We start from the raw sequence: 72,089 nt of genomic DNA, 5'->3' as shown, positions 1-72,089 counted from the left end.
CTCACATGTCCTAAAATGAGATCGAAAAAACGGATGTACGAGTTGGATTTCTCACAAATATCACAGTGGGCCCACCCCGGAATCCTTTGAGCAGTAACTTCCTGCAAAAGCTTTGACAAGAAATCCGCCTCACATCTGATAAAGGTTACAAGGCAAGGTATATCCGAGCACACCAGCGAGGGCACAGCTGCCCTGCTTTGACGGAGATGAGTGTTGGCCAATCCTTGTTCCAGAGAGCCTGTGCAGCCTAAACCTCTGTACGGCCCACCATGTTGTCCATCTCACATCCACTCCGCCCATCAGTTTCGCAAAGTCTGGTTAAGATGTGATTCCAAAAGTGTGGCAGATCCAAAATTCAAGTTTTCATGGATTGGGAATGGAAACACCGACCATTAAAACCTTGCTGAGGCTCATGCTGATCCTTATATTCCATCCAACCCGTTCATAAGGTAACTCCCATTTGGATGTGGGAAAAACAAAAATATCATTCCGATCCAAAACTTCTATGGCCCCAAGGAAGTTGACTGTGGGTGTTAAATCCCCAGCGTTTCTTGTGGCATCTCTCACATTTGGGCTCACAGCCAAGGGAGTGGATTCCATACTGACATGTGGTGGGCCCCACAGAGTTATGGGTTACACAAGGAACATGTAAGAAGGTTGCACGCACCTCGTGTCCTGCTTTAACACCTCTTCATTAAGGATAACGAGAGCAAAAATCATAGCAAGGAGGGTAAAATATTATCAAAATCCTCCATGAAAAGGTACAATCATCATTTTCAAAGTTAAAGATTATTATCACACAAAGATGCAATATATTTTCGTACTAGTGGTGGCAAGAATAATGTCATGAAAAGCATATCTCAGCATGTGAATTTTCAAATGCCATTTCGAGGTGCATGTGAAAGACACTCAACTCCAGCATTTATTAGAAAAGATCCAAGTGCTCTTACCTTGCGGCCATAGGAAAGCATTGAGTTGATTATCTCTCAAATCCAAAACCTCCAATTTGCTCAGGTTGGCCAATTCTATGAAGATTTAAACAATTAAAAAAATAGCATTAGAGTAGGAATTTGGAGACGGCGTGACCATTAGATAAAGTTCAAAATATTATCTAAACTAATATTATCAATTTTGGTTTAATTTCTTTACAGTTAATCAACTTACCTTTGGAGGGGAAGCATCCTTCCAAATTATTCTCACTTAGATCAAGGCTCTTGAGGGAGGAGAGTGCACCCAAATATGGTAGAACGCTTCTGTTTAACAGATTCGAACTTAGGTCTAGCTGCTCTAAGTTGCCCAATCTGGACAACAATTCAAAACTTGTATATAAAATTCCAAGTCCGAAGTATTTAGCCTTGAAGTGATTGGCCTTCAGAGATAGACTCTTGAGGGATGAGAGTGCAACCAAATACGGTAAGATGCTTTCGTTGAGTGGGTTATAGCTCAGGTCAAGGTGCTCTAGCTTGCTCAATCTCGACCATCTTTTGAAACCTGCATAGGATGACGTACTATGTTTAAGGCCTCTGCTTAGAATAGGGGAAAATCCTAACCATTCTTAATCTTACATGAAAAATAAAATAAAATTATTTCCTCAAATACAGCATGCATGGCCAAGGGTAAACACTTATGAGGGGCCTTTAGTCCTAACATATGATCTTGTACGCCAGATGAAACAGATTGAGTTGTAAAGATTAAAAATGTTCCCTTGTATAATTGTGGGAGAATGCCTCAAATCATAACAACTCTGTTTTATTAAAGGTGGTAGCCTCATGAGCGGGGGATGGTGGTCATGGGACACTATGTCCAAGCTATTGGCCTACGCTGGGTGATAAACATCCTGTAGTGACCTTTGAGTTTTATTAAACTGGCTAGTTATAAATGGAATAATAACGGTTGGGCTAATCATGCTTTCATAGCATACGAGCGATGATAGGTGGCTAATTATGGATGTTGTAGCACGTGTCCATAGTTGTGGTATCATTTCGCTAGCTCCTAGGCTATCGACTATCGACCCACCTTCAGTGAGTTTGGCATTACGCATGTATTACATACTTTTGCTGGTGATCGGCCACATGCATGGGTTTTGCCCAAAAGCCAACTGGATGAGCATCCCCAGTTGATGTGCACTCACGCATTCATGTATTTAATAAGACTGCATCGTATATTATTTTATATGTTTTTTGTTTACAACGATGCTTACCTAATGCGGTTCTTTTTTTTTGAAGTTTGTTAAAAAAACGCTTACCTAATGCAGCGGTGTGTAATCTTGAGGGGAATTCACACTGAGCTGGCAATTCATTTATCAAATATATAATGGTACAGGTAGTATAAGTGGCTTAAACGATATGCATGTTCAGACTTGATGAGGAGTTGGGTACAATTGTCAGGGATGCATGGCTGTATCTGCCAAGAGAAACTGCGCGATCTTGTGGCTCAAGTTTATACACGTTTTATTATTTCTCATATGTTAAATTGTATAATTATTTATTTGTTAGCATAAAGACATTGATTTATATAAGTCATTATGAGCAGCCGCTCGTATATTCTGAATGTAATTGCAAATTTTTCTTTATGTTAATTTGTCTATCTTTCGATAAGCTACTAACTCTGAAAGAAAAAGAAAAAATAAAAAAAACCTGAACTTGACCATCGTTAAAGGTTAACATTCAGGTTTTTGGAAGGCGAGTCACATATTCGGGTTCTGAAAACACGGGGCATTACATATACTCTGCTAGAGTATTAAATCTTTCTTCTGCGCATGCGTATTGCCTATTGATAATTCCACTAGGAGCATATCTACTGTCATTGTTCTATGGCTCCCACCATGATGCATGTGTTTTGTCCACATCATCCATCCATTTTGCTAGGTCATTTAATGTTATGAGCCTAAAATGATGCATGTTTAAATCTCAAGTAGACCACACCATAGGAAACGGTGGTGTTGAACGCCCACCATTGCATCCTTCTTGGGACACACAAGAGTTTTGGATCAAGCTGATCATAATCGTGTTTTCCCTTCATTGAATGTCCTATTTACTGATCCTTATGGCACTGCTAGTGCATCAAAACTGGGGCTTACTATGACATCTCAATGACATTCACTCCTCGAATCTATTTTGCTAGTTGAATTAGGAAATGAGGAAAAAAATATCCCTTCGAATTTGAGGGGCTACAGTAATGTGTCTTTTCCATCCAAACATATCACACCAAACTTAGATGAAGTGAAAACACAAATATTAGCTTGATCAAAAACTTTCATGGTCCACAAGAAGTTTTTAACGGTCAAAATGATCACCGTTTCCTTTACTGTAGATATCAGTTTTGCAGGACCACGATAGCACAGGTTCTGACATGTGTTATTATAAAGATTAAAAAAAAATAATCTAAAAAAGGGAAAAAAATTCACTGTACCCGGTTGCATGGTAACATAGGCTTGGTCACTTGTCCGTTTTCTGTGGGACCCACCATGATCTATTCATATAGTCCATTCATTTTCTGGATCATTTTATGGCATGATCCCAAAAATAAGGTAGATGCAAATCCCAAGTGGGCCATAGAAAGCAATAGTGATTAAAGGGCAACCATTAAAAACTTCCTAGGGACCACCTTAATGCCCACCATAATGTTTATTTTCCAAAAACTTGTTGACTAGATTACACAGACATAAAAGAAGGGGAAAACAAAAATAGATATAAGATTGATTCAAAACTGTTGTAGCTCACAAGAAGTTTTTAACAGTAAGCATCTATTGTCTCCTGTGGTGTGGTCCAACTAAATCTTAGATCTGCCTCATATTTAGGATTATGTCATAAAATTATCTAAAAATGGATAGATGGTGTGGATTAAACACATACATCATAGTGGGTCCCACAAAGCACCATATACACTTCATGTTAAAGGAACCGCTTGGGTTTCTTTGCCCTACATGGATGGCCTGTTAACGTAGCACAAGAAGTTCATCTGGTTGGAAATGATGTGAAGCCTATAGAGATTCCCATCACAAACCCACTCCGTCCATCAGTTTTGCAGGACCACAATAGCACAGGATTTTAAAAATTAGCATATCAAGAATTCATATTGGTACACCACATGATGTATGCATTGTTTATTGGTGTGGTCCATTATGATGTATGCATTGTATATTGGTGTGGTCCATCCATTTTGCCAACTCCATTTAGGCCATGAACCCAAAAGTTAGGCAGGTCCTAATCTTGGGGTGGAACATAGAATATGAATATGAAAAAGCAAAGTAGAATGACGTAGTGTGTGTTATTGAGATGTCACAGTGGACCCACAGGAAACAGGAGATTCACATGGCTTCAAATTCGGCGGGCAATCTAAAATCCTGTGGGGCTTTTCAAGTTTTATATGGAACCTCTACTCTATCAGGTTATCCTTAATGTTAGGACCTCAGGGCAAAAAATCTGCAGATACACAACTTTGGTGGGCCATACAACGGGGAACAATGGGGATGACGACAACCATATGTTTGTGTGTGGGGTACCATGGCATTTATCTTTAATTAAAAAAAAAAAAACATTAATAGGTGTAACTCACAAAGATGAAGACACAAAATTCTAGGAAACTCAAGTGGGCAACACCATAAGAGCTCCACCAGGTTTTAGGAGAAAATTTACATAAACCATTTTTGAGACCCAAAGGAGTTTTTTGTTCGGAAAATCTTTTGCATGTACAGCGAAAATAAAGAGCTTCACCTAGTGGAAGTAGAGGATATGTATATATATATATACACACACACACACAGCGGACCACATAGAACTTGCTGTTTCTTACCTTGAGTGGAACCGGGGTTACTAACAATTCCAAATGGACACATGTTGTCTCTCATTAGTCTTTATAACATAGCCCTGTAGGAATCCCTTGTAATGCTAAGTGAGGCTCATCATGATTTTATTTTTTATTTTTAATTTTAATTTTAATTTTAATTTTAATTTTTTAATCTACTCATCCATTTTGATAGCTCATTTTAGGACATAAGCCCAAATACCAGGAAGATCCAAAGCTCAGGTAAGCCACACCTCATGATATAATGAAGATAGAAATACACACCGCTGAAGCCTTATTTTTTTAGGTGTCATAGAAGTTCTGGATCAGACTGACATTCTGTATTCTTTCTACATCCTGATCGGAATCACCTTATGAATAGGTTGATGGTATGTAAAGACTATGGTGAGCCCAAGAAGGTTTTAATGGTTGACATTTCTTTCCCCACTATTTTGTGAGGCGTGGCCTACTTGACTTTTAGATATCCATGTCCTAAAATGAACCAGTGAAATGTACGGATGAAGTGGATATAACACATATGTTACAATGGACGCCAAAGAGCCTGGGTGTAAGAGGCGGATTTCCTTCAGGCTTTAGCAGGAACGAAAGTGCCAGGGATGGGATTTTAGGTGGGCACACCGTGATGTTTGTGAGAAATCCATCCTGTCCATCAGTTTTTCAATATCATTTTAAGACATTTAACCAAAAATGAGGTGGGTCCAAAACTCAAGTTAGCTACACCAGAAGAAACATGAGGATACAATGACCACCATTGAAATATTCGTATGGCCACAAAAAGTTTTGTATTAGGTTAGGACTTTTGCGTTTCCACTTCATACAAGTGGTAATGACCTCATGAACAGTTTGGATGGAACAGAAACATCAAGGTAGAGCTCAATAAAGTTTCAATGGTAGTCATTTGTTTCCCCTATGATTCTCTCGTGTGGCCCACTTGAGTTTTGGATCCACCTCATATTAGTTACATGTCCTAAAATAAGCTAGCAAAATAGATGAACTGGATGGATTTCTCTAAAACATCAGAGTTGGCCCCACCTAACAAACCTGTGTCATCATTTTCAAATTTAAAGATTATTACCACACAAAGATGTAATATATTTTCCTACTAGTGGTGGCAAGAAAAATGTCATAAAAAGCATCTCAGAACGTGAATTTTCAAATGCCATTTTGAGGTGCATGTGAAAGACACTCAACTGCATTTATTAGAAAAGATCCAAGTGCGCAGACATAGGGAACCAGTGAGTCGATTATATCCCAAATCTAAAACCACCAGTTTGCTCAAGTTGGCCAATTCTATCAAGATTTAAACAATTTTAGAAAATAACATTAGAGTAGGAATTTGGAGAAGTGACGCATGATTACTAAATAAAGTTCAAAATATTATCTAAACTAATATTATCAATCTTGGCTTAATTTCTTTAAAGTTAATCAACTTGCCTTTTGACAGGAAGAAATCTTCCAAATTATTCCCTCTTAGATGAAGACTCTTGAGGGAGGAGAGTGCGCCTAATTATGGTAAGATGGTTTCATTGAATGAGTTATAGCTCAGGTCAAGGTGCTCTAGCTTGCTCAATCTCGACCATCTATTGAATCACACTGTTTTCAATGGTGCGGCCCACCCGAGATTTGGATCCACCTCATTTCTGGGCTCATGCCCTAAAATGATTTAGAAAAATGGATGGACTTTGTCGATACATCATGTATCACCCATAGGACATCTGCAAAGATTTTTTCCTTTTTAAGAATATATATATTTTTTTAATAACACCTGCTTACAAGTAGGTACTCATTTAATTCTTATGAAGGAATCTCATTGATTGGTGGTCATTTTTATCATTTTAGGGAAAAATATTCGTTCAACTAACTTTATAGAAAAGGGAAGGTATCAGTTTGACAATAACTTGACTAACGAGGTAGCATAGTGAAAACTTGATTAAAAAAATGTATTAATATGTAAATGTCATGTTAATGAGATACTATTATATAAAAGGAAGATACTATTTTATAAAATTCCTTTTATTATTTTACTGAGTGACTTCATGAGAAATGGCATGGACCAATAACAGGAGGCAACACCATAACGGACCGAGCCTTCAACACAAACAATGAGCACTTCCATGCACTTTTTTTCATAGTCAAACCTGAGCTTTATAAACCTTATATTAAAAGGTTAGACCCTTAGTTGAAAATAACAAAAAGATATGTTCTTATTTAAAATTCCACGAAACAGCAAGCCTTTAGATGAAAAGCATGGAAAAGAAAATTGTATTTTTCGGAAAACCTAGTTTTCAAGAAAGTGTGGGAAAGGAAATATTGTTTCTATGTTTGCTTATCAACAACATTTCTCAAAAGAATTGAAGTTTGTTTTCGAATCATATATTTGGCAAATAAAATTCTTTTTAGAAATTATTTTAGTATCATGTGGTGCCTATCTGTCCAGACATAGGATGTAAGGAATTAACAATTAATATCTCCTTTGTAATATGGAAATATTCCTTTAAGGGGCATCTAATGAACGGGTTAAATGGAATATACTAGACAAACCTATGTTCATCTTGTCCCCATGGTTTCTTGTTGTCTGGCCCACCTAAGTTGTGGATTGAGCTTATTTTTTGCCTAAAACTATGGGACAATCCGAATGGATGGAGTGGATTTGACATAGAGAATATGGTGGCCCAATGTGAAACTCAGTTAAAGAAAGTCATCTTGCCCCTTAGAAATTGTTTACATTGAAATGATTAGCTTAAATTAAGCTGATTAGACTGTAGAAGCCATTGTCCCAAACTCACATTGCAAAAGTCAGATTCTTTGTATAATCCTAACCTTCCATTCTTGGATGCTTACTAAAATGAGATCATTGAATATTTTTCATGTTTAATTAGCTCAAGTGGTAGATTGAGTGAAGATACCGTTTCGGGGATTTGACGATTTCTATCAAAAGAGATAGATCTCATATCATGATCTGGTTGTTTTGAGTTTGCTAAACGGTTTTTCGATGCAGTAAGATGTTCATAAGAACTAGCGATAAGGGATTCGACTGAAGAATTGGAGGAAAGGAGTGAAGCTAGAATATGCGAAGAAATGCAAGGAGGTTTTGAGACCTCGAAAAATGGACAAAATCATGTTCTTAGGAACACATACGACGATTCGTCACACTGAGGTCTTGGTATTGATTCCCTACTATGGGTGGCTAATAGTGGAGTGTGTACTGCCAGTGGATGTTACTAACAAGCTAACTGAATATATATATATATATATATATATATATATATATATATATATATATATATATATATATTCATCATTTCATTAGGAAGATTATATAATAAGAGTAATATTAGGTTCATGACACATCTCAACTGAAACCAATAATTGTACAATTTTTTTTAAATTAGTATATTTCTTGCTTGTAAACACTAAATGCATGTGTATAGTCTAATATATTGTAACACCTCAAATTTTTCGGTACTCAGGTGTTACCTTGAATATTTGAATTAGTTTGCATGTGGATGGGCACATGACTCGCATCACGCACCATCCTCTAGTGGTCCTCAATCAATCTATCTCGGCTGTTTAGTGCAATCTTCATTCATATATCCAGTCATCTGACCGTTGATTCTTGAAGACAAACAATTATTTCATCTTGAAATTGACATTCATCCTCAGAAACTCACTATGTTGCTAGGATCACAATGGCGATAAAAGTCTAAATCCTGCCTTATTAGAAAGATTTAACCAGACGTTATCAATCCTGGGTCTTAGATCACTAGATCCACTATTAGTTGGATCCAAACTGTCCAACTTAAAGGTCCGCCACCTGATCATCACACTTAGACCACCGGGCCGCTAACTGTACCATGAACCTTCATCTAGACAAACTATAAGACACTTAGGGACATTGCATGTTAGATGTAAAGATGATTTGACCATCGGATTGACGGGAATCTGCAAATCGGGACCTAAATCATCAGGTTCACCATTTGTCCACTCATCAATGCACCATCAATCAAAACATAGTGGGACTTAAGCAACCAACCTTTAAAACTCAACTAGAAAACCCTATCTAGACGATTATTGGATACCTATGACTCGTAGAAGCGGGTTGATCAAAGTTAGAAGCCATCCGACCATCAGATTATCTAAATTTGATACTTACAATGAACTTCATTATATATGGCTCACATGAACCTTTTTGATCGGCTACACATCTAATCCCTTACACTAACTAACCTTGCTAAACAGATGGATAGACTGGATTTATCAAAATGCCTCCGTGGGTCCCACAAATCACTACTCGAACATGAAATTGTTAAGCAGGGCCCACCTAAGTCATGGATATGCCTTATTCTCTGGACTAAGAGATAATACGGGCCGACAAAACAGATGAACGGAGTGGATCAGATCAAATACCATTATGGACCCGACACGAGAGTGGGCATGCACGTGGAATGCGTGCACTTGTTGTGCACGGGTCCGGGGAGCCTGGTCAAAACGGGTTGACCCGAAATTTCTTTTAAAAGAGAGGATTTCCCTCTCTCTCTCTCTCTTGTTTCCACCCGCACCGTGATGAACAGACCGCGTCCGTCTGTTCTGATCAGTGGCCCACCTACACTGGACATTTGGAAGATCTAAACCGTCCATCATATTCGGAGCATGGCTCTGACCAAAACCAAGGGTGTTTCGCAGGGAGTTGTACTCATGCGTAAACATAAATTCAGATGCACTTGGACTATGAAAAACCATGTTTCCAAACATGGAAAACGCCTCACTGCTGCCAGGTTGGCGAACTGCGTGAGCTCCACTCTCGAAATCCTAGCCATCCATTTAGACATATCTCAGCCCTCCGTTTCACACGGTTTAGGGCTTCCACTCGTAACAGAACCAAAATCGCGGCTGGTTTTGCATTACCGGCCGCAGGTGAAGGACGTTACAAAGCAACGCGATCCTAGCCTTCTAGTCTCATTCGACAGCTCTGAGGGAGTTTAGGGCTCGATTTAAGATCAGAACGTTGAGTAGCAACGGGTCTTTCTCCCACTCCCTTGCCACAACTTGAAAACAGCCGTTTTCTCTTTCCTTTGAACCCACCAACCAAACCTTCTCGGAGCTTCAACTTGAAGCATCCTTAAGTTCCTATGCATGGATCCCAACCATTCATAAGCCTTGTTCTAGAGAAAAAACCGCCCGATGACAATCCACCATTAACAGCAGCTCATCTTCCTCGTTTGGAGCTGCATCGAGTCCTCGCAAGTTTGGGGCGAGGTCTGCTCGAGTCTGGACCACATGAAAGTCCAGAGAGAGAGAGAGAGAGAGAGAGAGGTGAATCAAGAAGAAAAGAAGAAGAAGGATAGTAAGAAGCAAAGAAAGAATATGGAGAGAGTCTGTGGGAGGGTGCTGTTGTGCGCACCGGCTTGACTCAGTCGAGTTGCGGTCAGAGTTGGATCTGGATCGGGGCGGTGCTAGAGTTCTAGCAAAAGAAAAAGAAGGAAGGAAGAGAATAAGAAAGAAAAAGAGGGAGTAGGTGCGTTGCTGCACCAGCTCGAGCCAAGCCGAGTCGCTGGGTCAAGTCGTGTGAGTCGGGGCTGCTGTCCATCTGAATTGGGCATGAGTTTGGTATGGTCCAGACTTTTGGAAAGTCTAGGGAGAGAATAGAAGCAGGAATAAAAGAGTGAGAAGAAGAAGAGAAGAAGGTGGAGGGACTCGGTTTGAGAACGAGTTAAACTGTCAACTCGTTGATGTCTCACTGTGCTTGAATTGGGGCAAGTTGTTGGGTAAGTTTTGGACCTGGAAACCTCACTGGACATGCCGGAGGTGGAGAGAGAGAGAGAGAGAGAGAGAGAGAGAGAGAGAGAGAGAGAGAGAGAGAGAGAGAGAGAGAGCATAGGGAGGTGAGGAAAAAGATAGAAAGAGAGAGGGAGCTTGGGTTTGGGTTGCCAGCTGGGTGGTTGGACGAGTAAAGAAGAAGTAGGAAGAGAGAGAGAGAGAGAGAGAGAGAGAGAGAGAGAGAGAGAGAGCAAGGAAAAGAAGGAGAGAAGAGAAGCGAGAGTTATACGTGTTGCCGAGTCGACTATGCTGAAACTCGCCGAGTTTAATCGAGTTGACTCGCTCAGATCTGGCTCAAGTTAGGTAAGCCATCTCATTCAATCATATTTGCTATTGTTGTTAATTTAATATCATTAGACATTATTAGATTATTATTTTTAATTAGTAATATCATTAATATTGTTATTACATTAATTAGAAATTACATCCAAAAATCTAAACCTATACCTAACTCTATGATGAACCCCTAAAACTAAGTAATCTAGACCCTAGGTTATGAGCTTAACCTTGGATAGTGTGCAGAACGTTGATCTAACCGTATCATTTACAGTTCATGGTAGGATCGATCTGACTCTAAGGGCGTGCACACCTCTTAGCGGCACTAGTAAGCAATTCAACACTTAAGGTGATGATTTCTTCCCCCTGAGCTTTCCATTTTTTCATTAGCTTAAGTGATAGTTTTTTTTTTTTTTAATTTCGGTTGATAATAGATATCCTTATCTTATAATTACATGTGCTAGTTGTAGAATTGAATGCTAGATTACATGCTCAATATTTATCCTGCATATTTTCTAATGCTTGTGGATTGCTTATGAAACTTAAATTGGTATATCAATTAGTGAAAAATCCCACTTATAAATATACACCCATACTTAGGATGTAACTTAATTGATCGTGATTATAATGAACCTCCGACTTAGTTCTTACTTAAATAAAGGTTTAAATAGAATATTGATGAGGGCCTACCATCCATGGGTCGTTTTGTCTAAATGGTTTTTGAGTATGGTCTTTTATCCCATACTTTTGATATTTTCCCTATGTGGCTTAGTTTTGATATTTGCCCTGTGTGGCTTTATTTTGGTAATTGTCTTATATGGGTTTGACGTATTATTTTGTGCAACCATGCGATGGTAAGCCTCATATACTGAATTATGATTGACCACTAATCGATGAGCTTCCATTAAACATCCTAATGTGGTAGTCTCATGAGCCGGGGATAGTGGTCATGGACACTATGTCCGAGCTGTCGGCTTACGCTCGGTGATGAACCTCACGTAGTGACCTTCGATCTTTATTATACTGGTTGGTTGTAAATGGAATAATAACGGTTGGGCTAATCATGCATTTATAGCATACGAACGATGACGGGTGGCTAATTCTGGATGTTGTAGCACATGCCTTTAGTCATGGTATCGTTTCGCTAGCTCCCAGACCATCGACTATCGACTTACCTTCGGTGAGTTTAGCACTACGCATGTCTTATATACTTTCGCTGGTGACCGGCAACATGCATGGATTTTTCCAAAAGCCAACTGGATAAGCATCCCTAGTTGATGTGCACTCATGCATCCATGCATTTAATAAGTTATATTGTGTATTATTTTATATGCTTTTTGTTTATAACTATGTTTACTTAATGTGGCAGTGTGTAATCTTGAAGGGAATTTACACTGAGATAGCCTCTCATTTATCAAATATATAACTGTATATGTAGTACAAGTGGTTTAAATGATATGCATGTTCAAACTTGATGAGGAGCTGGGTACAATTGCCAGGGATGCATGGTTGTATCTGCCAAGAGAAACTACGCGATCTTCCGGCTCAAGTTTATATGCAGTTTATTATTTCTCATATATTAAATTGTGTAATTCTTTATTTGTTAGTATAGAGACATTGGTTTGTACAAGTCATCATGAGCAGCCACTCGTATATTCTGAATGTAATTGCAAAATTTTCTTTATGTTGATTTGTTCATCTTTCGCTAAACTGCTTACTCTAAAAAGAAAAAATAAAAATAAAAAAAAATTGAACTTGACCATCATTAAAGGTTAACACTCGGGTTTTTGGAGGACGAGTCACATACTCGGATTCTGAAAACACAGGGCATTACATATACTCTGCTAGAGTATTAAATCTTTCTTCTGCGCATGTGTATTACCTATTGATAGTTCCACTAGGAGCATATCTTTTTCTTTTTTTTTTTTTTTTTTTTTTTCCTTTTACACACGCACACACACCCCACACACTCACTAGGAGCATATTTATTGTCATTGTTCTGTGGCCCCCACCATGATGCATGTGTTTTATCCACCTCACCCATCCATTCTGCTAGGTCACTTAATGTTATGAGTCCAAAATGATGCATGTTTAAATCTCAAGTAGACCACACCATAGGAAATAGTGGTGATTGAATGCCCACCATTACATACTTCTTGGGACCCACAAGAGTTTTGGATCAAGCTGATCATATTCATGTTTTCCCTTCATTGAATGTCCTATTTACTGATTCTTATGGCACTGCTGGTGCATCAAAACTAGGGCCTATTATGACATCTCAATGACATTCACTCCTTGAATCTATTTTGCTAGTTGATCTTCAGAAATGAGGAAAAAAATATCCTTTCAAATTTGAGGGGCTACAGTAATGTTTATTTTCCATCCAAACATGTCACACCAAACTTAGATGAAGTGAAAACACAAATATTAGCTTGATCGAAAACTTTCATGGTCTACAAGAAGTTTTTAAAATGATCACCGTTTCCTTTATTGTGTCAATATCAGCTTTGGGACCGTGCTCTAAAATGAGCTAGAAAAAATGATAGACGGTGTAGATATACAACACATACATTACCACTCTTACGAAACAACCACTTGTGTTGTTGTGTGTTACCTAGTGTGGTTTCCTTGACCGTGCATGGGACGGTCCTTAATGTATGTTTTGTATATGAATGCCCTCCTTGGAATTTTTCAGCTCATTTTAGGACTGTATCAAAAAAAAAAAATAATAATAATAATAAATCAAGCAGATCCAAATCTCAAGTGAACTACACCGGAGGTAAGAGTGGTTATTGAACACTCGCCAATAAGCCAACTGTCATGTTTATTAGACGTAGGACCTGTTGGCAACGTCACACAGACATGGATGAAAGGAATACACAAATATCATCTTGCTCCGAAATTTCATGGCCCACAAGAAGTTTTTAATGGTCAATGAAAACTATTTCCCATGTTGTAGTCCATTTGAGATTTGGATCTGCTTTAGTTTTGCAATCATGCTCTAAAAGCTCTAAAATGAGTTAGAAAACTGATGGATGGCATGAATATATATCAAAGTTGGCTAACGCACTTCGGTGTTTTACCCGGGTAACACCCAATCGGCTTTCCAGCGTAACACCTGTCCTTGACAAGGATAAAATGGCCATTTGGATCTGCTTTAGTTAAAACTGATTTTTGACCGGCTGTTGGAAAGAAAATTTAGCAAAATAATATCTCATTAATGTAATATTTACATTTGAGTACCCTTTTTAAATTAAATTTTTATTAAGATACCTCATCAATCAAGTTGTTGTCATACCGGTACCTTATGTTGGTGATTGCAGCTTTCTTAAAATAACAAAAATGCCACCAAGTAATGAGGTTGCTTAATAAGAATTAAATAAGTATCTAGATGTAAACATGTGTTATTATAAATATTATAAATTAAAAAAATCTAAAAAAGGAAAGAAAAAAATAAAATTCACTGTACCCGATTGCATGGTAACATAGGCTTGGTCACTTGTCCGTTTTCTGTGGGACTCACCATGATCTATTCATGTAGTTCATTCATTTTTCTGGATCATTTTATGGCATGATCCCAAAAATAAGGTAGATGCAAATCTCAAGTGGACCATAGAAAGCAGTAGTGATTAAAGGACGACCATTAAAAACTTCCTAGGGACCACCTTAATGCCCACTATAATGTTTATTTTCCAGACACATGTTGATTAGGTTACACGGACATAAAAGAAAGGAAAAAAATAAAAAAGATATAAGATTGATTCAAAACTGTTTTAGCTCACAAGAAGTTTTTACCGGTGAGCATCTATTGTCTCCTGTGGCGAGGTCCAACTAAATCTTAGATCTGCCTCATATTTAGGATCATGTCTTAAAATTATCTAAAAATGGATAGATGGTGTGGATTAAACACATACATCATAGTGGGTCCCACAAAGCACCGTACACGCTTCATGTTAAAGGCACTGCTTCCGTTTCTTTGCCCGACATGGGTGGCCTGTTAACGTAGCACAAGAAGGTCATGTGGTTGGAAATGATGCGAAGCCTATAGAGATTCCCATCACAGCCTATAGAGATTCCCATCACAAATCCACTCCATCCATCAGTTTTGCATGACCACAATAGCAGAGGATTTTAAAAATTAGCATATCAAGAATTCATATGGGCCACACCCCATATTGTATGCATTGTATACTGGTGTGGTCCATTATGATGTATGCATTATATATTCGTGTGGTCCATCCATTTTGCCAACTCCATTTAGGCCATGAACCCAAAAATTAAGCAGATCCAAATCTAAAACATCAGAGTCGGCCCCACATAACAAACATTTAACTGATTCTGACTTAGATCTAGCTGCTCTAGGTTGCCCAATCTAGACAACATTTCAAAACTTGTATATAAAATTATAGGAGGTGAATACTCCACTTCAATACCTCTGTCTGGAAGTCCGAAGTTACTGCTTCTCAGAGACAGACTCTTAAGCGACAAGAGTGCACCCAAATACGGTAGGATGCTTTCGGTGAGTGGGTTATAGCTCAGGTCAAGGTGCTCTAGCTTGCTCAATCTCGACCATCTTTTGAAACCTGCATAGGATGACGTACTGTGTTTAAGGCCTCTGCTTAGAATAGGGGAAAATCCTAACCATTCTTAATCTTACATGAAAAATAAAATAAAATTATTTCCTCAAATACAGCATGCATGGCCAAGGGTAAACACTTACGAGGGGCCTTTCGTCCCAACATATTGCTTTAGACCTTGTGCTCAGGATGAAACAGATTGAGTTGTAAAGGTTAAAAATGTTCCCCTGTATATTTGTGGGAGAAGGCTTCAAATCACAACTACTCTGTTTTTTGGTTTTTCCAATCATCATCGTTCTCAACTCAATTAAATTTTTGACTTGTTTTCTAAATTCCACCTTGAAATTGTCCGTATTACAATCCAGGACTCAATGGTTAAGAAAGCCAACGGGTTTTCAATTTGGCCATTTCCACCTCATTTGACTAATAATTCCAGTTCAATAATAAGTGCTCCAAATGCGATCTTAGAGTTGCATACATACCTTGCCATCTCCACCTGAATTCAAAATGGCACTGTTGAGTGTGTTTTGATGCACTATCAAATTGAATTTCCTTTATTAAATTTGAACTCTATTTTTGCATACATTCATTTTTGCAACCTAATTCAATTGCCTTTCTGATGGCAGCCTTCATTTCAACAAGAAAGATAGTTAAGACCCATCAAGGTATCAATAAAATAAAATGACCGAAGGAGCAGATGTAGCTGCAGATCTGTGTGCTGTCTACCATGTTTTAATTATATGGAACGTCGACCCCTTGATCAAGTTATCCTTTTCCTACTAGGATGACAGGCCAAAAAAAAAAAAGGCCAGATCAAAAACTATGGTGGGCCATCCCAAATGGAAGACAACCATACGTTTGTGTATGAGGCTACCATGGTAGTCATCTTTAATCAAACACATTAATTAGGCGTGACTCAGTAAGATGAAAAGAAATGAAATTCTTCATAAATATTCAAAACTCAGGTGGGCAACACCGCATGAACTTAGAGGTTTTAGGAGAAATTTTATAGTGTAATCATGTTCGAGACCTATAGGAGTTCTGTTTAGGAAATCTTTGATATGCACTAAGAAAATAAGTGGCATCACTTGATGGACAGTAAGGATTTTAAATTAATATAAAACATGGTATGGGCCACTCAGAGCTTGTTGTTTCTTGCATTGTGTGAAACCGTGTTATCCATGATTCCACTTGGACATCGCTCATCTCTCAGGGCATGGTTGGTATGTTTTATCTAATTTAATAAGAGATTTTCAGATAAGAGCTATTCTAATAAATCTCTTTTTACTAGCTCTTCTGGTAAAATAAGTTCATTTGGTAAAAATTTTTAAACTTGAAAAAAGCTTTTATTTGACATAATCATGCTTGGTAAAACATTTAAATAAAAATTTATTTAAAGGATAGTTGCTATGACTTTAAAAAATTGCAACAACTCTATTTCAAATGAACACGAATTCATTCCTTTCACTTTAGATGTTGGCCATCCATCATGTTGGCCATTACATGCCGATTGTACATCATGTGGAGCGTACCTTTGATGTGGACAGTCCATGTGGGTCAAACATTTGAAGTGGGCCATCCATCATGCAGGACCTACTTTGGATGTAGACCATTCATCATTTGGGGCCAACCTTTGATGTTCACCATCCATTATGTGGGGGCTCACCTTGATTTAGGTCATCCATTATGTGGGAGGCCATACACCTTGATTTAGGTCATTCATCATGTGGTGCCCACCATCATTGTTAATTGTCCTTCGTGTAGATCACTTGAATGTCAATTACCCATCACATGGAGCCCACATTTGATGTGTCCATCGTGTGGGCCCCACCTTTGAACTAGGTTGTCCATCATGCAAACCATTCACAATTAGGGATGACCTTTGATGTGAACTGTCCACTATATGGGGCCCACCTTGATTCGGATCATCCATTAGGTGGGTCCTACTTGATATAGGTAGTCCATCATGTGAGGCCACAAATTGATATGGGCTATTCATTATATAGGGACCAACTTTGATGTGGACCATCCGTCATGTGAGGCCCACTTTTGATGTCCACTATCCATCATGGGGCCACACCTTCTATGTGGATCATCCATCATGGCGGGCTACTTTGGATATGGCCACATAGGGCCACACTTTGATGTGGGCCATCCATCATGTGAGGTTTACTCCATCCTTTATGTAGGTCCATCTTAATGTAGACCATTAATCATATGGAGCCCCACCTTCAATATGAGTTGTTCATCATGTGAACCCTCCTCTAATGTCAACTTTACACCATGTGGGCCCATCTTCAATGCCACCATCCATCATGTGGGTTCCACCTTTCATGTGCAATGTCCATCAAGTGGGTTCCACTTGGGGTAGATCGTCCTTCATGCGAAAAGCCATCCATCATGTGGGGCCCACCTTTGATGTTAGCAGTCCATTATGTGAGCCCACCTTGATGGGTACGATTCATCATGTGGGGCCCCTCCTTCAATATGGGTCCATCTTACGGGCTACCTCATAGAGAGAGAGAGAGAGAGAGAGAGAGAGAGAGAGAGAGAGAGAGATGAGAAGCCACAAAAAAGAGAGTGAGAGGAAGGTTGCAAAAAGATATGTGAAGTTATTTTTAGTATTTAAAAATATTGATAAAGCCCCAACCTCTGCCCACTTAAGCTCAATAAGATTTAAAAAAAATGTGAGCCATCTCCAGCTTATGATAAAACTTATTTTCTCATTTCTAGATAAATAAGTTATATAGCATTTACCAAACCATCCAAAATCTTATTTAAATAAGCCAATAAGCTGGTATTTGTATTTGTAGTAATGTCAATCACATCCTTAGTCTCTAGTAGGGTTAGAGCAATCCATGTTACCCAAAGTGAGGTCCATTGCCATGTTCATGTAATATCCAACCGTCCTTCTATTTTGGTAGTAGACTTTAAGAAATAAGCCCAAATATGAGTAAGATTCAAAATTGAAGTGGGTCATCCAGTAAGAAGCAATGGGGATGAAAATGCCCACAGTTGAAACTTTTTTGGTGATGTGGACACTGGAAATCGGCGCCCACGCTGACTTAAATGTTTTGGTGGATTTTGGGTTGGTAGTGGAGGTGATTAGGCTAATTTATGAATGTTGGAGTCGCCACTAGCCAATAAATCTCAGAATCCCGTGGTCGGCTAGAACCCATGGAATATGTAAGGTTGGAGAAATCCAGAGACTCTCCTACCTTATATTGACTCCTGGTCTACAATCCGGAATTCCGAGTAAGGGACCTCAGTTACAAAGAGGGAAGGTATTAGGCACCCTCTCTGCCCGTACGAACGTACAGTCTCTACTTTGTGTGGTAAAACAATCTTAAGGGATGGATGATTGTGGTTGAGATAGGACTAGACACACATAGATTTTTGATATGACAAGATCTGAGATTTCGGCAAGCCACAGAGCAGACGTTATGCAAAAAGACAAGAAAAATGGACTAGATCACTAAGAATTTCTGATGTGACAGGATTCGATGTACGGCAAGTCACAAAGCATACGTTCACTAGAGATCTAGAGAAGCAGGGGGGTTGAGAAGGGTATAGATGTCATGATGAATGCTTGTATGTAAAATGAGTGGATCTTTGGCTTAATCTTGAGTAGGTTAAGACGTGGATTGAGCCATGATCAAACTGGGCTAGGTTAACGGTTGGGATGGTTGGGAAAGTATGGAGTGGGCTAAGGGGGGTAGCTGGAAAATCTGGACTTGAAGGCTTAGGAGCACCTCCTCACCCTCACTCTCTCTCTCTCTCTCTCTCTCTCTCTCTCTCTCTCTCTCTCTCTCTCTCTCTCTCTTTCTCCTTCTCACTTAAGCTTGGAAGTGAAGAGTTGTTGTTGAAATGTGAAGAGGAGAGGGCTATTTATAGCCTTCTCCAATGGTCTTTTGGTAATTTTTGGGTTTGAGGAGGGTAAATGCTGATGTGGCAGGTGGTGATTGGTTGAGGGGAGGGAGATGCCACGTGGCGCTCTCTCATTGGCTAAAGGGGTTGGTAAAATGGTAAATAAGCTTGGGCAGGGGGTTAATTTTGTGAAAGAGTTGACTTTTGGACGTTGGGATAGCTGTCCCTAGATGTCCACAGGCGGGTTGCGAGCTGAGGTACTCCGAGTACCACCAGCGGTAGTTAGACTACCGCCTGGGCCGCGATCGGGCCGGGCCCGAGCGTGTTGGCTTTGCTCGTTGTGTTGGTTCGCCCGGTGGTCTTCTTTTAGGGTTTTATGGCTCAGATAAGTGGGTTTAGGTTTGGGTAAAGGGATCTTAATCAGGGTATAGGGTGAAGGTGAGACTGTATGTGGATTGAATGGTTTGGATCGTTGTTCTTGGTTGCGGGTTCGCCATTTGAGATTTTCGGGTTGGGTTTTTAGGGTTAAACTGGGACCAGTACTTAGTTCAAGGTATGATCATGATTCTTGGATTTGTCTTAGCCTTCCCGAGATGTTAGCCTGGGTGGGGTGTCTATAGGTAGCCATAGAAGTTTTGCATGAGGATAATATATTGTTTTTGCTTATATCTATATAGTAGTCATCTTATAAACATGTTAGATGGCATGTAAAGATCATGGTGAGCCCTAGGAAGGCTTCGATGGTCGGCATTTCTATCTCCACTATTTCTTAAGGTGTGGCTTACTTGAGTTTTAGATTTCCATCATGTTTGGACTCATAACCTTGGGTTATTGGATTCTTGTGACCCCACCATACAAAGAAAGATCTATATATCCATGTACAGAGTGGGTGCACAACTACCCCACTTTAATAGAGGTGAGTTGTATGCAATCCTTGTGAGACCAATCCATTGTAACACAAAGCTTTGAGAGGTCCACTGTGATATCCATGGGACAACCAGTCACTAGGTTATGTCATTCATTATTTACACCTATTTTCAGCACACCTATATGGACTAATAAGATTGAACCACGTAATATCACCACAGGCGTAATACTAATGGAATTGTACTCGCACCCGAAAATATCTTTTGTTCCTTACCCTTTGGCAATACGTCTCCCATCATAAATGAGGTAGCACAAAACCGTACACATGCCTTTAAGAAAAACGAAGCAACGAATGACACGCAACCCTAATTTGTGTGGGATGTGACCAAGTAAGTGTACCTAGAACATCCATAAAAGACCCACCGAGGCAAGGATCCTTTGATATCTAGATATGCTCGCTAAGGACATCTCTTGCAATCCCTTCAAAATGGGAGATCTTCTTAAAGACGACCAAAGCTCTTGCAGCAATTACAAAGGTGCTGAATATCTGAAGACGACCAATATCTAATCAAATTAGAGTTAAAAGAACGATACTCGATCAGGATCTAATGGATCCAATTTCCCCAATTCCATGAATATTCAAGGGAACAATAAGCCATGAGTGGAGATGTCTCTGTCAAGCCAAATTTAGATAAAATAGTTCCTATACATATCACAAAATATACATAGGCCACATAAAAGTGGAGATCTGAAAATTGTTTTTTGATTTAAGGAGATCTCCTGTGGGAAGAGAACATAAAAAAGTCGTGGCTATCAAGGATCCTAGACCAACAAGTAAACCCATTGAGGGCTTTGCCACCTCCAAAAGCAATAAAAGGAGAACGTGATGAAGAGTTCGACGTCCTCACCAAACACAATACATTTACGTAGTCTTTATCTTTATCTTTCTATGATAGTTTGGTCTAGTTCTAGTTAGATCACTACTATTCAGCATCATTGCAACGGTACTATAAGAGTAGATTAAATGTCTCCGACCATCCATTGTCAAATTTCGATTAACTTAGTTCTTACTTAGAAGAGTAAATACTTAGGTCACATCCTACTGATTATTTTCCTAGATCATCCAATCATATAGACATATCATATATTTATCTCTCATTTACTCTATTCTTTACTTTATTTGACAATCTGTTAATTGTAATAAGCATCATTCACAAATAAATAAAATTAATATTGTTTTATCTTTTTTTTTTTCATCTTTGTTCATTTGAAAAATATATTAGTTGCAATTATAGGTAAAAGAAAAGTCTTGAATGTAAGCTAAAAAGAATCCATTAAGAATAACTAACCCCAACACATATACAAATCGTTTGATCATTATTATAATGGGTGGTTATAGAGCGGCTAGATCCTCAAATATGGTCTTAATCGGTCCATCTCAGCATGAGGGGCACTAGTGTTCAATCAATCATTGAGTTGAATATGACTCTAACATGCCCACACTTCCTAATTGCAAATGTTAGCCGAGTACAAGCCCTTGCTTGCATGTGTAACCCTACGTTTGATTGAATTGCATAAACAAAGTTTTGGACAAGCCCAGTTGCACCAAATAAACTACCTTTAGTATTTCTGAATAAAATATTATACCTCCCAAATAAAAAAATGTAGTTCTATTGCTGATGTTGTAGAAGATTAATAACACTTGGGCTTGTAGTTTAAGCCCATAGTCAATGTTGATGCAGGGTTATTTTCTCAATCGTTCTTCGAGGACTTTGTTATAGATTTTCTCAGAATTGAAGAACATATGCAACAGATTGCCGGAGGAACCAAGGTACAACTAGAGATCTTTAAGAGATTGGATGAAGGTTTTCTCCATAGACCTTCAATTAGTAATATTACCCAATACACCCCCCCAATCATCTAATTGAGCGGGAGGCAAAACGACCGACTGAGTTACCTATAGGGGTGTACATCGAGTCAAGCTGGTCTCAGCTCGACTTGGCTCAGCCACTAGTTGACCTTAGCTTGAACTCGGCTCGCTGTTGCAGCATTTTCACAAACACCTAGACTGTACCTTCAAAATCTCACTGTATTTGAGATAGCAATAATGGTTTTAAAGTTATTTTATCAAACACCTTCTAAGCAACATAAAAATCAAGAAACAAAGGGTGTTGGTTTCATATACATACCTTCCTTGCCACCAGCCATGCTTCTTTGAGTCATTTCATCAAACACTTGGTGAGCAACATCAATATCAAAGTAACCGAGTCACCGAACTGGTTCGATCCGAGTTCGATTCGAGCTGGGTTCGATCCGAATCGAGTCGAGCTGAGGCCAACTCGAACTCATTTTCGAGCTCAAAAAATCAGCTCGACTCGACTCAAACTTAGCTTTGAACCGAGTCAAATTGTGATTTTTCGAGCTAAGTCGAGTGAGCTAACCCAGCTAGCTCGGTTCGTGTACACCTCTAGTTACCTATAAGAGCAAGTCAGAAGGAACCCTGAAGCCAACTTATATTGCCATAAGTGGTGGCAATAAGGAATAACTAAGATGTTTGATCTTATGATTAGTAAGAATACCTGACCGAAAGAATTATTATGTTTAAGGGGGCAATTCCCTACCCATGTTCGTAAGAGACCAAGTACAAATTCCATAAATAAGTCCTATCAAGGGCCGTAAGGGAAAGGTAATGGGAGTGTAGAGGCTTGTATTCAAAGATTGACCCTTAGAGGTCTGACAAACATGTAACCATGTCACGTACCAATTGTGGCCAGTAATACCATTCATCAACAAGATCCCATGTCTTATCTCGCCCAATGTGTCCACCAAGGCCACCTCTATATAACTCTTGGCTAATTTGCTCCCTTAGAGAACTTTGGAGGATGCATAGTTGATTCTCTTAAAAAAGGAAACTATGTTGGATATGTAGGACACTAGATGACCCTTGTAGCACCTCATCAATACATCTTTGAAGTCCTTATCCTTGACATACAACTCCTTGAGATAGTCAAAACCGACCTCCTTATTACTCATCGTAATCAGTAGTGATGCACGTCCGCTAAGTACATCAGCTACCTTGTTTTGCTGCCCTGACTCGTGCTTCAGAACGAATATGAATTCCTATGAAAATGTGACCCGTCTAGTGTGCGCACGGTTCATGTTACCCTGACTATTAATAAACTTTAAGGTTTGATGGTCATTTTAGAAAACAAACACTCTCTAAATTAGATAATGCCACCAATGTCACAACACTTGAACCATTGCATATAGCTTAAGCTCATATGCCAATCATTTCTTTTGGGCTTCGTTGATATTCTTGTTGTAGAAGGCTATTGGTTTGCCTTCCTATGATAAGACTCCTCAAATTCTGACATATGAGGTATCACACTCAACCTCTAATAATGGGTGAGATTAAAACTAATAAGAACCAAGACTGGTGTTGTGGACAATCAATTCTTGATTTCAACAAATCTCTTGTTAGCCTCATCGGTCCAGTTAAACAACTTTTTTTCAGGCAATCCGTAATGGGTGCAATTATAGTGTTGAAATTATGCACGAATCTACGATAATATATTTCGAACCTGTGGAAACTCCTCACTTTATGAATTTTTATCAGAATCGGCCATTCCCTGATGGCTCACACCTTTTCGTCACAACAAATCTTAAGAATAACAAGTCGTCCATTAAAAAAATGCACTTCTTTAAGTTGAAGTATAAACTATTAACTGTTAGGACCTGTAGAGCCTGCCTAAGATGTTTCATGTGCTCCATCTCACCCTGACTATATATCAAGATATCATCAAAATATACACAACAATCGGTCAATGAACGATTCATCAGATGCATAAAATTGCTCGAAGTGTTCGATAGACCGAAGGGCATGAACAGCCACTCATACAACCCTTTCTTGGAATTGAATGTCTTTTTTCACTCATCTTTGGGCCGGATATGTATATGATGGTAGCCACTCCTCTGATCTAGTTTACAAAATACCTTGGCACCTTCTATCATATCAAACATGTTGTCTAACCGTGGTACCAGGAACTAGTATTTAATGGTAATATTGTTAATTGTCCGATTGTCGACACACATGCACCAGCTCCCATCATTCTTCGGCGTTAATAAAGCTAGCACGAAACATGGGCTTTTACTGTCTCTCATAAGACCCTTATGGACCAATTCTTTCACCTACCCCTGAAGTATCTCATACTCTTTCGGACTCATCCCATAGTGAGAGTAGTTGGGCAAGCCAGCCCTAGGGATAAGGTCTATGTGATGTTGGATGTCCCACATGGGGGCAATCCATCGTATAACTCTTAGGCTAGATTTCTTTGAATTCGTTCAACAACGACCTTAAACTTAAAGGAATGTCTAAGGTCTCCAATTCCTCATCCTCTCTCCTTCACTTTAAAAGCTTCAGAGTGGTTCTCTAGTGTCATAGGGGCAATGATCATCTTACAATCGCCCTTGACGAAGATGTAGGTATTATCTCGTCCTTGGTGAGTCGTATCACAGCTCGACTGCCATGGTTGATCGAGCAACATATGAAATGCTTTCATGTCGACCACATCACAGTGCATTATTCAGTTACCTTGGTTTCATTCACCTTTCTATCTAGTCAATCGAGTAAGGGAAAAGATGATTTGTCATAGGTAGTCGTAACTTTTCCACCATCACATTCGAGATGATGTTCCCATTACTGCCATTGTCTATGCTTACATCCCTGAACTTGTTATTGATGATATAGTGTGTGCGGAATATATTGTGTCACTATGGGTGCACCTCCTTCCTTGGAGTGTACAATAACCACCTCATAACTAATGATTCGCCATGATCCTCGACGAACCATTCATCGTCACCAGGTCCTTCTTTAACGATTTATTCATTTTCATCAAATAAAAGACCTTCTTATGATGCCTTACCTTCAGCGCCCCCTTTGTTAATGGCCAAGCGGGCTAATGGTGTTAAGGGCAAGTTTTTTATAAGCGGTCAACCATAAGAATTTGAAAATTTTCTTGTACCCACTGTTGTTTCTGTTATACCCACCAACTAAACTGCTTCATGCATGGTCCCGACCGGGTGCATATAAACTCAATCCTAAATTATCAATCGCAAACTAGCTATGAACGGCGTTACGTTCTACAATTTAGTCTCCAATAAATCATTTTGTGTTGCCAACCACTGGAATTATTCAGTGTAATATGTGATGGTACGATTTCCCTGCCGGTAATTTTAATATTACTAAAACAACACATGCTCATAATTACTAGGGATGAATTATAATCGAAGAAGGCATCTCATCTACCGTCATGATTGGATGGGCGACTTGCTCTATCAGCCATGTGAGAGCTACAATTGCTCACACCATGCAAAAGCAACGGATTTCAATTTGAATGCAAGTAACTTCTCTTTCTTTTCTTTCGACATGTTCATGTAATTAAAATACCACTCTACTTCAGCTAACCAATCGATAAAGTCTTTTATACACAATAAGTCATTAAGATTGAGAAGTTCGACCTTACCTCAATAGTCTTTTCAGCATGATCTAGTCAATCACCTCCATGGACCAGCAGTCAAGCAACGACACCATCGACGTCCTCTTTGTTGAAGCTTGACTCGTCTAGGATTGCCATGTGATTTGCCTCTTAACATGCTCTATGGAAAATGAGATTGTGTCGTACAATGATCACAGGCAACTGATCATTACCTTGAGCTCAAAAAGGAATTAACACATCTGCAATATGCTCGAGGGTTGCCTGTAGGCGTTACATGGTCAATTGACTCTCCCAGTGAAAAGGTTCCATTGTTTCTGATAAATAATGAATCCTTGAATCACCATTCATAGAATTTTGTCATTCCATCATTAGTTGTCATCAGCATGAAGGGAGTCTTCACTCTGATACCACATGTGGTAGGGAGGGACGTGAAGAGGTCGATCATTGTCTTTCTTAGGGGATGACTATTCTAAATCCACGGAGCTCTCCGGACTCCTCACAGAGCTTCCTCAAATCCACGAGGGATAAAAGCATAAATAATTCCTCATAAATTCGAAATAACTTGATTGATGATATAAATAAATAAATAAATAAAACAAAGTTACAACTCTTTAAATTAGGAACTCAAACCTAGGACATGTTTTTAGACTTAAACTCTAACTCAGACCCCCTAAAAACATGACTTACTATAAATAGCAAACTTACTATTTATAGGCAATCTCTATTCCTACGAGACTTCATGGTTTTTGGCCAAAAACAGTAAGTGTCCAATTTGGTCTAACCATGCTATTATCATAACTTTTCTAGGCCATTTTCATGTTAGGCACTACTTTTACAATTCAAAGGATCAAAAGTTATACCCGAAATAAAACTTACTATTTATAGTAAAAACAAAATTAAACAGGACTTTTGAGCATCAATTTGATGGAATCTCATAAATACGGTATGGGCAACCCAGCATAGCAGGGTTGTTTGTCTTAAGTAGGTCCTTTTACCCCAAAATCATATAAACTCATCCCAGTTTGCAAGATATGACTGAATGAAGGTTTTGACGGTTTGGATAGTTTCCACCTCCGATCGGGCCTTCTCTAGTCCATCTTTGCCATGATTGTGTCTACGACTCGCTCTACATCACAACCTCTGGCCACCCCTCCCCCAGTGGCTGTCGATCACGCAGCGTAAGGGACAAACCATGGGTAGTTGGAGTGACACTTCTGTCACAAGGAACTAGTAGGCTCACAATAGCTGCTCGACTAGGATGATATTATAGGACTCATTTAGGAATATGGGGTCCAACTGAATGGCCGACACATAACTTTGTTGTTTTATAGGAAACGATACTCTAAGAGGGTTGATCAATATTACGAGTTTTCCAAAGATTTTAGGTTTCCTGAGTTCACATTATTTTTTTTGGAGAAGGGGAGACATCTGCGATAAATCACATTGGTCGCTTCACTATACAATTTGGTAAGTCGTCTCATAATGATTTTTTAAAAATCATGTTGTTCAGGAATTTCATAACAATATCCGCTTTCACATGGTACATAAACCTCTTTGCTAACTCAATCCAAGCCTAGATTGATATGAAAGAGAGGTTTCACGTGCAATTCCATCGAACTAAGCTTGTGGTATCAACCAAACTGACTTGTTTAGGCCATGACAACTGCCTGGCGAGATGATCAAGCAGTTCATCGCCTAGTTCAAGAGTGTCAAAAATTGTTGTCTAGTGATTCTCTCCAAGGTTGAGTTTTTGGGCTTGTCTTAGACGGCATGAGTTTCGAGCTTGGAAAGCAGCCCGAAGGCATGTACATTGAACATTTGTTCGAGTTGTTAACTACAACAATCCAATATGAGCACATCATCTAAAAGAAAAGGCAACGAATGAGCACATCCAAGGGCACATCTTATCATGACCTGAACTATCAGTTGGTTGTATTGGAAATAGTCCTCATATGGTCAAATGAAGACCACAATGCCTGTTACGAGGCGGTCATGGCCAAGATAGTTGGCACATGACTCTGTGAGTGCTCTCCCTCGAAAAATGTCGAGTAAAAGGTCTCACCCTGTATTACCTCGAGGAAAGGTTACTCTAAATTAAACTCCGAGGCATTATACTTTTGATATCTTTATTTCTTAGGAGATGATAGACATTCTATTGGAAGCCAAGTTCATCAAACTTCTAGACCACCAAAAGATTCCATCGACCAAAGAACTCAAATAAGAGATATACGAAGAGTAAAATGGTACTAAGATTCATTTTACTAAGAATTGTAACATGCTCAGGAATATAGTGCATGAGAACATGAACAAAGATCTCTTGCGTTTCTCAAAAAAGGAGGAGGTGATGGGAATTGATTGCGATCCCCTTCTCGGGGCAACCAACGACAACATAGTCCAACTTGAGATGATAATGACCTAAGGAAAAGCATGTGGAAATGTACATCATCTAACAGCCTTGGTTAGCCAACATCCAATCGGTTAACCATGTTGGGATTTGTGCTGCGAAATCACATAGATTTAGATCTAGGATAGCAATCCAAGAGCACTAAGCACACACTAGAGAACACGCAAATTTAACGTGAAAAACCCTTGCGGGAAAAAACCACTGCACAAAGCGACAAAATTTCACTATGAAAATAGAAATTACAAAGAAAAATGACTTACCCAATTCGAACAACCTCGAATCTCACCCTTGTTACACCCTTTAGAAACCCTAAAATCTTTTTAGGAACCCTTAGAATATCTTTAGGAAGCCTTATAATACTTTAGAATAGCCCTAGAGACTCCTATTTATAGTTTAGGAAACTCCACTTACGCACCTACTTTGGAAAAATTCGGAAACCACATCAAATTTACGTAGTCCGTGCGTAGTCTGGGTAACCCTCGACTAGTCAAGCCAGGGCTTCGATGGGTCGAAAGGCACCTTTGACTGGTCAAGCCTGACCCTCGACCGGTCGAGCGTCCCAGAAAACCCAAATACCCCGTTGCTGGACTTCGAGTCGAGCTAGTCCCTCGACTGGTCGAGCAAAACCAAGATTTAAGACATCCTATGACAACAAACCACCCGTGGTGCAAATTGAGATACAGTCGGTCATAGGTACCGATAGTCCGACATAGTCCATAATAACCAAACTGAGCACAAGCAAAGGGCTCACCCCTAGCCCCCAAAGGAAAAGTTCATTTCAAAGGGAATAATCATCAAAGACCGGTTAGCTAAAACTAAGGATAAAGGAAATGCACCAATGGTCAACCAAAACCCAAAAAAGTTTGAATATTGTTAAACCTTCCTAGAAGCTATTCTTCAAGACTAAAATGCCACCAACACATGGTCTGGTTGTCGCCTGACAACCACTGGAGCAACAATCAAAGCAATAGAGTACAAGGTAATCTTCGACAAAACAGTCCGTTAGAGAGAAAACAACAAGAAATATGCCTGGAGGAGTAGCAAATCAGTCATGGCAGCCCAGGGGTCCTGATTCAGATCCACTAAGTTGCCCAATCTGTACAACATTCCAAAACTTGTGTCTGGAACTCCAAATGAATTTGTGTTCAGAGACAAACTCTTAAGAGATGGCATCCAAATATGGTAGAATGCTTCTATTGAAGCGGTTATAGCTCAGATCAAAGTGCTCTAGCATGCTTAATCTTGACTATCTTTCGAAACCTGCTTATTGGTGACATCCTGTGTCTAGGACCTGCTTAGAACATGGGAATAATCCTAACCATTATTAATCTTTCGTTAAAAATCAAATAAAAATATTTACTCCAAAACATAACATGCCCAAAAGGAAACACTTAAAGAGGGTCCTTTGTTTCCAACAGGCTTCCTTCCCAATATTGTGTTCAGCATGAAACAGATGGCAATGCCATAGTGAATTAAGATACAAAGGTAAAAAGAATGTTTTCCTATATTTATGTGGGAGATGGCCTCAGATCCCAGTAACTGTGTTTTTCTTCTTTTATTTATTTATTTTTTTAATTTTTTAATTTTTTAATTTTTAATTTTTTTGTTTTTAAAGCTGTTATCATTGAAGCCTTAATATTAATTAAATGTGCCCGCTTGTTTTTCTCAAGTCCAACTTGAAATCGATAGAATTACAATTTAGAAGTCAGCCTGTCGAGTGCGTTTGGATGCACTATCAAATTGAATTTCAAAACCTCTGTGGGTTCCACCATGATGTATGTATCTTATCCACGCCGTCCATTCATGTTGCAAGCACATTTTAGGGAATGAGACCAAAAAATGAGATAGATCCAAAGCTCATATGGGCCACACCACCGTGGAAACCTTCCTAGTGCCCACTCAGGATGTTTATTTTCCATCCGACCGGTTCATAAAGTCACATAAACCTGGATGAAGGCAAAACAGAAAAATCTGCTTTATCTAAAACTTCTGTAGCTCACAGGAAGTTTTCAACAGTAGGAATTCAATCTCCACTGTTTCCTGTGGTGTGCTCCACTTGAGCTTTGGATCTGCTTCACTTCTGTAATGATGATCTAAAATGACCTGGAAAAATGGATGGACTGCATGAATGGTTGGCACTGGAGGATCACTACAGAATCTGAGTCCTCTCGCCTCCTTCCTCTCTCTTCAATCACTGCAGGTTAAAGCCGAAGGTGGCTTCTTTTGACTGATCTCGGACAACAAAAGCCCTTTAAAAACATAATAATAATAAGAAGAAGAAAGCACTGAAAACAACCTTTGTTTTTCGCCGCAATTGAGCTTATAATATGGCAGAAGATGTAGTATTATTATCTGCTACTACTGATGGCGAGAATCAACAAGCATCTCCAAAATGTGAAATTTCAAATGGCATTTTGATATGCATGTGAAGGACTCCTATCAGTAAGATCTATATGCTTTTATATAGAAGGGATAGTGAACAATTCGGTCTCTTATATTTCAAATCCGAAACCTCCAGATTGCTTGTTTGGAAGTGTGACTGAGGCATGGCCACTGAATCCATTTCAAAATATTGTTTTAAACTGATGTTATCAATCTCGGTTTAATTTCTTTACAATTGATCAACTTACCTTCAGAGGGGAAGTGTCCTTTAATATTATTGTAGCTTAGATCAAGAGTCCTGAGGGATGGGATTGAACCCAAATAGAGAAAAATGCTTTCATCGAAGGAGTTATCACGGAGGCCAAGGTGCTCTAGATTGGGCAATCTGGACCATCTTTTGAAACCTGCATATGGGTGACGTCTTGTATTAGGGCCTGCTTAGAATGGGAAAAATCCCAACCATTCTTAATCTTTCATTAGAAAAATAAATAAATTTCGTCAAATGCATCATGCCGAAGAGGAAACACCAGGGGCCTTTATTTCCAACACCCTGCGTTAGATCTTTTGTTCAGCATGAAACAGATGGCGATGCTGGTGTGAATTAAATTGCAATGTTAAAAATGTTTCCGCTTTATTAATGCATGAGAAGGCTTCAAATCCCAACAACTCGGGTTTTTTTTTTTTCTCCAAGTCATCCTCGTTGTCATTGAAGCCCTGTATTTTGAGGTCCAAATTGAAATTGACAGAATTACAGTTCAGAAAGGAGAAATCACTACATACCTTGACATATTTGCAATTCAATTTATTAGGACAACTGAAGGCAACCCTGTTTTAAATCATCAAGGAAGAATGTTAAGATTGTAGGAGATAAAGGTACCTTCATGATCAACCCAACCAGCGAGGTAATTCCCGGACAAATCAAGGCTCCGCAGTTCTCCAAAGGATAGAAGTAAGTCGGCATTCAGATACCATTCTCCCAACTCGTCTTCCCTCGTAAAATCGAGAGAAATTTCAGTCACTCGGCCTGTCGCATTGTTGCACTTGATTCTTTCCCAACGACAACAGTCAGTCCCATCCTCCCATGTAGGAAGATAAGACCCATTCGGATAATTGATGGAAGCTTTGATCTCCAAGAGAGAAGTCCTCTCCTTGTCCAAGTACCCAAGACACCAATGACTACAGTACTGAACAAAAACCAAAGCCCACAACCACATAACCAATGCCCAATCCATGGAAATTGTATTAGTTTTCTCCTCTGTATTCCAGCAGGAGAATGTTCTTCAATTTATAAGTATAAAAGTTCTAAGGTTGGTCAAGGTTGAGGGACGCGTGGGAGAGGTGATGTGTGTTGCAGATTGGGTTGGGTTTAAAGTGACGGTGCTCTGTAGGCTCCAATATAATGTTTATTTTAACCATGCAGTGTATTGATTTTGGATTAGTAAATAAGTGCATGAGCATAAAAACAGAGCATATCCAAATCTCAAATGAACCACACCATAGGAAAATAAAGGTGATTGTACGCCCACCATTAGAAACTTCCTAATGGACACTGTAATGTTTATTTTACATTCAAGTCGTTGATTACGTCACACATACCTTGATGAAGAGAAAACACAAATATTAGCTTGATCCAAAACTTTTTGGGCCATAAGAAGTTTTTAATTGCAGGCGTTTAATTACCACTCATTCGTATGGTGTGGTCCACCTGAGATTTGAATATTCCTAATTTTTGGATTCATACACTCAAATAAGCTGGCAAATTGGATGGACAGCAGAGATAAAACATATACATCAGCTGGATCCCACATAGCACCATCAAGCATTGTTATCATGCAATCGGCGTCTTTTTGGATGGCACTGTTGAGAACTTCGGTGGGAGGAGAGCGGCGGGGGCTAATGCACGGCTCAACTGATCTGACAGGCACACGTCCCGAGCAGCGTTACTTTCCAAACCGCGTCCGTTAGCTTATATACACGGCGCATTTGACTGACGCGGATTTCCTGCTAAAGCCTTTTGAGGTAAGTTCCTGGGAACTTAGGCGGAGCCCGCCTTGATGTTTGTGAGACATCCTTCCCATCCATCCGTTTTTTGAACTCATTTTAAGAGTTAAAGAAAAAAATGAACCGGATCCACTACTAAGGTGGCCAGAAAACTTAAGGATTGAACGTCCACAATTAAAATATTCATGGGCCATAGAAGTTTTGAATATGTATAATATTTGTGTTTACAGTTCATCCCAGTAGGAATGATGTTATGAACGGTATGGATGGGATGTATCACTTTTGACCCAGAGAGGTTTCAACGGTGATAATTTTTCTATCCACCTTTTCCTTTAGTGCGGCCCACTTTAATTTTGGAGCCCTAAAATGACCTCACAAAACTGATGGACGGAGTGGATGTCTAACAAATATCACTGTGGGCCCACCTAGGTTTTCACGGCAGAAAATGGTGTGAAAGGCTTTCATAGGTAATCCGCGTCCATTTTGAACTGGAATTGTACGGGTTGGAAGAAAAGTTTTTCTCTCTTTATTTATTTGTTGAATATCCACGCCGTCCATCTGTTTTTTCATCACATTTAAGGAGGTGTTCCCAAACCTTATGAAGATAAAAATCTCATGTAGACCACACCACTAAAAACTGTGACGCATGACCATTAATTACGAGCTTTTTGTGGGCCACAAAAGCTTCGGATCAATCTGATCTTCGTATTTTCCCTTCATCTAGGGTCCTCTTGACATTATCAACAGGTTGGATGGTCCTTTGGAACTTTTAATGGTGACGCACTCAATCACCACTGTTTCCTGTTGTGTGGTCCACCTGAGATTTGGATCTGCTTACCTAAAATGGGCCGTTGAAACGGATGGATGGCATGTATATACAAAACATCACGAAGGTGGGCACTACGGTGAGGGTAACACCCACTAAGGTGTTATCCAGGTAAAACCTAATCCGTTGCCCAGTGACTGAAGGGCAGTGAGTTACACACGGTTCAGAGCCAGCTAATCCATGCCACATGTATAATTAGCTTATCAACGGTCAAGCGTTGCATGAGGATCATGTAACTCCCCGTGTTAATCCTGTTAATCCTGCACGTTCTACCCAGGCACTAGAATGTATGGTACAATACTTTTTATATTGAAAAATGCCAATCATATAGGAGAACAGTACCATTAAAACATCAGGAACTACCATGATGATCAACGGGCACAAAGTCAAAAGTTATTCTCAAATCATGTGTACCATGACACTACCATGATGATCAATGGGCACAAAGTCAAAAGTTATTCTCAAATCACGTGTACCACGACATCAGAAGTAATAGGCAACCAACAGTCTAGCTTAACGTACAAGTGCAGCCCGCATGGTCGAGCCTACGGTTTCACAGAACTGATGTCTAACGTGAGTGTGATGTTAACGTGAAACATGCATGGTACGGTGCCACATCACAGTGCCATCTTTGATGGAAGATAAACAGTTCTCATTTAGAATTGACTAAGACTTTTGAACCGTACATGTCATACACAGACTGTCCAGCCTGTTCGTAAGGTCATATAGACCTTGATGAAGGGAACACGCAAATAGCAGCTTCATCCAAAACTTCTGCAGCTCCCAAGAAGATTTTTATGGTGATCGTTCATTCCCCACGGTGTGGTGCAGTTGTATCTTGGATCTGCCTTGTTTTTGGGTTCATATACTAAAATGGTCTGGAAAAATAGATGGACGGCATGGATAGAACTGGTACATCAAGGTGGGCCCTACAGATCCCTGCCTGGACTGATTATCGTCCAGGCGTGCGGAGGACGCAATCCGCTTCCGACCGGGATTAGATAATTGGTTTCCTACCGTCTAAGTCAAGATAAGGTTGATTTTCCCGATTGTTTCTTCTAATTAAATAAATATTATTTTGAAGAGGTTTGTTGGATTACACCCTCACTTTTCGAATATGACATGTATGGACCTGGGTCATCTTTCAATGACCTAAATATGGTGGGCCACAGCTTGGATGGGGGCATAAAAATAGAAAATTTTGATTCAAATAAATTTCAACCTTTTGATCATTTGAAACTTTTCATTTGAATATGGACGGTCTAATAAACTTTTAAATAATCAAAAGGATGAAATGTCCGATTGTGAAAGATTTTTTGGTTACGCACTATCCTTGGTGAGGACTATTTGGGTCATTGGAAAGGACCCCAGTCCAACGGCTACAATCGCAAGGTTTGCTCGAATACTTCCCTAACATTAAGAGACGTAGAGATTCTAGAGATTGGATTTGGGCCTTTTTTGATGATCCAGACCGTTTATTGGATGGAACTTGCCTTGGATGAAAGATGGTCAAAATAAATTTCGGATTGAATATTTAAATCCATTAATTATACAAAAGTTATGTTGACCATTCATGTTCAAAACAAGAGAGCCAAATGATCACAGGGTTGAAATTAGTCCAATTAAAATATTTTATTTATTAATTTTCTAAAATAAAACGCAAGACTTTTCATTGAAAGATGATCGTATTCAAAGGGGAAACGGATTGGCTACTCCCCCTGCCATGATCCATGGGGCCCACCATGATGTACGTGTTTCATCCATTCCATTTATCCATATTTGCATATCATTTTAGGGATTGATCCCAAAAATGAGAGGGATATAAATCTCAGGTTGACCACACCACAGGAAAAAAAATAGTCATTGGATATCCACCATTAAAATCCTCCTAAGGCCCACTGTACTGTTTATTGGACATCCAGTATGTTGATTAGGTCATACAGATCCAGGTGAAGGGAAAAAACAAATATCAGCTTGATCCAAAACTTTTATGGCCCCCAAAAAGTTTTTAATGGTTAAAGTTCATTCAACACTGTTTTCTGTAATGTGGTCCACTCTAGATTGGGGTATACCTCATTTTTGATCTCATACCATAAAATGATCTAGAAAAATAGATTGACAGCATGGATGAAACACATACATCATGGTTGGTCCCACAGAGCACCGACCAACAGCCATTGGCTGGTAGCAGGGGAAGTAGCCAATCCGTTTCCATTCAAAAGCTAACGTCCTGACGTATCGTATTGCAATACATCAGCATGCATTCGAGCTTTCCAGCAACCTTCAAAAAAGAAAAATAAAAGAACCGCGCTTGCTTACCTCCCGCTAAGTTACTTTTGCTGATCTAGAGCCACGTGGGTGTAACTTTCATAAGATCCACCCCGTCCATAAGATACGTCGTAGGATCCATAAATAATGATGATCAAACTGTTAGGTGGGCCACATCATAGGAAACAGTGAGTATGTGATGTGCGCTATTAGTTTTGGGTAGGTACCTAACCTAGGGGAGGTACAAAGCGTTTTCCAAAGGGAAATTTGCGACTGTACGGCCCATTTATGGCCCATTTAGGAAACTACGCCCACCTCATTTTCCTTTGCGAGAATACGCCCCAGCTGTACGGAAGGCTTGCCAAAGGTCGAAAATGCCCTCCTTCAAGCGGATATGTGGTGCTCGAAGACGAGCGCTGACACTCCTCGAACTCCGAGTTGTACGAACGGTTCAAAAGATATCAGAGTTACATGGGCCCCACAGTTACGTATTTATTATATCCACAACGTTCATCCATAGTTCGAGATCATTTCGGAGCATTATCAAAAATAAAAAATCCTATCCAAAGATCAACTGGACCACACCACAAAGAGCAACGGGAAAATTGATTTTAACCGTTAAAAATTTTGTAGGGCCCACCATAACATTTATTTTCCATCCAATATATTCATAATGTCACGAAGACCTGAATGAAGAGGAAAAACAAATTTTGTAATGATCCAAAACTTCTGGGACCCCTAAAAGGGTTTCAATGGTAGACGTTCAATCTTCCACTGCCTTTTATAGTGTGGTCCACTTGATAGCTAAATCTATCTTATTTTTCTTCCCAAGCGTTAGTACGAGTTCGCCAAATAGATGGACGGTTTGGATATAACACATACCTCATAAAAGGACCCACAAAGGCGATGGGGATTACAACAGGGAAAAAAGAGAGCTGGTATCTATGGCTACAGATTATAACCGTAGCGATAACCGCAACCAATGCTTTTTCAATATGTCCTCTACTATACATCGAAGGTCTTCTGATATGTACTTCGATATATCGAATGCCTTTCGATTAATCGAAAAAGGTCCAAAACTGTCCAGCAACTTTGCATAAAAAATCCTGCAATTTTCGATTAATCGAAGTGTATTCGATATGTATCGAAGATATAGCTACAGATTATAGCTGTAGCCATAACTGTAGTCTGTAAAAGTCTATGCAAATTTTTTTATTTTTTTATTTTTTATTTTTTAGTTTTTATTTTTTACATGGAGAACTTTATTCTACATACAATTTTCTCTAATACATATTTATATAAATATGTATATATAAGCATATAAAAAAAAAAATTCTCTCTTTTTTTCATTTATTTCTCTATTCATTCAACAAGAATATCTTATAAACCAAAATTAGTTACTTGATGTACCCTATATGATTTTGGGGTAGGAGAAGATACTTTAGCCAACTAACCTAGTTATTTTCCAAGATTCCATCAGGTCGATGGTCGAAAATCCATTTCATTCGCTTTGCGGTCAATTTCAACCAGTTCGTGGTCATTTCCATGCATTTCACCGTCAATTCCCTCCACTTCACGGACAATTCCATTCACTTCACGGTCACCCCAAACTATTTCATGTTGATTCACAGTCGTTTCGAGGCATTTCGCAGTTAATTCCCTTCACTTCACGGTCATTTGCATGCATTTCGCGCTCAAATCGCTTCAAACCATGATCATTCCCATGCACTTCACGGTCATCCCAAACAATTCCGTGTTGATTCACGGTCGTTTCGAGGCATTTCGCGGTCAATTCCCTTCACTTCACGGTCAGTTGCATGCAACTGACCGTGAAGTGAAGGGAATTGACCGCGAAATGCCTCGAAACGACCGTGAATCAACACGGAATTGTTTGGGATGACCGTGAAATGCATGGGAATGATCATGGTTTGAAGCGAAATTGACCGCGAATGCATGTAAATGAGCGTGAAGTGAAGCGAATTGACCGCGAAATGCCTCGAAACGACCGTGAATCAACACAGAATTGTTTGGGACGACTGTGAAGTGCGTGGGAATGATCATGGTTTGAAGCGAATTGATCGCGAAATGCATGCAACTGACCGTGAAGTGAAGCGAATTGACCGCGAAATGCCTCTAAACGACCATGAATCAACACGGAATTGTTTGGGATGACAGTGAAATGCATGGGAATGATCATGGTTTGAAGTGAATTGACCGCGAAATGCATACAATTGACCGTGGAGTGAAGCAAATTGACCGCGAAATGCCTCGAAACGACTGTGAATCAACACAGAATTATTTGGGACGACCATGAAGTGCATGGGAATGATCATGGTTTGAAGCGAATTGACCGCGAAATGCATGTAACTGACCGTGAAGTGAAGCGAATTGACCGCGAAATGCCTCGAAACGACCGTGAATCAACACGGAATTGTTTGGGATGACCGTGAAATGCATGGGAATGATCATGGTTTGAAGTGAATTGACCGCGAAATGCATGCAATTGACCGTGGAGTGAAGCGAATTGACCGCGAAATGCCTCGAAACGACTGTGAATCAACACGGAATTGTTTGGGATGACTGTGAAATGCATGGGAATGATCATGGTTTGAAGCGAATTGACCGCGAAATGCCTCGAAACGACCGTGAATCAACACGGAATTGTTTGGGATGACCGCGAAAAGCATAAGAATGATCATGGTTTGAAGCGAATTGACCGCGAAATGCATGCAACTGACCGTAGAGTGAAGGGAATTGACCGCGAAATGCCTCGAAACGACCGTGAATCAACACGGAATTGTTTGGGATGACCACGAAATGCATGGAAATGATCATGGTTTGAAGCGAATTGACCGCGAAATGCATGTAAATGACCGTGAAGTGAAGGATATTGACCGCGAAATTCCTCGAAACGACCGTGAATCAACACGGAATTCTTTGGGATGACTGTGAAATGCATGGGAATGATCATGGTTTGAAGCGATTTGACCGCAAAATGCATGCAAATGACTGGGCAACTTAAGAGACTAGAAGAAGCACACTATGAACACAACTTGGAAAACATGGAGTGTGTACCGACATGAGTGTGTACTAACAAGCTAACCTAAAAAAGTAAAACAAATATATATATATATATACATATAAAATAAAAAAAACATATTAGAAAAAAAACAGAAAAATTACACTTCGATATATCGAATAGAATACGATATATCGAAACTCTTCGATATAATCGAAACCTAATCGATTAATGGTAGAGTAAGTTGTCGATTATATCAAAATCTAGTCGATATAATATTAGTAAGTCATCCTTACAACCGACCGATATATCGACTATTATTCGATTGATCGAAAATAGTCACACATTATCCAGCGACAAAATACTTTTTAAATTGTATTATCGATATAATCGAGTAGATGTCGATATATCGAGGTATCGATATATCGACTAGATTTCGATATATCGGAAATTGTCAGAAAATGTCCAGCGTCGAACTGCTTTTTTAGTGCAATTATCGATTATATCTCCGATATTTCGATATATCGAAGTAAGTATATATCGAGTAAATATCGATATATCGAAAATGTACCTCAATGGTCCATCAACCAGAATCTTATTGACTGGGGAAGGGTTTCAAGTGGAGGAGATGTGCCACCATTCGCTGATCGAGAAGCTCGATTTAAAAGAAGAAGGGGGAGGAGATGGTGATGGAATCGAGGGTATGTTGTTGTATGGGTCAATTGAGAATGATTGTCCATCATCATCTGATAAAGAATCTCTATTGATCGAAATGCTTAAAGAAGGATATGATAATGGACTGGAGGATGTAATATTGCATCTGGTAAACAATTTCGTGTTGATTCATGGTCGTTTCGAGGCATTTTGGGTCAATTCCCCTCACTTCACGGTCATTTGCATGCATTTTGCGGTCAATTCGCTTCAAACCATGATCATTCCCATGCATTTCACAGTCATCCCAAACAATTCTGTGTTGATTCACGGTCGGTTTGAGGCATTTTGCAGTCAATTCCCTTCACTCTACGGTCAGTTGCATGCATTTCGCGGTCAATTCGCTTCAAACCATGATCATTCCTATGCTTTTCGCGGTCATCTCAAACAATTCCGTGTTAATTCACAGTCGTTTCGAGGCATTTCGCGGTCAATTCCCTTCACTTCATGGTCATTTGCATGCATTTCGCGGTCAATTCGCTTCAAACCATGATCATTCCCATGCATTTCACGGTCATTCCAAACAATTCCGTGTTGATTCACGGTCGTTTTGAGGCATTTCGCGGTCAATTCCCTTCACTCCACGGTCATTTGCATGCATTTCACGGTCAAATTGCTTCAAACCATGATCATTCCTATGCTTTTCGCGGTCATCCCAAACAATTCCGTGTTGATTCACGGTTGTTTTGAGGCATTTCGCGGTCAATTCCCTTCACTTCACAGTCATTTGCATGCATTTCGCGGTCAATTCGCTTCAAACCATGATCATTCCCATGCATTTCACGGTCATTCCAAACAATTCCGTGTTGATTCACGGTCGTTTCGAGGCATTTCGCGGTCAATTCCCTTCACTCCATGGTCAATTGCATGCATTTCGCAGTCAAATCGCTTCAAACCATGATCATTCCTATGCATTTCGCGGTCATCCCAAACAATTCCGTGTTGATTCACGGTTGTTTCGAGGCATTTCGCGGTCAATTCCCTTCACTCCATGGTCAGTTGCATGCATTTCGCGGTCAATTCGCTTCAAACCATGATCATTCCCATGCATTTCACAGTCATCCCAAACAATTCCGTGTTGATTCACGGTCGTTTCGAGGCATTTCGCGGTCAATTCGCTTCACTCCACGGTCAATTGCATGCATTTCGCGGTCAATTCACTTCAAACCATGATCCTTCCCATGCATTTCACTGTCATCCCAAACAATTCTGTGTTGATTCACGGTCGTTTCGAGGCATTTCGCGGTCAATTCGCTTCACTTCATGGTCAGTTGCATGCATTTTGCGGTCAATTCGCTTCAAACCATGATCATTCTCAAGCACTTCACGGTCGTCCCAAACAATTCCGTGTTGATTCACGGTCGTTTCGAGGCATTTCGCGGTCAATTCCCTTCACTTCACGGTCATTTGCATGCATTTCGCGGTCAATTCGCTTCAAACCATGATCATTCCCATGCATTTCACGGTCATTCCAAACAATTCCGTGTTGATTCACGGTCGTTTCGAGGCATTTCGCGGTCAATTCCCTTCACTTCACGGTCAGTTGCATGCATTTCGCAGTCAAATCGCTTCAAACCATGATCATTCCCATGCAAACGACCGTGAATCAACACGGAATTGTTTGGGATGACCGTGAAGTGCATGGGAATGATCATGGTTTGAAGCGATTTGAGCACGAAATGCATGCAAATGACCGTGAAGTGAAGGGAATTGACCGCGAAATGCCTCGAAACGACCGTGAATCAACACAAAATAGTTTGGGATGACCGTGAAATGCATGGAATTGTCCGTGAAGTGGAGGGAATTGACGGTGAAATGCATGGAAATGACCACGAACTGATTGAAATTGACCGCAAATGGATTTTCGACCATCGACCTGATGGAATCTTGGAAAATAACTAGGTTAGTTGGCTAAAGTATCTTCTCCTACCCCAAAATCATATAGGGTACATCAAGTAACTAATTTTGGTTTATAAGATATTCTTGTTGAATGAATAGAGAAATAAATGAAAAAAAGAGAGAATTTTTTTTTTATATGCTTATATATACATATTTATATAAATATGTATTAGAGAAAATTGTAGGTAGAATAAAGTTCTCCATGTAAAAAAAATAAAAAAAACTAAAAATTGCATAGACGTTTACAGACTAAAGCTATGGCTACAGCTATAATCTGTAGCCATATCTTCGATACATATCGAATACACTTCGATTAATCGAAAATTGCAGAATTTTTTATCCAAAGTTGCTGGACAGTTTTGGACCTTTTCCGATTTGATCGAAAGACATTCGATATATCGAAGTACATATCGAAAGACCTTCGATGTATAGTAGAGGACATATTGAAAAAGCATTGGCTGTGGTTATCGCTACGGTTATAATCCGTAGCCATAGATACCAACTCTTTTTTTTCCCTGTTGTAATCCCCACCGCCTTTATGGGTCCTTTTATGAGGTATGTGTTATATCCAAACCGTCCATCTATTTGGCGAACTCGTACTAATGCTTGGGAAGAAAATTAAGATAGATTTAGCTATCAAGTGGACCACACTGTAAAAGGCAGTGGAAGATTGAACGTCTACCATTGAAACCCTTTTAGGGGTCCCAGAAGTTTTGGATCATTACAGAATTTGTTTTTCCTCTTCATTCAGGTCTTCGTGACATTATGAATATATTGGATGGAAAATAAATGTTATGGTAGGCCCTACAAAATTTTTAACGGTTAAAATCAATTTTCCCGTTGCTCTTTGTGGTGTGGTCCAGTTGATCTTTGGATAGGATTTTTTATTTTTGATAATGCTCCGAAATGATCTCGAACTATGGATGAACGTTGTGGATATAATAAATACGTAACTGTGGGGCCCATGTAACTCTAATATCTTTTGAACCGTTCGTACAACTCGGAGTTCGAGGAGTGTCAGCGCTCGTCCTCGAGCACCACATATCCGCTTGAAGGAGGGCATTTTCGACCTTTGGCAAGCCTTCCGTACAGCTGGGGCGTATTCTCGCAAAGGAAAATGAGGTGGGCGTAGTTTCCTAAATGGGCCATAAATGGGTCGTACAGTCGCAGATTTCTCTTTTCCAAATTAAAAGGTTTTCCATTGCTCTCATCTTTTTCTTCATTTCTGAAAAGATTCTCTGAAATCACGCCTTTGGAAAATGCTTAGGCCTTTGGTCTACCTAAAAGTGTGGTCCACAATAGCAAAACCTCGCTTTTTTATTTTTATTAAACACAGGCTTTTTTAATACTCTGGCAGTTTGAAAGCTTCATACGCATGCACTCAGAAATTATACCCATGGTATATCTGTAACCCAAATTCAACTGTACATCATGTGTCCCAATTGAAATATCGCCGATTTTTAGACATCTAAAAATGGCAACGAAAATCAAATAGTCAACGGACCGAATTAGATCATTGAATGTCCACCTGATCTGAAATTTGGATCTTTTAGACAATCCAGTTTTTGGGACATGATATATCTACCGTTTCCCCTATAATCTGAACCGTTTAATATGAGTTATACTTATACAGCTTGTGCAATATCTAGGTGCATGTGTATGAACCATCAAACTCTGCCATAGTATTAAAGCCGATTTTTCTAATACAGTAGGATAAGCTTTGAAATTTAGATAAACGCAGGCCAAGAGAGTGAAAAAGAAAAAAGTTAATGCGATTTAAGGTTTCATCAAGGTCTACGGTTTCACATGGAACATGGCAGGAAAAGGAGCATCGGAACATGGCAGGAAAATGAGCGATGCTCCGATACTCTCGAATGGCATAATGGATGATACACGGGTATTTAAAAATTACTCAAAAGCGGTTTCAATAGCATGGACATGATTGAAAATAAACTATACATGATATGCTTAACAGTTTAGATGAACGTCCACAGAAAGTTTTTTTTTTTTTTTGGTAATTGGGCTATGAGATTGATATATATTTAGTGAATGATTAGAATATATATATTGGTTGGTTGTTAAACACATCTCCTTATTAAGGTGATACCTTTGAGTCCAGTGCGGTTGATTTTTTCAAGCCGCTTCATGGCTGGCTGAAAGAGCTCTAGACTAAGTACCGAGGGCCGACAATTGCGAGAGTGAAGTAGTGTAGCATTCAAACTCTCGGTCAGCCCTGGAGTATTCTTTTCCAAGCAGCTGAAGTTTCGAAAGGATCTTTAAAATATCTTGTGGAGGCTTGCGATCTTCGGGTAACTCAGCAACGTCCCTAAGAAACGGATAAGGGTCATGCAAAAGAGAAGTGTGAGAGAATGAGTCGAGCCCTTCTGCAAAAATTTATTCCGTGATCTTCATGGACAGAGAAAGAAGATCTGTATGGTCCGACATGGTACTTACAGAGTTCTTTGTCAGTGCTTGTTCGTGGTACGTTTCGAATCCTAAGGGGTGCCTTTATAGACATGAAGTTCAACATTAATACACATTGGATAAGGTGTGACAGCTGGGAACCCGAGAATGACGACTTCCGTGTCGATTCGTTTCCGAGATTATGGGAGAATGTAGCGAAATAAATGGGATCCTCTCATAAAATTTGGTGTCATTACTAGGACTGAGTCAGTGTATGCATTTAAAGAAGAAATATGGCTAAGTACTGTGCAGCCATTTGGTAGCACAAATGCTTGGCCAATGACTAAAAATATCGTCAAACATCCTTTAGATAAACACTCAAGCTACATTACTAAGAGAGAAGTACATAGGTGCCTTAAGCAAAACAAGAAAATTTTATTGGCATCAAAATTTATTCACTACTCCACAGGTCATCGACCGCATCACAATAGAAGGAAAATAGAAATGGGAAGTCCAAAAGTGGTTGATTAGCTTAAATCTTCATCCTCTCGAACTCTTTGAAGAGGGCTTGCATTTCTAATTTATTCTTTTCCTATAATGAAGACTAGATAGCTATAACATCTTCGATTTTCACTATTTTGGAATTTTAAAAAATCCTTTAAAAAATTTTATATGACTAACCTACGTTGTTACTTACTGACCTTTGACATTAGAAGTGAACCTATACGTGAGAGATACCAATAAAGAACCACATAAATTCGATCAACCAACCATAGGAAGCCAACGAATCTGCCTGATAACTTAAACTTTAAGTCTAGCCTCGTGATTTGTTCATATGTGGCCCAAATCTAGCCAACCTATTACTGACCAATCGAGACAACCATAACTAAATAAAGACCTACCTAAATCCGAGACAACTATGAGTTGGATCTTAATTAATAAACCAAATAACCCAGTTACTCATTTAACCTAAGAACCAACAGTCTAAAAGTAATCATGGCCAAATCATCATTTTCGCTAATTTCGAATAAGACGCACTATGAACACAGTTAATCAAGACCCTAATCATTGCACATAAGAAATATCCATATCCAATTCATTCAAAAAATATCTCGATTATTCGAACAATATTTAGACCGCTCATTACTAGGCCACTAAACTCGAGGCTATAGAAAAATGTTCCTTTTAGTGGGATTGGCATCTATCGCTGATGGAAAATCAAGATAGTACTCAAAACTACGCGACTTAGGCTAGAAGCTAAGTGCTTAAAATGCGCAAGTACCCAAGGCTAAAACTTGAAACTTAAGTGAAATGAACCTCCCACACTTGTAAGAAATTGTGGCTTTCTGACCATTAGATCGCAGCCAAAATCGGGGTACCGACTAAAGATATTTCTCGACACAAATCCGTATAGCCATGGCCCGAATAGACCATCAATGACCGTTGAATAGATTTCTGATTATACCTGTCGATCGTCACATCTAAATGACGGGCCAATCATATCCCTGCATATATTATCATTAAGTCTAATTATCTTACAGTAAATATCAACTCCTACACCCCATAATGGGCCCCAAAGGTTAAAAAATCACCCTCTCATAGGGCTGGTATAATAAAAATATAGCCCTTAAGGTCATTTGTACAATTTTTGGAACTATATATGACCTTTATTTGGGCACCCCCTTCTCCCATACGAATTTTATACCCTAGCTTGGGTGAAGGAGAAGAGAAAGTGAAAGAGAGAGATGGAGAGAAAATGAAGAGAATGAGAAGGAAGAGTATGTGTGTGTGTGTGTGTGAGAAAAATCTTGATGCTTGTAGGGTTGATATTTCTTCAACCAAACATTTGGCTACTACCAAACCTCCACTAAATCCACCCATGCCAAGAATCGGAGGTAAAAATTATATATTACCTTTCAATTAACTAGATTTAAAGTCATTAATGGTGTTTTTCTTGATTTTGATTTATGAATTAATGATTTTTCCCAAATCTCTAACCCTAGGAGCTTAAAAACGAAGATTCCTTCTTAGAGGTGTAGACCATTATCCCTACATTGCCATTTATCGAGTCTTATGCTTCAGTTAATGATTTATACTTATGAATGTGTGAATGCATGCTAACTTGTATATATATATTTTTATTTCCTTTTCATAAATTATTATTGTCGATATGGTGAGGCTTGCATGTTCGATGAAATACTCAAATGAGTAAATTGCTAGATTTATTGCTCATGTTTCATTCTTGTAAATTACTATTATGGGTTAACAAGTTCTGTCAAATGATTAGGACTACTTGAGTAGTCGTGTTAGTTGGCAAAATGCAGAACACAGGGGTGCCCTGGTTTGGTTGGCCACCTGAGATTCATTCGATTGATCCGAGCCGAACATGGATGACCGACAATAACTATGCTACGCGGGATGCTTGTACCCAATGCTGATTTCACCGATGTTCGCCCGAGTCAACCAAATTCGTCTAACAATCAACTAACCACGTATGTTCACCATGTCTGATCGCGATTGTCTGAATATAGAATACCACATACTATTTGAAAAGTCTACTAATAACCATTAGCTTTACAATCCTCTAGTCTCATGAACCGGACGTGGTGGTATGAGACACCGTGTTCGTGCTGTCAGCCTATGCTAGGGTGATGAGCCTCCCCATAGTGACTAATGAGTAACCAAGAAAGCTATGAGCCTAGTACATCAAACAGTAATGATGCCACAACCACTCCACATTTGTGTTTGGGTGATGACTCTTATATGTTTGTGGGCACCCTCCACCCGTCGATGGGCTGCATAACCTTGTGCGTCCGGGCTGTGTTATCTGGGTCCTTACTGATCAGTCGGGCCAGTGTTACCTTCATATTGATTGGGGAGTTGTCGCTTAGGTGATAAACACGAATACAGATCAAGGGACACAGGCATGGATCCGTTACGGTCACCTCGTGCCTAGTGATACAAATGATACTAATGACTAAATGGAAGTATTCCAGCTATCCCAATTTTGTTGGATGAACAAACTTAATTAAATCGCTTGGCTAACACAAATATTCATCGCATCGCATTAGTTTAGGCTGTGACGAATTTGGAGTTGTGGTCGCGTGATAAGGGAGTGTTGGGATTTGCAAATGAGGCATTAGAGTTGCTTTGAGGGAGCGTTGGATTGCGAGGACATGCATCATCTCATAACAACATGCGCATGCATTAATAAGAGTATCTAGGATTTGAATGTTTAAATTTCTTTATCATTAACTGTGTTTGTGGAATTGATAACATGTATAACTTGATGTTAATGGGACCACTGAGTTGATCACTCACTCCCACTCTGGGACTGTTTTAAAACACCAACCAGACTCTATCACAGATGTAGGTACCACGGAGTCCGACGCGCTGGAGGAGACGTCCATAGACTTAAAGGAGGAGCTATCATATTTTCAGCTGCTGGGCAGGCCATTATAGGCTTTCTTAGGGCCAACGATGAGACTTTAGGGTCAAGAGATTTTATATTTTAGAATTGTATGTATTTTGCAGGGATATAGTCCTATACACTAGACATATATATATATATCTTCTTGTTAGTCATATGTTGAGTTTAAGGTACATTCATTTCAGTATATGTTGCATGATCCATTTTAATGCTTCAAATGCTCGCATGCCAAGTAAAATGAACCATAGAACTAACTTTTGCAAAACGTACACTACCAAAAAAAGGGACAAAGGATTCAGACCACGTTACTTTTTTGCTATGGATATAAACCTTAGCTATAGTTGCTACGGTTTTAATCCGTAGCTAAAAAGTTGATACATCATTAATAATTAATAGTGTTGTAAGGGGCTCTATGAGGCCTAAAAAAAACTATATATTCTATCTAAGCCATCTATATATTTCTAAATATTACTTTAGGGGTTAAAATAAAAAAATCAGCTAGATCGAAGGCTCAAGTGGACCACATAGTAGGAAACATTGATATTAAATTACAGTTGCTTCTTATGGTGTGGTCCACTTGGGCCTTCAATATATCTAAAATTTAGTTTTTTAAAGTAAAATAATTTATTAAAATTATGGATCGGAATGGATTAACTAAATACATCATGGTGGGCCCCATGGAGTCCCTAATTGGACCATCCACGTCCGTCTGTTAGAGGAGCACCATATTTGGGCGCGCGCTCAAAACAGAGCCATGCCCAAAAACTCCATTTCACTCTCTCTCCGCCCCCTAACCTCTCTCTCTCTCTCTCTCTCTCTCTCTCTCTCTCTCTCTCTCTTTCTCTATGTGTGTTTTGTGATCCAAAGAAGGGAGGGAGCCGAAACCCTATCCCTATCTTTAAATGCAGATCTGATCCCGTTTGGAGCATTTTCTGACAAAATTCCACTTTTAGGTATGGTTTCCGAGAGGTTTCAACTCTTGTGGAGATTCTTTTACTTTTGAGATCTAATTTGCAGGTTTCAGCTCTCGAATCTAGGTTTTTACTCTTTGATTTGGGTTTTGTGGAATGTTTATTTTGGTTTGCTCTTTTTTAAGGAGTTTCTTTTGATTTGAGAACTTATATGCGAATATGCACGTGCTTCCTTTTTTTCAGTTTTGAGAGGATTCAAATAGCGAGATTTCGATGGATTTTACTGGAGTTTGGGAAATCTTAATGGAATTCCTCTTTCTAGAAAGATAATGTATGGTACTGGTTTGAGAAAGCGCAGGTTTAGAGGATTGTGTTCGGAAATATCTTATTTACACACTGGAATTAGGGTACTTTTTCTCTATTTCCGCTTGGAATTTTGCTTTAGATCTTCTTTGATGGAATATTTTGATTTTTCAATCTTTTTTCGGGGTAGAATATGTGAATCTTTTATTTGTTTTGATGGGAAAATTTTAAAAAGATCATAGAAATAACAAATTTTATTATGTGATTTCCAAGTTTAAGAAAATGTAGTGTGGATTTAAGTCGGGTTTTAAATTTTCACTGCATTTGAATGATTTATTGTTGTATTGTGGCTCAGTTTCACTGCATTTGAGTGATTTATTATTGTTGATTTGAATGATTTCCAGATCTCATCCACTTGTACCGTGCTTATAAGTTGAATTCTATAAAACCCATTCCCTGATGAATTTAGTTTGATTTGATTTTATCTGATGCTGCTGAACTTTCCACAAAACTCCAACCTTTTTAGGCAAGAATTGTTCACTCACCCATCTTTCATATTTGTCGACAAACTGTTTGAGCGACCTAGCTGACTGTGTTTGTTCACTTCCACATGATCATCTGATGAGTTAGTCTCCTGGGAGGCCTGTTTATCAAAAATAGGAATCGGCCTGCTACGCTGGCATTTTGAGAAATGCTCTGATTTCATCGAGTTCGAAGAGTTCAGTGCTTCATTTCCATCGACAGTGGCAAGAGATTTCCTCTTGATACCTGGAAGCACTCTCAGTCCAGCATATGAACCAGGCATGCATGGTTATATTTCCATTTCACCACAATCACCAGAAATGTTCCGTGTGCTGCAACTGTTGGATTGAGTTATTCTGTACATATGCTCAACAAATTCATCAATGAGAAGAGGCCAAGCACCTTTAGGGTCATATCCTTCAAGATCCTCATGTATTTATCTGTTAAATGGTAGAAGCTGTTGCCAAGTGTCCTCAGAAATATTATGCCGATGATGTTTCTCGACAAATTCACACCATTGGTTAACAAGTCGAAACATTCCTGTCAAAACTAATCTCCACACAGCTACAGCTCTTCTTACACCGATGTTCTTTTGCCCATTTTCACGGCAAATGAAAAACACAAACCCATAGAAACATGTGAATGAATGAGAATCTACAGTCAAGTTTAGGAGTGACATGAGCTTGGAAAGGTCGTCAAAAATCACACTCCTGTCACTTGATTGTCCTCTTGAGTCAACCAACTTTGAAAGCAGAGCCAGTTCCTCCTTTGATTTTGCATGTTCATTTATTGATATAATCTTGCAATATTGGGTGTAGAAGTCGATTTTTCCATATCATTGCAAGTCATGAGCCCAAAAATGAATGGGCGTTCAATAATCATTGTTTCATCTTATGTAATCCACATAAGATTTGTATCTTCCTTTTTTCAGTCTCATGCCCTAACATGATGTAGAAAAGTGGATGGATGGCATGGATGAAATGCATACATCATGCGGTGACCCACACAGCACCATCAATTGTCACCTGTGATATCAGGAGTCGAGTATCTATTCGGCCCCTGAAATCCGAGGCGTTACACTAGCCCCCTTTTTTTAATTATTTTTTTATTTTTTTATAGTGAGTGGCAGGAGATGGAGCAACTAATCAACATGAAGGGCGCTTGAAGAAACCACGTCCTCAACTGCCCTCTTGGCGCTGAAGCTTACCTTCGACCGCACCTTATATAGGGTGATCTGTTCATCCATGAATATAAGATCCTCTAAATCATCCATCTCCTTGGCAAAGAAGGTGTATTCTCGTTTCTTCAATTCCTCCATTAATCCAACCCAATAGGACTGCACCATCCTCAGCATAGTACGATTGAATTGATGCATCTGAATGCAATGTAATTGTCTGTACCAGGATAGTTCATGTTTTCCACTCATTCTTGTAGATTCCTCCTTGGCCGATGCCTACTGTCGAAGGTATTCTGAGTTCATTTAGCAAAGGTCAACTCGTAGAATCGATCTCCCATAATGTACTGATGCTTTAACATCTTGAAAAGTTTCCCAACTGTTGCATTTGATTCGGCCATGGATGAAGTATGATCGCAAAATCATTGGCATCAAATAATATGGAGGAATGGGAGTATTCCTTAAACCCCATTTGAAGATATCCTTCGAATAACGTTTAACACTTGCAATAAGGGAGGGAGAGCTGGAAGCCATGGACATAGAGCGAGGAACGTAAAAGGAAGAGGATGTGAGTTCAAGAGAGTGCCAAATGCTATTTAAATAGGAAGTATAGGCACCCACGATCTAAAGTGATCATGACTAGAAAACCGATATATGTTCCGAACGGTTGGGAATGTGAGACAGTTAAGGCACAAAGTTCGAAAGTAACCCATGCCTCACCGACCTTTTAGGAGCAAGTCAGCAAGCATTTATAAATAAGAAGAATGAAAATTAAAGGGGCAATAAGGTGCAAAATTAGGTCAACGACTATTTTTATATAAAGAGAGACGATTACAAGTTACAACTCCATTTAGATAAAGCGATGTAGTGATTCTTTAACCACCCCCAATTGACTCTTTGCAGCTTGCAATGCAGCGTCCTTAGCCACCAACCGAGAAAGTCGACCGATATCTACTATTTGAGAGTGTATAACAGTGGCCAGATGGATGACCTTTTTATGTTGAACATAGTCTATATGCTTTCCTGTGAACTCCTACTTCAATGCAATTAACTTCGCCTCTAGAGCTGTGATCCTGACTTCCAGGTTATCCAGTTCAACCTAGGAAGTTTTCAATCCAACATTCTCAGTCACGAGCTCTTGAGAGATGGTGTGTATAAAGGCCCTCCTGGACTCGACCGTGGTTTGTTTAGCCTCAAGATGGTCAACGACAACACCAACATGATAGCATGTTTTTTAGTAGCTCCTGGAGCTCTTGGAGACTGGATACCTTGTTGGCCGAAGTATGGTTGAACCGGGCTTTGACCCAAACTTACCGACGAAGAAACCATTCTTCTTTCTTTCATTGTTTCCACCAGCATCCATTTGAAATGGATAGCTGTCGTTTGTTTGAATGGTGCCACCATTGGTGTCTATCTGGGAAATCCAAACTGTCTATCTCGTAGAACATTGGATTTTGACCAAAACCCATACATTTCCACATGATTTTTCACACGTGTGTATTTCACCATGCCTAGCACAAGAAGAGTGCGCAAGAGAAATTCAAAAAAAAAATAACCGGGGAAACATGGCCGATATTACTGTCTTCTTCGTCAGCATGGGACGACACGTCATCTCAAACTTTCTTCAAACCCACCAGGGAAACATGATCTAAGCTTCGATCCGATGTGTTATAAAGCTTCCTAGTGTCAATACTGGTCATCCACAAGTAGCAGATCGAAGAAAGGAGGCTCCGGTGCCAATCTGCCATTATCGGTCAATCTCTTCCTTGTCGGAAAATGCAAATTTCGCGGCGATCGTGACTAGCCACCAATCCCAAATCGGGTTCATCCATCAGGTAGGTCAATCGATTATTTTCTAAGCACTGAAATTCCATCAATGTCCGACTATTGATAGGGGAAAGTGGGAGAAAGTGAGATGGGTTCACTCAGTTTGACTCAATCCAGTTGCAAATGAGTTCTCTCACCTTGTGTTGCTGAGTTTTGTGGTGAGTACAATCTGAGTTGGACTGAATCTAGTCCATGGGGTGAGAAGAGTAATGGATGTTTCTTTTGGAAGATTAGCAAATCAAGGAGGTATCGGGTTATCAACGTGGTACTACCGAGTTAACTCGACAAATAATATTAGGCTGAGTCGAGACCAAGTTTGGGCTAGGCTTGGTTCAGATCTAGGTGTTGGATGTGATTGTCAGTTTGTAGAAAAGGAGAAAAAAAAAGAAAAGGAAAGTAGAGATCGAGTTCATGTTCAGGGTCGAGTTGTTGCCGAGTCAAGCCGAGTTAACTCAGTTCTAGGGAATTCAATTTCAGTCAAGTCTGGTCATTTTGGTACAGCAACTAGAGTGTCCTTCAGGTCTGACTCGGCCCAGTTACCATTACAGAAGGTAAAAAAAAATAAAATGGAGAGATCAGTGTAGGGTGTTGTCTAGTCCACTTTGTGGCATTGTTGAGTCAACTCAGTTGGAGTGGAGTTGTGTTGAATGGTTTTCAGCCCTTGTTACTAGAAAGAGAAGGAAAGAAGATGAGAAAAGGAGAATGAAGATGGGAGGGATCAAAAAGAAGTGGGGATCATTGTTAGGTTGAACTAGTTATTCCATCAAGTCCAAATCGAACTTGGTCAAATGTTGGGGGATTCTAGTCCAGCAGAGTAAGTATCGGTTATATTGATTCAGGTGATCATGTGATTACAAGTATAGTAGATCTCGATTTAGAATTGAGTCCATGTATATTGATTTAGCTGGGTCGTGAAGAATACAACGTGAGTTGAGTTATATGGTTTTAATTTTGAAATATATTTTAATGGAAGTTAATTGAATTCGTTTCTATTTGTTAGGTGGGAGATTTTGTTTTCCCAATCGCTTCATCAAGGTTCACCTTGTGTGGATTGAGTTGGAACCGAGTTGTGTCAATTCAATTTCAACTTTTGAGGGTTTGGACTTGATCTCAAGCTAGCGCATGCACTCTAAACCATATTTAAAGAGAATCCACACCATAAAGTCAGGATTCACCGTTCAAGCTTTCCTTCGTTATAATAATTAATTTAGTTTTCTTTTAATTTATTTGACTAATATTATTTATGACTAGTTTATGTGTATTATCGAATAATTAGTTGAGATATGAATTATTAATCTTCGTTTTAAGATGATTCGCATTTATATATGCACATTATCTTATAATTATGAACTATATGAGTATGTTTCTTGATTTGTAGATATTAACATTCTAGATTAATTATAAAGAGTTATGATTTATTTAATTGTGGAATTATTTACTCTAGTATAGTTTCGATGAGTACTTACATGTGTATTTACTAGATAATGTATATTGAATTGATTGTGGTTTAGTTTGACATTTGGTTCTGTTAAGGAGTTGTAGTTGGAATATATGTTGATGGATATATACACTATAGGTTCCTCGAATTAGTGGTTAGTTGTGAATGAATTAAATAATATTTGGTCATAAACTTACCATCTCATGGATTATTTGTGCCAAGATAGCTTATGGATTGTATTATTTTATTATGTCCTTGAAGGACTTGGTACCAATGTGGCTTGTTGAGAGGACTCTTTGTTGGAACTATATCTGGACTTATGATGATAATGTCTACATGTTGAATCATCAGTGACTACTAGTTGTAGAGGTTTTTTTTGTAATGGAATACCTTGAATAATTTATTTTACCAACACTGTTTATAATCATTTGTGTGTGTTAGAATCTTACTTGTTTAAATATCGTGAGCCAGGGATGATGGTATGAGATACTATGCCTGAGCTGTCAGCCTATGTTGGGTTGCACGCATCCCTATAATGACCTTTGAGCGTCTCTGATGTGCTATTTGTAAAATGAACTAATAACAGCTGAGTTAATCATACATATATGGTACATAAGCATTATCGAGTACCTAGTTGACTGTTCAAACGACTCTTTTTTACATTTTGAATAGGTTGACTATCCGAAAGACTTATTCTCTTACATGGTTGGATCAATTGTCTGAATGGTTCATTCATTTGTTCAGCTGGATGTGTATCCCCAGGTTGATTGCATTTATATATTCATGCATTAATCAAGATTAAATTGGCGATTGAATAGATTAAATTGGCGATTGAATATTGTGGTGATTTGGGTTATATTGGTGAAGAGTGGAGTGTATCTCCTTATGTGATAGCTTGAATTGTGGTTTGGATGTATTGGTTGGTGTTATACTTGTGAGTGGTGAATTGCAATTTAGATATTATGTTTTCTTAAATTGTTGCTTGAAAATGTGAGTTGTATCTTATTTCTGAATTGCAGGTAGTATTCTTCTATATTTCACTTATGAAATATAAATTGTTCATTATTGTATTATAAAAAGTGAAGTTTATGTTGGATATTGTATTCTTCTGAGTTTATTTGAATTATATTATTACTTATTATGAAGCTTGGCAATCTTTGAGGGTATACCTCACTAGGATATCCAATGACGCTATCAAAATATATTCAGTTGGTGCAGGTTGTGTAGATGACGTATATATTGACATTGAATATTGAGCATGAAGAGCTGAATGATCTTACGACTATTGATTTTAGATTTCTTATTATTTTTCATTATTATGTTATTACATTTTTTATATTTGAGCCATTGGTTTCTATAAGCCCTTCGGCCAACCATTTGTACATTTGATATTTATATTTAAACATTTCCTTTATGTATGATTTGTTTCCTTTTGATGCAATGCTCACTTATAAAAGAAATAAAAATTTACCGTGAAACATGACTTATCATTGAAAATTAACGCTCAAAATTTTGAAAAACAAGTACTAAACTCAAGTTACGAAATCCAGAACGTTACACAGCATGATGTTTATTTTCCATCCAACCTATTTATAAGGATACACCTCTGGTCATACCTTTAACCGTCCGACCAGATATGTGTGGGCCCACCATGATGTATCTATTTATCCACGCCATCCATCCCCTTGTTTTCACATCATGCTAAGGTGTGGGACCAAAAATAAGCAGATCCAACCCTCTACTGGACCACACCAATTAGTAAGTTTGGTTGCATTAAATGTACAGAGCCTTAAACCAAAGTTGCATTAAATGCAAGAGTCATCTTTCGTATGGTCGATCTGCCTCGTTTGTGGCCCATACCTTGACATGGTCTGAGAAGGGAGATGGACAGCGTGGATAAACAGATACATCACGGTGGGCCCCACGCATATGTAGTTGCACGCTCCGGTCGTACCCAATTCACTTCTTGTGTTACAGCAACACCTGGCATTCAATCCGTCCATTTTAGCCGGTATGGCCATCCGTAAATCATGCCGGTTTTAGAATTTAAGGGCCTGTTTGGCCGGGCAGATTGGATGGGATTGGATGTTATTAGAGTGGATTGCACGAATTTTAAGGTAATGATAGCTGCGTCAGTGGATTGGTGCAAAATACATGGGATTGGATGGTATTAGAGTGGATTGCACGGATTTTAAGGTAATGATAGCTGCGTCACGTTAGTGGATTGGTGCAAAATCTATGGGATTGGATGTTATTAGAGTGGATTGCACTGATTTCAAGGTAATGATAGTTGCGGATTGGTGCAAAATCCATGGGATTGCTATATCGGTCTGTTTGGCACGCCCAACCAGCCCAACCAATCCCAGGATTAAACCTTCCAATCCCTTTCAATCCATTGAGCCAAACAAGTCCCACCCAATTTTGAAGGGATTAGGGTGGATTGGATGGGATTTAAAGGTAATGATGGTGATGTCAGTGGATTGTCTTAAGATCCATGGGATTGCTATATGCTGGGATCAGAATCCCACTGTCTGTTTGGCATGCCTGGCCAATCCCGGGATCTATCTTCCAATCCCTTCCAATCACATCCAATCTGCCCGGCCAAACAGGCCCAGTGTACCAAACCATAGGCAAACGAGTGAAGAGACACTTCTACTATTGAAATCATCCAATGGCTTGTAATGTTCACGTGACATCCAACTCACTCATAAGGTGAGTCCATGAATGAAGGAAAAAACCAAATACCTGCTTACTTAAGAATTTAATAGATCCCAAGAAAGTTTTAACGGTACACGTTCTATCGTGTTATTCCGTGTTGTGTGGCCCAATTGAATTAGATGAGCCTGATTTCAGATAGGAAGTGTTACTATAATACCTTGCAAATGATGGATGTAGAGGATTTCACACGGACACGGCAATTGACCCAACTAATGCCTATTTATGTCAGCTTTGGTGCAATTTACAAAAGAGCAGAGTACGAATGTTGACCGCTACTTGGCTTTGACCTCCGAAACACGTCGGTAAGGCTATCAATGTGTGGACCCGCAATATCTTAATTTTGATTGGACTATGACGACTAGCCCCGGCTCCCGCTCGTTGATAGCTCTAGATGTGGGTGTGACTATGACCACAGGGCCCACCTTGAAGTATACATCATATATCCACACGGTCCATCTGTTTTTCAGCTTATTTTAGGACATGGTCCCTGAAATTGAAGTAGATAAAAAATTTGGATGGACCACACCACATGAAACAATAGTCAATTGAATGCCAACCATTAAAAACTTCCTACCATCGACAGTAATGTTTATTTACCATCAAACCTGTTAATAAGTCGCACAAACCTATATGAGAAGAAAAACCAAATTTCAGCTTAATCCAAAACTTTTATAGCCCACGAAAGGTATTAAAATTTTAAAAACCAATGTTTCCTGTGGCGGGGTCCACCTGAAATTTCCATATATTTCTGTACTGGGAACATGACTAAAATAAGCTGGAAAAACAGATGAGCGGTGTGGAAATGCTGTGCATAAATCAAGGCGGGCCCCTACAGTCAAGGCCTCACCCACATGGCTGGTCCCGGGTCGCACCCTAGTCTCGCCGGAGGACGTGCTGGTATGCAAGGGAGAATCTGTCTGGAGACAGTCACCTGCAGCCAATTGCTTAAATTCCTTAAATTTCAAAGATGATGGCAGTCCAAGAAATTTTTTTTTTCCTTAAATTCCTTAAATTTCAAAGATGACGGCCGGCCCTTGTCGTTCAGGAAGAATCGCAGGGTCCTTTTGACCAAACTGCATGTCCATGTCATGGTGCAGATGATTTCTTAAAGGTGGGCCATGGTTTGGTGAGTCAAACCATGACTTGACTAGGGGACTACACCCAAAATATTTAAAATTACAAGATGCTATACTTTCAATCAATGGTTCACATGTAGATGATCAGGAGATGATCCATTTTTTAAATCAATCAAATGTAGTAGGTTTTCTGTCACATATTGGAAGGAAAATAGGTCAATGATTTTAAGTACTGAAGTATTCCCACATGGGAGATACTTGAAGTGCCTCTTTTCCATGGTGTTTTTTGCATCTAAAGTGTAAATTGTAGTGTCCTTGAGCCGGGGACATGTACACTGATTCATCTATCCTTAATAACGTATGAGTGGGCTCATCTCTAGCTAATGGAGATGGGTGAACTGATCATGTGCCTTACTCGGCAAGCAAGAAGGATTACCCGAAAAATCCCCAAAATGAGCCAATCCTACCACTCGAGGGCCTAGAAAAGTTGGTATATTCTGCAGAAAAAATGACAAAGATAATAAGGATGCGCCAGGTCATCTAATCTTGGAGGCTGGCTGGCTTCATTCAGTCCATCATCCATTTTACGCCTTGACATATTCATTATGTTTATCAATCTATCTACCAATTTGTTCAAAGGTTGCTAGCATGAATTTGAAAAGTGGGTCACGAATGATGGGACCCAGCAGAAGGGTTGGTGGCTAATGATGGAACCCACCAATAAATAGCTAAGCACTGGGGGACCTCCACTTTGTATATACGAAATCCATTCCAGGTATATATGGAAAATAAGCCTGATTAAAAACTCATATCATGGGCCACAACCATAGGAACAATGTAAACCTACTCTCAGACCACCAAGTTTACATGGTGTACTGGCCTGATGACTTTTGTATCTCCTCTTCGTCATGGTAAGTTACACCTGATTAATAGGTTTGGTGAAAAATACACACCAAAGTGGCCCTACACACAACCCTATGGTTGGCATCGCATCCCCATTGATCCATGTGGTATGCATGACCCATCCCAGCCGTGGATCTAATTAATAATTTTGGCCTGGCGTTTAATTGAGGATAGAACCTGATAGGCAGTGGATTTCACAAATTCAACCTAATGGGCCCCAGCAGACTTGGGTGTTTTAGTCAGTCCCCCACGACATCAGGAGTCAACTTCAAGGACTGTATCTCCCACCTGAGACTAGAGTGTTTTATATATGTACGGCAGCAGATTAGGTGTTACCCTTACTATGGGGCCTACCTTGATGATGCGTTACATATCCACGCTGTCCATCCTTTTCTCCAACTCAGTTGGGTAGACGGTCTAAAAATTTATGCATATATGAATCTCATGTGGACCACACAACAGGAAACAGCGGTGATTTAGTTCCTTACTATTAAAAATTCCAAAGGTCCATCCTAAGGTTTTCCTAATGCTTATCTTCAATCCAACCTGTTGATAATGTTAAGAAGATCGATATGGAAGATTAACTTAATTGAGATCTTTTGCTACTCCTAAAAAGTTTTCAATGGTCATTCATCACGGTTTCTGGTGATATGGCCCACCTGAGATTCGCATCTTCTTAAGTTTGGGATACGTCCTAAAATGAGATGAAACAACGTATGTGGCGTGGATATATAACAAATAAAATGAGATGAAATACATCAAGTGGGCCCACATGGTTAGGATAACACCTACTAACGTGTTGCCCGGTAACAGGTAATCCGCCACCTTTATACACGGGGTAATATCGCAACTGGAGTCAACGCCAATGACGGGATGTCCCACCATTGGCTGCTTCCCCTGCCACCAGCCAATGGCTGATGGTCGGTGCTTTGTGGGCCTCACCATGATGTATGTGTTTCATCCATTCCGTCCATCTAATTTTCTAGATTATTTTATTGTATGAGACAAAAAATGAGGTATATCCAAATCTCAGGTGGACCGCATTACAGGAAACAGTGTTGAATGAATGTCAACTACTAAAAACTTTTTGGGGGCAATAAAAGTTTTGGATCAAGCTGATCTTTCTTTTTTCCGTATGACCTAATCAACAGATTTGATGTCAAATAAACAGTACAGTGGGCCTTAGGAGGATTTTAATTGTGGATATCCAATCACTATTGTTTTCCTGTGGTGTGGTCCACCTGTTATTTATATCTGTCTCATTTTTGGGATCAAGCCATAAAATTACCTGTAAAAATGAATGAACGGAATGAATAAAACACATACATCATGGTGGGGGCAACGGAGCACCGACCATCAGCCATGGGCTTGTGGCTGGGGAGTAGCCAATCCGTTTCCTTCAGATGCTCGGTGAGGCGGCCTTGTCTCTCTCCCCATCCCATGTGAAGGCTGGATAATCTCCCGCTGGAGGCTTCTTGTTAGGTTAGCCTAGTTCTCATCATGCCCTTCTGCAAAGATACTGTCCGCAACTAACCGCGTGTACACCATAAATGCGTTAGCAATGGAAGCGGATTGCGTACTGAGTAATTCAGTACGCCTAGCGTACTGAGTAAACCCTGTGGGGCCTACTGTCATTCATGAATTTCATCCGTTCTGTCCATCCATTTTAATAGATAATTTTAAGTGTTTATCCGTTCAAAAACTTCACTCAGTAGGCCTACAGTGAAGTTTTAGATCAAACTTATATTTGTTTTTTCCCTTCATCTATGTGTGTATGATCTTATGAACTGGTTTGATGACAAATAAACACCACTGTCGGTCCTTAGGAATGTTTCAATGGTGGAAATCAATACTTCCACTGTTTCCTGTGGTATGGTCCACCTGAGCTTTTGATATATTTAAATTTTGGTCTCAAACCCTAAAATGATCGGGAAAAATGGATGGACGGCGTGGATAAACTACATGCATTCACGATGGGCCAAACAAAGTTTACTCAGTAGGATAAGAGCGACTGAGTAACTCAGTACGCAATCCGATTCCGCTAACAATTGGCGGTTCATCTTTTCACTATTCATTTTCCGGACGCCGATTTCCTGCGAAAGCAATAGGCAGGAAGTGACTGCGCTGGGAACTAAGTTGGGCCACCGTAATGTTTGCGAGAAATCCGCCCCGATTATTATTTTGTGAGCTAATTTTAAGAGATGGGCTAAAAATGAGACGGATCCAATAACCAAGTGAGCTGAAAAGGGAAATCGGATTGCGTACCAAGTTCGGTAAGCTCTATGGTACTGAGTAAACTCAGTTGGGCCCACCCTGAATGTATGTTGTTTATCCATGCCGTCCATCCGTTTTTAGTTTTAATTTAAGGGGTAGAGCCCAAAATTGAAGCATATCCAACAATCAAGTGGATCATAACACTGGAAACAGTGGGGATAATGATATCCACCGTTGAAACCTTTCTAGGCCCCACAGTGATGTTTATTTGTAATCCAACCTGTTCATAAGATCATACAGACATGGATGAAGGGAAAAAATAAATATAAGCTTGATCCAAAACTTTCATGGCCCCCAAGATATTTTCAACGGTAAACGTTTAATTCAACTGTTTACTGTGATGTGGTTCATTTGAACATTGGATATGCCTCATTTTTTGGCTCAGGCCTTAAAATTATCTGATAAAATGAATGGACATAGCGGATAAAATATAAAAAATAATGGTGGACCTCACAGAGTTTACTCCTCACAGAGTTTACTCAGTAAGCTAAGCTCAGTGAGTTACTCACTACGCAATCCGCTTCCCTTAGAAGGTGAGGATTGAACGTCCACACTTAGTTGAAATATCCGTAGAGCCATGGAAGTTTTGAATTAGTATAATATTTGTGTTCTCATTTGATCACTACTTTAGGAATGACCTTATGAACTGCATAGATGGAATGTAAACATCACTGTAGACCCAGGGAGGTTTCAACGGTAGGAATTTTCCTACCCACCTTTTCCTTTAGTGAGGTTCATTTGAGTCTTGGATCCTATTCAATTTTTCTTTAAGTCCTAAAATGTGCTCACAAATATGATGGATGGAGGGGATTTCTAATAAACATCAGGATGGCCCCACCTAAGTTTCAGCGCAGGAACTTTCTTTGAAAGGCTTTCCAAGTAAATCCGCGTCCCCATTTTACCCGTACAAGTGGAAGCTGATGATGGAAACAGATCGGCTACTCCCCTGCCAGCAGCACCGTGGCTGTGGTCGGTGCTCTGTGGGCCCCACCATGATGTATGTGTTTCATCCATTCTGTTCATCCATTTTTACATATCATTTTAGAGTTTGATCCCAAAAAATGAGAGGGATATAAATCTCAAGTGGAACACACCACCACAGGAAAACAATAGTGAATGGATATCCACCATTAAAATACTCATAAGGCCCACTGTACTGTTTATTTGACATCCAATCTGTTGATTAGGTCATACAAACCCAAGTGAATGGAAAACAACAAAGATCAGCTTCACCCTAAACTTTTATGCTCCCCAAAAAGTTTTAATGGAGATTGGGATATACCTCATTTTTGGTCTCATACCATAAAATGATCTCAAAAAATAGATGGACGGCATGGATGAAACACTTACATAATGGTGGGGCCCATAGAGCACCGACCATTGGCTGGTGGCAGGGGGAGTAGCCAATCCATTTCCGCAGATTGGCTGTGTACCACACACCACCAACCTGGCTAGTGTGGGTATGTGTGGTGCGAAGACTAGCGCTGACACTCCAACTCCCAGTTATATAAACAGTCCAAAGGAGATCGAAGTAACATAGGACCTGCAACGATGTATTTATTATATCCACACCGTTCATCCATTTTCGGAGATCATTTTAGATCATGATCCCAAAAATTAGTCATATCCAAAGCTCAAGTGGACCACACCACAAATAGAAGCGGGGACAATGATTCTCACTGTTAAAACATTCTTAGGGCCGTACATTATTCATCTCCATTATTGCAATTCCCATTGAGAACCAGTAGGGGGAGCTACGTGTGATCAATACATATCCACATGGTGTATTCGAAGATATGCATATATGTGCGAAGAAGATTTCTTGATAATAGTTTCTGGAGCATATCAAACCGTGTTGTGTAATTACTAGAGTGAATGATGAAGAAGCAATCATGTGAAAGTAGTTACATGATAGATGACAAAAGAAAAGGTAAAAGAAACCAAGTAGTGGCGAATGATTATAGCAACCGTCAGAACATGAGAACGATCTAGATGGTTAAATCAAGGTTATAAATAGCTAATGAATTTAGTAAGAAGAATCGTTTCATAACTACTCCAATAAACTAAAGTCATCTTTCAACTAATTTTCAATTTACTAGTTAATTTACATTCTATAGTATAATCTTATACTTTTTCTATCAAGCAAATTATATTCCATAGTATAATCTTTTACTTTTCAGCCCGTTGTTTACATTTCATAGCTGGTAACTTTTAGCTGTAATTTGAGTCTACGCTTGTGCACTGAATTCAGTTTATCGATCGAAAATGTGTTTTGCAGCTGTTCTTCACGACCGATTGTAAGAATCCCTTGCTCATTTCTATTTATCTATATTGAAAAGTAATTTCGTACAGAAGGCAAATGTGCAACCCATCATTAGAGGACGAACCCCACCATATGAATATTATCTGATCCAATTTTACATATTGAGTGAGTGGCTAAATAGGTGACGAATCTCACCAAATCATGGTCATACACTACGTGTCTGGCGATCCTAGCGCTTGGGGTCATTGTTGTTTGGCTTGAATTGAAGCCACAATTTCAATTCTGGCATGTCTCACACGTATGACCGAAAATGATGGCATCGAGGCCTTAATTGATTGTTTAGGAGTCAAGAAAAGATTCCATGGGAGATGAGAGGATTTTCTTTTAAAGGAGAATAGGGGATTTTTCACCCTTAGTAATGCCCCTTATGGCTGGATTGGGGGCTTAAAAAATAAAATTAAAAAAAAAAAAACAATTTCTCCATTTCATGGGAGTAACTATACATGACAAAGACATTTCTAGCTGCCTTTGGAGAAGAAAAAGGAAACCGAGCAGCCTATCATAACCCTTTACAAAGGCACCCATAGTGGGGCCACCTCCTCCCCCACGCTAGATTCTCTAATAGAATCCAACCCCACCTTATCTAAAAAAAAAAAGACACTAGAGAGATGGAGATCTGAGGCCTTCCTAAATAAATGGCTCCCTTGAAGATCACTTCCCACACGTGTCAGCCCATCTACCGGGCCATTTCCTTCTCCCAAGACGTGGACAAACCGAATAATCCCCCTCTTCTTCAAGCCTACTACTCTGGCTAATCAATACCGCCATTTCCAACCCATTTGGGATCGGCATTTCAGAGTGTCTGCCACAAACTTTGAGTCTGATTCAACCACCACCTTAGATAAGCCTTGGTTCAAACAAATGGCGAGGTCGTCATACACCGCTTGAAGCTCAACACTGTTGTTGGAACCTACCCCATATCCCATAGAGAACGCGAAAAGGAGGTCGTCGTTTGCTCATCTAAAAATACGTCTGCCTTCAAGCCCCGGGTTCCTCTAGTTGACCCATCCAAGTTCAATTTTGCCCAACCCTTTTCTTGCCTACTCCACTTCACTAGAGCATACTCTTTTCTTACAGGGAAGGAGTGACCCCCCAACTCCCGAGGACAAGCCGATTGACCATCAATAGATTTATGGGAGATGGGGTCCCTATACTGACACACGCCAACCACCACTTGATAAGAGCAATCAATGCAGCACCAGGAACCTGCTCGCCAACAAATTTAAAGCCATTTATAGCTTTCCATATTTCCCACAGAATAATGCACGAGGTCAGCCCACGTAACACACCTATGCGGACCCCCGGAGGGTGCATCAGGCACCATTGACCCATTCTTTCCTGTACCGATGGTGAGCTGAGAGGACAATTCCAAAAATAACACTGAAATGATGCCAAAACTTCACAGCTAGACTGCCACTGACGAACAGGTGGTTCAGCAATTCCGTGCCAGGACGTTGATATGATTCTTCCCCACAACAAACGCATTTTGAAGCTAAGAGAACCCATTTTTCATGTATTTTGTCATCAACCGGGTTGGCCCCCTGCAGCAGCCTCCAAACAAATGTGGAGATCTTCTGCGGCATTTTTGAGTGCCATACCCATTTGGCCCATCCCCTGTGCTGCCCTCCTCTACGTATCTCCTAGGCCGATTTCATTGAAAAACTGCCTGATGGTTTGAGAGGCCATATGCAAGAGTCCATATCATCTGAAGGGCAGAAGCCTCCCTGGACGATGTGGTCCAGCACTCCCTGGGGAAGGTATTCAGGAACCGACGGGGAAGGGGTCCCTCCAGACCAAGGAAATCCCGCACTCCTTGTGGGAGTGTTTTTTAGGCTGGTTTCTCACTGGTGAGGCCCAAGGTGTACCCCTTCCATGGTGAGGCCCATTTCTCACTGATCCAGAACTTATGGGCCCTGCCATGAATAAAGGATTAAGCAAAAACTACCACTGGTGAAAAAATTCTAGCTCTTTTCACTAGGTGCCCTAAAAGCAATATATGGTTAACAAGAAATGTAAAAGGGCCGTGATCAAATTTCAGAGTGGGAAAGAGGCCATAGAGTTGTTGACAGTTAGGATTTTCTAATCTTAAAGATTTTGTGGAGTCTTCCATCCATGCTATGGCCTATTAAATCGACTGTCTTGATCACCCAGCATGCCTCCACTTGTCCAAGCTCAAGTAGGGAAGAAATATTCTATGGGCAAGGTGAAAAGATGTTGAAAGTCCACTCACCATGTGGGCATCAAATGTGTATTGAATTTGGACCATGGGAAGTGTTCTAACCTTTTCCCACGTAAACAATAGCAAGACTGCATCTTACAGCCTCATCGTGTATATGCAATGGCCAGACAAGGAAGAATGTATCTGTTTTACTTTTGGTCGGTTCCAAATGTGGTGGGGACTGCCTAATGACTGACTTGGATTTCACATGGTGCATGCTGCAGAGCACCTGAAGAGGATCCGGATTCCCTAAAGAAATATTTGGATCATACATGACATGTGTGGTTGGGCAATTTAAAGAATGATTCTGATCTTACACTATCAAGCATATGTGGGAGTCTCCCCTTGCGTGCAACCGCATACTTCAATTCACTTGCACAACCAAACAAAGAAGCGATGGAAACATGAGTTGAAATAAAAGCCACGCCATGCATAAACATGATTATTATTGTCTTACAATAAGAGTTACAGGGAGAAACTGATCTGACTTGAAGGTTATGCGCGTGGCTGGGTGAAAACCTTCCGAAGGTTGTCTAAAGCAAAATAGTAGCTGTCCAAAGCAAAATAATAGCATGAATAGATACATGCATCAACAAAATAGAAGAATAGACCTCTCCAATAGCGGTTGATGTAGAGAAGTGCTATGAAAAGCAAGAACGACATAGTGCATGACACCGAAAAGCATGCATAGAAGATTATGTCATATCCATCATCCTCATCGCCTGACGTTGTTGGTATTGAAGGTGGTAGTGGAGAAGTGGAGAAGCAACTCTTCAGTGGTGGTCCACAGAGTAGGGGATTGCCTTCGTAGCTAGTTTCTCCAAAGGTGCCAAACTGCCCCTTCATCATGTCCGGTAGGATGCCGAATAAGTTAATGTGAGAGACATTGAATATAGATAAGAAGTTGAGCTCAGTAAGTTGAGGAAGAATCTCCCCGCTCAATCTATTGTGAGAAAGGTCCAAGCTCCCAATCTGTTTTAGATTTGAGAAGGTTTCTGGAATTGGTCCACTCAATTGATTGTGGGACAAGTTCAATGCATGAGTAGCCGTTAGATGTCCAATTTCAGGTGGGATTTCACCTGCTAACTGGTTCCATGACAGATCTACGCCAGACATAAGGTCAAGAATGCCCCCCTTGTAAGTTTCAGACCTCTTCTTTGTTATAAACTCTACTTCTTCCTCATCTTTTATCAGACGTCCAACCATAAAAGGCACTGTAACCTCTAGATTGAAACCGTAAATCCATGAAGAGACAATAAACCCCCCCCCCCCCCATTTTACCAAAGCATGGCGGTATTATGATTGATGACCTTACAATGCAATGATGACCTTACAAACTCATGATTACTTGCATAAACTTATCTCTCCATCCCATTCTCTCCCATCTTCCTCATTTGCAACCCAAGGAGGCCTTGGACGTCCAAGCAAGGAGAGAAAAACCCAACATTTCCAGCCCCCTTCCTAACTAAATCCCACTCAATCCAACCTTCTAAATCCCATCTCCACCATTGAAGGAGCTCCATAGAAGCTTGAGCATACAAGGGAAGAAGTAGGAGAGGTGGGTGCTCCTTATGTGGATCTTTTCATTTTCTTGCATGGGGACCCCATCTTGGTCTCTAGGTGTGGCCGATGGCCCACTTTGAGATGTATGCATGTGCCATGATGGGGCCATTCTCCATGGACCCCATCATGATGTTTCTTGTTATTCAACTTGTTAATGGCCATCTAGGCCTTGATTTTGTGGTGGGAATAGGATTCCCCACATGATCTTCTGATTTAGGCCCACCTGTTTTTGGGACCACACATGATTTATGTATTGTAGAGCTCTAGAGGAGCTTATAGTGGTGGAGCTCTCCCACCTCACGTCTCTCTCGTTCCTTCTCTCTATCCTTCTCTTTTCCATCTTTTTGTGGCCCACCTGATGTGTGCACAACATCCAGACCGTCCAACAGCAGTGACGTTCCTGTTGTCCAGGTTGCTGGATGTCCAGCAGCCCATATTGCTGGCTGTTTGGGCCTGCATGGGTTAGACAACCACTCAGGCCTGATGAATGAAAAATACAAATATCCACTTGATTCAGATGTTGTGCGGCCCATCCAGGTGGACCCTACCTTGATCAATGAGATTTATATCCACCCGTCCAACAATTTGTGGGCTGTACCATGCAGTAGCATGTTGCTGCCCAGTTTCCAGGCCCACATTGCTGACCATCTGGATGGAGCAAAGTCCCCTATTTGAGCTTGATTATTGATGGGAGTGGAGTGGCCCACTGATGTGTGGACCCTACCTTGATGTATGGTTGAATCCACACCTTCTAACCTTGGGAGGCCACACTGGTGTTGGCCCAACCGAGCTGGACGGTCTAGCATGCTGGCACCGTCCAGCAGGCTTGGACGATGGGAAAATATAAATATCAGCCTGATCTTTCGAGGAGGGGTAGCCCACTGATGTGGATGCCACCTTGCTGTATGTGCATGCACGCACATCATCCATCCATTCCCCCATGTCCAGCAGTCCCTGGGCGCAACCTAAAGGCAAGGTCAGCGTCCAGCAGGGCTGGCCGTCCAAGCTGCTGGACCCACTTTGATGTTTGTATTGTACCCACGCCGTTCCTCCTTTTGTGGCCACTTGGACGGGGCCCACCTTCTGGTGGGACGTTTTCAAGTGGGGCCCACCTTATGTAATGTTTAGCCCACCGTCCATCCATTTGGGATGTCCAGCAGGGCTGGGACGCTGCTGGACTGACCGTCCAGCAGCAGGCCCACCCTGATATATGTGTTGAATTCATGTCATTCATCTGGCTGGGCCCACTCTGATATATATGGGCCACCGTGAGCTACATATTCCATCCAAATTGACCACCTACTGGACCCTAGCAGGCCCAAGAAGTTAGGAGGGCTGGACGTCTAGCGAAGGCCCTATATTGTTGTGTGTAGTTGTATATTATGAGGCTGTGAGGCCCACTAGGTTGAAGGTGTAATGGATACAAACTAAGCATCTATTTTCTGAGACCATGGGCCCCATTTGTGCTTTGTAAGGCCCACCTTCCATCTGAATGGATTAAGGACCATACAGTCCAGATTTTTGGACATCCAGCAGGTCCAGATGGGCTGGACGTCCAACCTTAGAGCCCATTTTAATGCATGAGCTACCCATCTATTGTGCTGGACTTTGTGGGCTGTTTGTAAGCCCACTATGATATATGTGTTATACACCCTGCCCAACCATTTTATAGAGTATATGGGCTGCCCCATGAGGCCCACCAGCATGCATGTGTTGTATGTCTTCCCTGACCATTTATTTTTTGGGCTATGGGCTGCCCCATGTAGCCCACCTTGATGTACGTAGACCATGGGCCGTCCCTTGAAACCCACCATGATGTATGAGATAACATGAATGCTACCCATTTATTTTCTAGCTATTGTAAGGGCCATGGGCCCCATTATAAGATAGTTTCTATAGTGGGCCACACTCTAGGAGGCAATGGTGGTTAAATGTCCACCTTGTAAACCTCCCTAGGGCCCATTATTAAGCCCATTTCCATCTTCTCTTATTAGGCTACCCCTAATCGTTGGACCCCCATTAATGTCAATGATACCCATTTTTCCTTATTGGGCTATCCCAAACCATTGAGCCCTCCCAAACCATTGGGCCCCTATTAATGTTAGTGTCACCCAATTTCCTTATTGGGCTATCCCAAACCGTTGGGCCCACAATGATGTACTAATTTCCATCTTACATTGTTGGGCTAACCCAAACCATTGGGCCCCCATTGATAATGATGCTTCCCGCCATACCCTGTAGGACTACTCAAACCTTGGGACCCATCTTGTGGTCATACCGGGCCTTCCATAGGAAATGTGGTCCACCTAAATACACATGTTTGACCAAGCTCAGTGACCAAACCCAAGGCCTACTTAGATGATGAGTGGGCTACCCAATCCGTTTGGCAAGGACACATAGTCTTAGATGTATGGACCGAACCAAAGCCCACCTTGTTTTCATATCGGGCCCCCCATAGGAAAGCCCAGTTATTACAAGATAGAGTGGGTGAGGAAGCCCACTTACTGTACGTAGGCTCATCCTCTTGACTGCCTTTGTTTTATGCCCATTAAACTCACCCCATGAGGTCTATCCTTGATGTAGTATGACAACTAGACTGTCCACTATCTATGGGTGAGTGTTTCATCACCCCTTGTTGTAGATGGAAGAATCTGTAGTATCAGGTTAGTATATCGACCGTTTAGATCTAATCTCGATGTTTTGGATTAGATCCGCCGTCCTTCTATGGACCCCATCATGTATTTAGGTCAGTTATTATTTATATCTGATAATCATGCTAGTGTGCTTAGTCTAGTAGGATACACCTAGTGATGGACGAGACGATGATACATGTATGGTAACATGATAATGATGATGGTGAGTTGTTGGTTGAAATGATAGATATGATTTAATGGGTGGTGAATTATAGCATATGCATTGATGATGGATGAGTAATTATTTATAGTACTTATGATATTGTTCATGTTAATCATGAAGTGAAAATGATCCTGATGGTAATGATGATGATATTTCGTATGCGTGATGACAAAACATGCTAGTTGACCACCATGCTTGATATCTAAGTGATAATAATGCACGTATTGATTATCGTGATGATAATGTGGATAAGATAACCATATTTTACTTGATGCATGGATAATGATAAATAAATGAGGTTGGTGGACGTAAGGATGACCTTATGCATGATAGATAACTAATGCTTAGGACATGTATAATAATAGTATTGGACAAGGGTCATGATATTGATGATGCATATGAATCTCTATATGCTATGTATTATATGCACATGATTGCATGATACATGCTTAGTATAACATCATGATATATGCTCATACGCATCGTTGGTATGCCTGTTATGAGGGATGATTGATTATAACATATGCCTTTGGGCTGAGATAATTATGGGACTCCTTGTGAGACAGAGTTGCCCCACATGATCGCGCGATATGCGCAGGTTTGATGCATGATTGAATGGTATGATTCATGTTTTGTGTGACATGATCACTTTACGCCCTAATGGCATCGGGGCTGTGACCTCCACAGGTATATTGTGAATGGCCCGATGGGATACCAGAAATGTTTGGTTTTAGCACTTGGGCATGTTTGATGTCCTTGGGTGAAAGTTCCTAAACCGCCGTGACCAGGAGATGCTCCAATATCTATATCGAGTGGATATATGAGCGCTCGAGTGCCGAATACTAGTAGGCCGCGTCTCCCACTATATCGAAGTCAGTTGGAATGGAATGTGGCCTTATCTGGCCAAGGGTAATGGGCAAAGCTAGGCTGAATTTGACCAGCTCGGAGAATGGGTCCGCTATCGATGAGCCGAGTAGATATTAGTAGACTACTGGCCAGGCGGGTAGTGAAGTCTTTTCTACTCGCTGGGCTGCTCGGCTGGGAGGTGTGGCAGCCAGTTTGGAGTGTATTAGACCCCAGTGATAATTCTAGAGATGTACGGTACTGAATGTGGACTTACTGAATAGGAGTTGCGTACTCAGCATTTGATTCATTCATTCATTCACTATCCACTCAGGCTAGTGGTGCACAACCAAACCATTATGTGTACCTTCGCAATGGCGAAGATTTCGGTTGGGCGCGCGACCAACCTGAGATTAAGAGTCTACCACATTGAGTCTATAGTTATTAAAATTTAGGTATGAGACTGGTTTGGATAGAAATCCTTTATGATGAACCTCAGAACTGGCGATACCACATACTATTATCTCGACTACACATTTCAGCTTTATCATTTTTTTTGTATTGCATATTGAATTGCACCCTCAGCATAAAATATTTAGTTTACTATATTTCTGCATTGCCTGGCCTAGATATAACTGACGGTATTCATAGACTCATCAGGATTTGCATATTGCATTGCTTCCTCAGTATATGATATTTGGCCTATTATGTCTCTGCATTGCATAGCCGATCTACATTGCTTCCTTAGTATATGACTTTGCCTTATTATATCCTTGCATTGCATAGCCTGGATAAGGTAGATGGCATTTATGGACTTGCCAGTATTTCTGCTTACTCTGATATTTATATGTTTGGCACATATATTGCACACACATACACCACCCTCTAAGCTTCTTGTAAGCTTATGCACGACCGTTACGTGCAGGTAACGTTAGGTCGCAACAGCATTGAGACAAGAGTGTGTACTAAAACTTTGAAGTTTTTACTTCATATATGTATTTCTCTTTCAGCATTGTACTCGAATAATTTTATTAGTGGATATGTGGTGATGATGTTTCTGTAACTTGGTTATGCTTGTGGTTATTCTCCTTTACAAAAAATTTTATATTGAAAATCCTCCTTATCGGATCCCAGGATCGGAATTTGGCATATAGGTGTCAGGAGACGAAAATGGGATACTACACAGGCTATTAGCGCCGGATTCGACAATCGGGAATTTCATGCGCTGGGTTTCCAAGTTCGGAGTGTAACACCTTAAATGATTATATTCATGATACTAATATATCATAATCAAGATTATATAAAAAAAAATTATTTATTTTATAATTTATAGTAGAATACCATTGTTGGTAATAAGCATAATATCTAACGTCCTACTTTGTTTTGTAAGCTCACTAAAAGAAAATAAGCCTTTAGCCTCAGTTCAAAATTGTGGCTAAAAAGGTTAAAAACTGAGACTAAAGTCTTTAACCTCAATTTTGCCTCAATTATCCAAACTGAGGATGGAACCTCAATGGCTAAAGGCTTTAGCATCAGTTTTGGCAACCAAGGCTAAAACGACTTTTATAGCCTCGGTTCTTGTTAAGGGTCAAATATTGCATATCAGACCCCAGTTATTGCCTAGATTTATGAACATGGTACTGTTTAACGGCATGAAATAATCGTGTTTGTGATGCAAGGTATGTTTAGGAGCTTAGACCGAAACATGGTGTTAAAAGCATGGAATTAACGCTCTAATGATGCCAAGGCAAGGGACAGACCTCAGAGGACCAAGATCGACGGACGTGCACACTAGAGATTCAAGAAAATCGAGGAATTGAAGCTCAAGTGGCCCGAAAGACGCTTAGAGTACAAGATAACAAGGTTTCCACCATCCGTTCGGCTCGAAACTCCATACGTGGCCTGAGGACTATAAATGAACCGTACACGTCAAATTTGAGCCATTAGATCCTTGTGAAAGTGACCCAACGGACACATCAGCCCCTAAAACCTTGATTTGGGGCCCACCTGCTATCCGGATACGTTTCAACTTCGGTCCCCACAGTTAAAATGAGATGGAAAAACGGATGGACGGAGCGGATTTCTCAAAAAG

The 72,089-nt window shown here is 40.0% G+C and overlaps 1 protein-coding gene and 1 long non-coding RNA gene across 2 annotated transcripts; both read right to left on the bottom strand.

Annotated features, from left to right (window-relative positions):
- Positions 1 to 673: 673 nt before the first annotated feature.
- LOC131221509 (uncharacterized) lies at positions 674 to 1,332 on the bottom strand. The gene is made up of 2 exons (XR_009159364.1): positions 1,165 to 1,332; positions 674 to 1,025 (listed from the first exon to the last, which is right to left on the bottom strand). It is a non-coding gene; the product is annotated as an uncharacterized LOC131221509 (long non-coding RNA).
- Positions 1,333 to 15,192: 13,860 nt separating this feature from the next.
- LOC131220146 (receptor-like protein 9b) lies at positions 15,193 to 49,067 on the bottom strand. The gene is made up of 4 exons (XM_058215116.1): positions 48,808 to 49,067; positions 43,393 to 43,541; positions 31,369 to 31,746; positions 15,193 to 15,482 (listed from the first exon to the last, which is right to left on the bottom strand). The coding sequence occupies exons 1-4, from the start codon at positions 49,065 to 49,067 to the stop codon at positions 15,193 to 15,195; spliced, it is 1,077 nt and encodes a 358-aa protein (XP_058071099.1).
- Positions 49,068 to 72,089: the final 23,022 nt, after the last annotated feature.

This window comes from Magnolia sinica, chromosome 12, assembly GCF_029962835.1.
Source record: "Magnolia sinica isolate HGM2019 chromosome 12, MsV1, whole genome shotgun sequence".
NCBI classification, from domain to species: Eukaryota; Viridiplantae; Streptophyta; class Magnoliopsida; order Magnoliales; family Magnoliaceae; genus Magnolia; species Magnolia sinica.
This window is presented reverse-complemented; position numbering and strand designations above follow the sequence as displayed.

Bases quoted from the DNA above. Each gene is read 5' to 3' on its own strand.
- LOC131220146 (XM_058215116.1), bottom strand. From the start codon at position 49,067: ATGCCTGGTTCATATGCTGGACTGAGAGTGCTTCCAGGTATCAAGAGG. The intron at 43,542-48,807 runs GTGAGTGAACAA...TCCGTTTCTTAG, and splicing joins TCGACAAATATGAAAGATGG to GGACGTTGCTGAGTTACCCG. The intron at 31,747-43,392 runs GTACTTAGTCTA...GCTGGAATACAG, and splicing joins CTCGCAATTGTCGGCCCTCG to AGGAGAAAACTAATACAATT.